At 42.9% G+C, this 64,843-nt stretch overlaps 1 protein-coding gene, 1 long non-coding RNA gene and 1 pseudogene across 3 annotated transcripts; 2 read left to right on the top strand and 1 right to left on the bottom strand.

The window, feature by feature from the left end:
• The first annotated feature begins 22,182 nt into the window (after window positions 1–22,182).
• LOC306649706 lies at window positions 22,183–23,040 on the top strand (annotated as a pseudogene). Its single transcript, XR_013766995.1, has 2 exons — window positions 22,183–22,772; window positions 22,865–23,040. The product of XR_013766995.1 is annotated as an uncharacterized misc_RNA (transcript).
• A 2,126-nt stretch (window positions 23,041–25,166) lies between these two features.
• LOC306652913 lies at window positions 25,167–33,372 on the bottom strand. The gene is made up of 3 exons (XR_013761580.1): window positions 32,991–33,372; window positions 30,703–30,918; window positions 25,167–25,318 (listed from the first exon to the last, which is right to left on the bottom strand). It is a non-coding gene; the product is annotated as an uncharacterized lncRNA (long non-coding RNA).
• OVOL2 (ovo like zinc finger 2) lies at window positions 30,914–60,692 on the top strand. Its single transcript, XM_079125558.1, has 5 exons — window positions 30,914–31,180; window positions 31,428–32,694; window positions 33,379–33,602; window positions 45,508–45,697; window positions 59,457–60,692. Exons 2-5 carry the CDS (start codon window positions 32,595–32,597, stop codon window positions 59,771–59,773), a joined length of 831 nt encoding a protein of 276 aa, XP_078981684.1. The 5' UTR covers window positions 30,914–31,180; window positions 31,428–32,594; the 3' UTR covers window positions 59,774–60,692.
• The last annotated feature ends 4,151 nt before the right edge of the window (window positions 60,693–64,843 follow it).

Here is a 64,843-nt window from a genome sequence, read left to right on the forward strand (position 1 = left end):
AAATGAAATCTCCCTTGACCTTCCTCCTTGCCCTTCAGGAACCTGCCATCCACGATGGTCCCTTCTATTTATGTCCCCCACAGGGCCCAGACATTTTTGAATGCTCATTCCAGTCACTGTCAATCAGTACGCTCTGAGTGCTCACATTGCTGGGGATGCTTCAAAAACACACATGCATAAATATTAACACATATAACATTTTATGCCAAACAATAGGAATGTTTAAATTCTGAGGTTGTTATCTCTAGGTAAGTTAATAGCTGGGCAGTTAATCTCATTAAGCTTTGCCCTCTAGATGTTTCTCCACATAGAAGAGCTCAGATAGGGCTGGGGTGTGGCTCAGTAGTACAGTGCTTGCCTAGTACACCTGAAGCCCTGGGTTCAATCCCCAACGCTGTAAAAAAAAAAAAAAAAAAAAAAAAAAAAGACTTAAATAATCTCATTCATTCTTGGGTATGAAAGGCATTCATTCATTCTTTGGTTTAATTAGTGTTTATAGAGGGGTCTGACCCAGGCTCTGAATATGAACAATACATTGGCCTCTTTTAAGAACCTGTGTGAATGTGTATCCTTGCATTTTCCACTCTGTTATAACTGTCAGTTTGTTTGTTTTGTCCACTAGATTGGAAGTTTCCTGAGATCAAGAACTGTGTTTTATCTTTGTGCTCCTAACTTAGGGACTGGAACATATCACACGTTTGTGAAAAACAGCATGGCAGAGAGGGATCAGGGAGAATGGAGAGAGAAAGAGGCAGAACTATGGTTTGGATATGGTTTGCATGTGACCCCCAAAGGTTCATAAGCTGTAAGATCTGTCCCCAGTGCAGTGATATGAGATGGAACAAGGAGGGGTGTAGTGAAGGTGACTGGTCTAAAGTAGTTCTCAAGGAACCCCAGTTAGTTCCCAAAAGAGCAGATTGTTATAAAAAGAGTGAGCATGGTTTTTGAATGTCTCTGGCTTTCTGTTTTGTCATATGATCTCTCCCTCCCATATGTGTTCCCACCATGATGCCACCTGTCATGTTAGAAGGTCCCTATCAGATCCAAGGGAATGCAGAATCTCCAGAACACTGAGCTAAATAAACCTCTTCTCCTTATAAAGGATCCAGCCTCCAATATTTTGTTATAGCAACAGAAAATGGACTGAGACAGGCAGGAGGGGAAGAAAGTGGGTAGATTAAAGATGGCCACTAAGTCTTTGCAGTTTTTCCCATGAAGAAATTGAAGGCTTTTCCAGGCATGGTGGTGCACACCTGTAATCCCAGTGGCATGGGAGGCTGAAGCAGGAGGATCTCGAGTTCAAAGCCAGCCTCAGCAAAAGCGAGGTGCTAAGCAACTCAGTGAGACCTTCTCTCTAAATAAAAAATACAAAATATGACTGGGGATGTGGCTCAGTGGCCAAGAGCCCTTGAGTTCAATCCAGTCGATACCCCCCACCAAAAACAAACAAACAAACAAACAAAAAAAAAAAAAACCACTCTCAGTAGCAGTCAAATCCTGGGAAAGAATACTGGCCATCAAAAGTAGAATGGTGTTATAGGTTGGATCTGAAATAACCTCAAAAGCCCACATGTTAAAGGCTTGGTCCATAGGGAAGTGCTATTGGGAGGTTGTGGCATCTTTAAGGACCTAGTAGTAGTTATTCGGGTAATTAGGGGTCGTGCCCCTAAGGAAATTGTGAGGCCCTGGTCCCTTCCCTTTCTCTCTTTTGCATCCTGGCTAAGAGGTGAGTGGTGTTCCCCTGCCACATGCCCCCATCATGATGTATTGCCTAGCCACAGGTCAAAAAGCAACAGGGTCAGCTAATTATGAATTGAAACCTCCAAAACTGTGAGCCTAAATAAACCTCTTTTTCTTTGTTTTTTTTTTTTTAATTGTAAACAAATGGGATACATGTTGTTTCTCTGTTTGTACATGGCGTAAAGGCATACCATTTGTGTAATCATAAATTTACATAGAACAATGTTGTTTGATTCATTCTGTTATTTTTTCTCTTCCCCCCACCCCTTCCCTCTTTTTCTTTATAAGTTGATTCTCTCAGGTATTTATTATAGTGATAAAAAGCTATCAAAAAGATTTTTTAAAGAAAGAAATTAACTCCTGTGATTAATCAATAAAACTCTATGGATCTGCTTTTAAAAGAAGCTATCACAAATTGATGAATAAATCATTAATAAAATATTAAGCAATGCAAAAAATACCCCCTCACAATGGAAATATATTACATGTTTGTTTTATGAAACAACAGATAAAACTCACAAAACAAAATGTCGATTAAAAGAATCAGAATCAGAAGAGACCATACTGTGTGATATAGTGTGTGAAAGCTCTGGTTGCCCCACAATTTTCTTTGGTATAGAAAATATGAAAATAGGGGAAACTAACCTGTGCTTTAGGTTTGAGGGTGATTGCCCTTGACAAGGGAACAGATGGAGGAGAAGAGGATAGATGGAGTAGATGAAGAATAAGGAGGCTTCTGGTGCAAAGACCATGTTCTATGAAGTGTCTCTGCTTTGGTAACATGGATGTGATCATTTGTGAAAAGTCAGTGTGATACACTTCCAATTTGCGTGCTTTTATGTATACATGTTGTATTTTAATACAAATTATCTTAAAAGCAAAATTTTGAAAAATGCAGCACTTGCATCAGTCACCTGGGTCCTAAAATGGGCACTACAGTAACCTGGAGCATACCTCTCGCTTACTGAATGGACATATAAGTTGGGAAAGAACTAAGCCTTCATTTTTTTATATATTATATAATATATACAGAATTATACAGAATATATAATTATACAGAATAATGGGCTTCATTGTGGCATATTCATATATGCATATAACATATTTTGATCATTTCCAACCCCTCATGCCCCCACTTTCCCTCTCTTCTCCCAACCCCCCATCTACTTCTTCTCTAATAGTTTCTCTTCTAATTTCATGTCATCTTTTTTTCCTTAGATTCCCCATACATGTTGTGACTTTTTTTTTTTTTTTTTTTTTGCAGTGCTGGGAATTGAACCCAGGGTCTTGTGCTTGCGAGGCAAGCACTCTACCAACTGAGCTATATCCCCAGCTGATTCCCCATACGAGAGAAAATATACAATACAATACCTGTCTCTCAGAGTCTAACTTATTTTACTTAGCAAGATGATCTCCAGTTCCATCCATTTCCCTGCAAATTATATAATTTCATCCTTTGGTACGAATGAATAATACTCCGTTGTGTATACATACCATATTTTCTTTATCCATTCATGGGTGATGGATGCCTAGGCTGGTTCTATAACTTTGGCCATGGACCTCTGCTTTTTCTCTTTCTTGGCTACCTGAATGTGGTGATAGCAAGGACCTGTCCATAACTATGCAAATAAGAATTACATCCAATGGGGATGGGAGAGCTATAAAATGTAAAGAAACAGAGCAAGGTTTGGTGACACATGCCTGTAATCTCAGTTACTCAGGAAGCTGAGGCAGGAGGTTTGCAAGTTCAAGGCCAACTTTAGCAACCAAGCAAGGCCCTGTCTCAAAATAAAAAATAAATAAATACATAATAAATAAAAGGGACTAGGGATGTAGATCAGTGGTAAAGGGTTAGTGAGTTCAATCCCCAGTACCTCCCCCCAAAAAAGGTAAAGAAATGGGGTCACCAAATGATCATGTGATTCAGAATTACCCTGTTATCCTGGACCAAATGAAACACTGAAATGAGAGGAACAAGCCTCTTTCTTATTTAAGCTGCTATATTTGGGGCTCTCTGTAATAATGGCAAAGCCTCTACTCTTTCCCAGAAATGTCATAAAGCAGCTTCTCTCAGACACTCCCAAGCATCAGGGATTTGGGACTCACGGTTGCAACTCTAGAATTGCCTTATGGACTGAAGTCAGGCAGAATCACCATGTAATCTGGAGCCTTAGCAGCCCAAACTATAAGAAGGAGCATTGAAAGAAATGGTATTACATTAAGTAATGGTATTGTGAGCTTGGTGTAGTGCTTCTCAAAGCATGGTCCCCAGAACAGTAGCAGCAAACTTATTCTTAGGTCCCATCTCTGACCAAACTAACCAGAGACCTAGGGATGGGGTCTCAGCAATTTGGTGTGTTAATAAGTCCTCTGGGGAATTCTAAAACACACTCAAGTTTGAGAACCACTGACTTAGGAGACAGCAAACTTTTTCTGTAAAGGACCAGATAGCAAATAGTTTAGATTTTGTGAGCTAGTTTCCATGGCAACTACTTATTTCTGCAGTTGTAGTACAAAAGTAGACAGAGACATGGGTAAATGAATGGGCATGATGGAACTTGGTCTAAAATGGGTTTGAGAGAATCAGGCAGGTGCTGACTATGAGGTAAATGTAAGGAAAAAGTATTTTATTTTTGGGAAAAAGGATGTCTCCTGAACCTCTCTCTCCCCTCTTATCAGTTTTGTTAAATTAAAATTGTAAGAGGCCATTGTTTTGGACTAAACTTTTGCACTGAGCCCCAATACACTAGGCTAAAAATCAAAATGGGATCAGACTAAAGTTCCACACCACCAAATTGAAACTAAACTGATAATCTAAATTTCCAAGAAATCAGGATTAGAGAGATAACAAATAGATTAATTCCTCAAACATGCCAGTTTCAATTGGCATGACAATGAAATTCCTTCTCTCTTAATCCACACACATACACACACACACACAGGGCAACCTGAAGCAACTTGATACAATGAATTAATTATTTCCCTAATCTGTCTTCCTGTGGCTGCCTTACAAGGAAAGTAACTTTGAAGCTTTTTGGTTTTATTTCTGTTTTCTTAAGCACTTTTCTGCTTATAAAACCAATCTCCTCTGCTTGACTCATTGGAATACTCACTGTATTTGATGGAATGAAGTGGTGCCCAGTTCTAGAATGGAAAATAAAACCAATTAAGATCTTTAAATTGAAGTGTTGTAATGTGTCTTCTGACAGACAGTCTTAAACTCTACTCTAGGACTCGAGTACAGTGGTGCATGCCTATAATTCCAGTGGCTCAGGAGGATGAGGCAGAAGGACTGCAAATTCAAAGCCAGCCCCAGCAAATCAGTGGGGCCCTAAGCAACCTAGTGGGAACCTATCTCAAAATAAAAACTAAAAAGGGCTGAGGATACGGCTCAGTGGTTAAACTCCCCTGGGTTCAATCTCTGGTTGGAAAAAAAATGTCAACTCTAAGTACAATGGGGATCCCAACTCTGAAAACAGCCCCTCCCTCCAGGTTCCATAGCTATGCCAACTACAAAATTGTCTCTCTGTAATACTCTATAATAGGCAATTCTTGTCTCTCCTCCTCCTCCTTCTTCTTTTTCCTTCTCCTCCTCCTCAAAAAAAAAAAAAAAGCCACTCTCATTTAGGTAGTGACATCTGATAATAGCTAATATTGCCACCTCAAGCAGAGGCATTTGCATTTTACCTTGCAGCACTACTGAACTGGACACCGGGAATATTATGTCACAACATTGGCCTGGGCTAATTGGAAGGTAGGTGTCTGTGAAGTGGGGAAGGTGTTCCGGTATCCCAAAGCCACCTCAGGAGCAGCCTGCTTTCATATAAATCCTGATTCATCTTTTTTGGGGCTCAGATTTTCCTAGAAGAAAAGCAGAGATCTACTGCCTTTCAATGCTACCTGAGTTTATATTATAGAGTGGTCATTGGGGACTTCTGGCAGTTCTCTTCTTGTTTCAGAGGACCAGCTAAACATACTGGCCATTCCTCCTGCCTCCGGGCCTGAACACCTGGGATGGGAGTGCTGGGCCCTGGGGCCAGAGAAGCACACATAGGGTTTTCCTCTTAGTCAAGCAGAGATCAATTCCCATCATGTCTCTGTATGTACCCGCATTGGCACAGAGCCTTGATCTTTCTCTGCCGGATATCTAGAGCAGAAGGCCCCTTTCTCTACACGCCCCCCCATTTTTTTGGGGGGGGGGTGGAAGGAGGTGTAATTGGTAACTGATGATTTAGCCCTGGGTCGCTTAACTGCTGAGCCACATCCCCAGACCTTTTTTATTTCTTATTTTGAGGCAGGGTCTAGCTCAGCTGCTTAGGTCCTAGCTAAATTGCTTAGGCTGGCCTGGAACTTGCAGTCCTGCCTCAGCCTCCCAAACGCTGGGATTACAGGCATGCACGGCTCTCTCACTTTTTAATCCCATTAGGAATCACAGTTAAACTCATATTGGGTTTAAACTAAATAGGGAATTTCCTGGGTCATTTAACTGAAAATTCTTGGGATATTTCTGGCTTGAAGCACAGTCTGATTCAGGGGCTCAGAGGCTACCAGGAGGACTGGTTTCTCACCCAGCATCTAGTAGTCCTCTCTGTGGGCTTTTTTCAGACAGGCTGACAAAGAGGCAGCAGCAAATCCAGCCTTCATTCTCGCAGACTCCCAGAGAGAGGGGTCACCTGCTTCTCTTTCAGAAAAAGTTTCATTACATCTCATTGACTCTGAGCGGGTCACATGCTGCCCTTGAGCCAATCCCTGTGCCTGGTGAAAGGTCAGTGCTGATTGGCTACGTCTGATTTCACAAGCCGTACCCTGGAGCTGGGATGAAACCGCCATAGAATTATGTGGAGGGAAAGTTGGGAGGTGGGTAGTATTTCAAGGAAATAAAAAGTCAGGAGCTATTATTGAAAGAGTAGGTCTCGATGTATCTTAGTGTGAGTTTCCCCAAGTTCACTTGTGTGTTACTTAATGATGGGAAGAATTTGCCTTTGTGTACACCTCATAGAGTGTAGCTACACAAATCCAGATGGCATAGCCTACTGCACACCCAGGCTTTATGGGATACACACAAACCTCTCCCTCTCCCTCTCCCTCTCCCTCTCCCTCCCCCTCCCCCTCCCCCTCCCTCGCCTATTGCTCCTAGGGCCAAGATGAACAAAACAACATGAGATTAAATCAGCACAGGAGAAAATGATGCAATCAAGAGAGAAGATAAACACAAGATGAGACTGCTGCCAATGTAAGGTGGGTTCAAGTGATCCTGCCTCAGCCTCCTGAATAGCTGGGACTACAGGCAGGCACCACCACACCCAGCTGAGTAAACTTTTTTTTTTTTAATAAATAGAAGTACAATCCAGTGACAAAAGTAGAGTATAACAAATACACAAGAGTATAGTAAATACATAACATAGTTGTTAATTGTCATTACCAAGTATTAGGTACCATAAATAGGTACATGCCTGCTTCATATGACTAACATTGCAGTGAAATTATTTACACCAGTGTCACTAGCTACAATGTTTGTTGTTGTTGTTGTTGTTTTTGCAGTGCTGGGGATTGAACCCACGGCCTTGTGCTGCACTCTACCAAATGAGCCATCTCCCCAGCCAATAGTTATAATGTTGTGATGGCTACTATCACCAGGTGCTGGGGAAGTTTCAGCTCCATTATAATCTTTTCATTATTTTATTTTATTTTGGGCACCAGGGATTGAACCCAGGGGTGCTTTATCCCTGAGCCAGATCCCTAGCCCTTTTTATTTTATTTTATTTTATTTTTTTATTTTGAGACAGGGTCCCCTAAGTTACCGAGGGCCTTGCTGAGTTGCTGAGGCTGGCCTCCAATTTGCAATCTTCCTGCCTTGTCTCCCAAATTGCTGGGTTACAGGCATGGGCCACTGCACCTGGCTCCATTATAATCTTATGGGAACACATTGCTTGTGCTGTCTGTTGCTACATTGTGTGTGATTATATTAAAATGCAAATAGTTTGAGACATAGGGAAACAAGAAAAGGATTGTCAATCAATAAAGAATGTTGGGGATAAGGATGTAGCTCAGTGGTACAGCACTTGCCCAGCAGGCACAAGGCCCTGGGTTGATTCCCAGCACCAGAAAAAAAGAAAAAGGTACTAGGCACAGAGGCACATGGTTGTAATCCCAAAGATTTCAGAGGCTGAGGCAGGAGGATCAAAGTTTGAGGCCAGTCTGGGCAACTTATCAAGACCCTGTCTCAAAATAAAACTAAAAAGGGTTGAGGATGCAGTTTGGTGATTAAGCACCCCTGGGTTCAATCCCAGTACTGAAAAAAAAAAAAAGAAAAGAAAAAAGGTGTGTTGTCAAGCAAGTTTTCTTTGTGGGTAACTGGAGCCAGAATCCACTAGAGAATTCTGGGAGACAGTGAGGAAGATGCCTCAGAGTTATCCCAATAGAGAGATGAAGGGATTGGGGTCATTGTCCACCAACTCTTCATGTATCATTGATTTAGAGCTAGCTACTTCCAGAGACATTAATTTTCTGGAATGTCCAACTTGTTCCATTTGCCAGCTTGGCAATTAACCTGGCTCTTATGCAGAAAAAAAAAGCCTCAGAGAACCTAGAAGTGTCTGCAGTGTGCAGTAAACAGCCCTCGATGTGTTGAGGTGAATGCCAAGGGGATATATATGTGTGGCACACCAACAGCACCTGTCACATGATGCACACCAGTGTCTGCGCCTTTCTCTCATTCCAGTGACCTGAAGTCTTTTCCCACAGCAGGGATTGGAGCCTTCTCCACCCATAGAGTCAAGATATCATTCCCCCTTCTGATAAACAAAAGAGAATATAAACAGAAATAAAAGAGCTTGAACCCATAGGCTCTCCACCACCGAGCCTCATTTCTAGCTCTTTTTACTTATTTCGAGACAAGATCTCACTAAATTGCTTAAGGCCTCCCTAAATTGCTGAGGCTGGCTTTGAACTCACGATCCTCCAGTTTTATTCTCTCAAGTTGCTGGTATTACAGGTATGTGCCACCATGCCCAGCCTACCTTTGTAACTTTAAGTAGAAGACATACTTCTTCTTCTTTTGATTTGTTAATTCTATGGTTTAGATACGAGGTGTCCCCCCAAAAGCTCATATGTTAGGTAATGCAGGGATGTTCAGAGGTGAAATGATTACATTATGAGATTGTAAACTCAACAGTGAATTAATTCATTTGACAGATTAATAATTTGAATGGGAAAAAAAATAATTTGAATGGACTACTGGGTGGTAACTGTAGGGGTGTGCCCTTGGACTGGCTCCTCTCATAACCAGCCCCCACTTTCTCCCTCTATCTCTCCTTCTCTCTCTCTCTCTCTCTCTCTCTCTCTCTCTCTCTCTCTCCTGGCTGCTAAGATCTGAGCAGCTTTCTTCTGCCATTCCCTTGCAACATCATGTTCTGCCTCAGAGAGATGGAGTTAGTCGACCATGGATGGAAACTCTGAAACTGTGAGGCAAAATAAACTTTTCTCCTTTAAGTTGTTCTTGTCAGGTATTTTGGTCACAAAGACAATGCACTGACTAACACAATTAACTATTTTTAAGTGTTTTTATTTTTAAAAGTATTCTATGGTCTGCTTTTGTGCTTGGTATCTGGCTGTTCTTTTTTAAAATATTTTTTAGTTGTTGATGGACCTTTATTCATTTATTTATATGCAGTGTTGAGAATTGAACCCAGTGCCTCATACATGCTACCACAGCCACAACCCTAGCCCGGTATCTGGCTATTCTGATTATTTTTCTTCAGAAAAAAATTGAGAAGCATTTCCTTCTATACAATAAAGAAATATATATTAGTCAGGTTCAGTGGCTCACACCTGTAATCCCAGTGGCTGGAGAGGCTGAGGCAGGAGGATCTTGAGTTCAAAGCCAGCAAGGCCCTAAGTATCTTAGTGAAATAAAAAATAAAAAGGAATGGGGATATGGTTTAGGAGTTGAGAGCACCCTGGGTTAAATTCCCAGTACCCCTGCCAAAAAAAGAAAATAAATAAATAAATGATAAAAGTGCTGGGGATATAACTCAGTGGTAGAATTCTATTGGAGTCAATCCCCAGTAGAATAAAATAAAATATGAAATAGAATATAAAATGTCAGAATGTCTCACAGTTTGTAAAGTTAAGCATAGTTGCAGGAAAGTTGATTCTGTATACAGACATATATCCAAAGTTTGAAAGTTACTTGATTAGAAGAAAGGACATATAAAAGGCAAGAACACCCAGTGACTCAGGAGGCTAAGCAAGGAGGATCATAAGTTCAAGGCCAGCCTCAGCAACTTAGTGAGACTCTCTTAAAACAAACAAACAAACAAACAAAAAAGGCCAGGATGTAGATAAAGAGGTAAAGTACCCTTGGATTCAATCTTGTGTACAAAAAAAAAAAAAAACAAAAAACAACCAGGCATGGTGGTGCATTCCAGCTACTGAGGAAGCTGAGACAGGATAACAAATTCAAGTTTAGCTTCAGCAACTTAGCTAGACCCTAAGCAATTTAGTAAGACCCTGTTTCAAAATAAAAAATAAAAAGGGACTGGGGCTATGGCTCAGTGGCTCAATCACCCTGGGTTCAATCCTCAGTGCCAAAAAAAAAAGGCAAAAGAAAGAGCAGAGCAGGGTGGGGTGGGCATAGGGGGAGCAGTATTGGGACTGTGCTGTAATCTTATTAAAGGCATAATTTAATCTCAAATGTAAATTTGAATCATTAATCTTTGAATTAATTACCAGTAGAATGACGCCCTGCAGTGAACCCCATCAGGATCAGAATGTGTACCTGCTGTCTTGGAATTCGTGGTTGATTCCAGCTATGTGGTTTCACATTCATGATATATCCCCCTGTCTGCTGTGGTTCAGCTGCTGGATGTAGTATCTCACAGACCACATATCCTAGAAAGGGAGCTAATCAACTGATTTTGTTCATTATTATTACTATTACTATATTGTTATTATTATTTTCAGTACTGGGGATTGCACCCAGGGGTGCTTTACCTCTGAGAGACTGAGCTACATCCACAACCCTTTTTAAATTTTTCAAAATTTTGAGGCACAGTCTTGCTAAATTGTTGAAGCTGTCCTCAAACGTATAATCCTCCTGCCTCAACCTCCCAAGTAGCTGGGATTCCAGGTATGTACCACACCACACTGGGCCCTGAGGTTTTGTTTTGTTCTTCTTTTTTGGTATTGGGAATTGAACTCAGGGTCATTTTACCACTGAGCTACATCTCAGCTCTTTTCATTTTTGATTTTGAGACAGGTTCTTACTAGTTACTAAACCTGACCTTGAATTTGCAATCCTTCTGAGTTACTGGGATAGGTGTGCACCACCATGCCTGGTGCAGACTCTAATTTTAAAATAGGAACATCATACTGGGATATTCAGGTGGGCCTAACGTTTTCACAAGGTTCCTCTATGTGGAAGAGAAAAGTGTTCAGAGTGATGCATATCAGGATTCAACCTGCGGGTGCTGGCTTTGAAGACAGAAGGAGTTGCTGATCCCAGGAAAGTTAGAAACCTCTAGAATCTGGAACAAGACAAGGATGTGGATTCTTCCTCAGAGCATTCACAAAGGAACACAGACCCCCCCCCCCCCCAACTGTGATTTTAGATGGGTGAGACTCATTTCAGACTTTTGACCTCCAGGACTGTGAGGTAATAAATCTGCATTGGTTTAAACTATTGCATTTCTAGGTATTTGTTACAACAGCAATAGAGAACTAATGCAAGCAGAGCACCTGCGGAACATTGTGCGTTTCTTCTGCATAAAAGAGTTGTCTTTTCTCACTTACTTCTTTTTGTTAAAGGAAATATGTATTATTGTTTTCTTTCTGCATTTCCAAGGATCAACCAGCGCAGCCCTTGAGATGAGACCATGCCAACACTGGAAAACACAGAGTAGATTGGCACTTTTTGGGGGTCTGCCAGGCAGGTTATCTAATATGCCTGCTGCACACACAGTACCTGGATAGAACACTCTGCTTCTCAGGATGAGCACCTACTGAAACCAGAATGAGAACTGGAACACCCTTGGAAGATTCTGAGAAAATACTTATGAAAAACTTACAAAAAGATTTATGAGGATTTATAAAGACCAAAAAGCAACAAGGGTAGAAAGTCATTAAGAGAAGTTGTTAAGATGAAAAGGTAAAGAATTAGACAAAAGTAAAATGGCTTAATGAGGAATTTTTTTTTTTTTAAAGCTTAAAAATGCAATATAGGGCTTGGGGTTGTAGCTCAGTGGCAAAGTGCTGCCCTGAAGGCCCCGGGTTTGATACCCCAGTACTGCAAAACAGATAGATAAATAAATAAATAAAAGAAAACCCTTATTGGCAACAATATAAGAAGTCATCTGTTGGAACACTGAACTCAAGAAGTACTCCAAGAATAAAGAAGGAAAGGACAAAAAATGGCAAGAGGAACATGGGAGAGAAGATAATAGCTATGAAGGAAGGAAAGAAAGATAAGACCTAAAACAGACAATTTCTTTTAAAAATTAGAAAAACTGGAGCAGAATAAGTCCAACATAATTTTAAAAAGTGTTCTGAGGTTAAATGATAAAGAGACAAATTGAAATAATTACCTCCCAGTTCCCCAGGAGGCTGAGGCAGGAACAACACTTGAGCCCAGGAATTTGAGGCCAGCCTGGATAATATAGCAAGACCCCATCTCAAGGATCTCACTTACTTCTGATATTTCGGAAAGTTTATATATTCATTCTGGTAACTTTATGTAATATACTTTCGCTAAGTTCTCTATTCCTTCAGACATTAGGTCAGATGTCATTTTCTTACTATGAACTATGATTACATTAGCATGTTTTTCTTCCTTCTTTTCCCCTACCATCCAATGTTAGCCAACAACTTACCTTTCCCAGGTGTAATTTTATATTATAAATAAGATAGACTAATGTTGGGTTCAACCTACATGACTTCCCAAATTGGATCAACTTCACATAAGTAGGCCTACTCTTAGAGTCACAGTCAGTGATTGCAGAACATTCTGGGCTTCCTTGGGCTTCCCCCAAGTAATAGCTTGCTGAATCAGCAGCCGCACCCCCCACCACCCGCTGAGAAATGGGGTCAATAGTAGCTCTAGGTTCATCATTTGCTTCATCTTCCTTCAGAACTCATCTCTGGCTCCTCCCATAGTGAATGGACTCAGCTGAGCACCAGCTTGCACACAACAGGATCTGATTTTCCAGAAGAGGCTCAGGCAACTGCAAGTGCAGTTAACACAAGTTCACTAGAAGTTCTTTGCAAGGACTTTTGACAGTAAGCTGCCTCGAAAGCATGAAATACCAGAGTCAAGAGCAATCATAAATACCCAGTCTTGATGGCACATTGTTTGTGCCCAGTGACTCCCAGTGACTCAGGAGGCCAATGGAGGAGGTTTGCAAGTTCAAGACCAGTCTCAGCAACTTAGCAAGACTTTTCTCAAAATAAAAGTAAAAAGAGCTGGGGATGTAGCTCAGTGGTAAAGCACCCCTGTGTTCAATCCCAGTACAGAAAACAAAACAAATATGTATACTTGTTTGTTATCAGACCAGAGGTAAGGAGGTAAGGATGAGATTATATTAAGCCATCTTGGCTCACAGTTAAGGTCTAGTGGGAAAAATACAATTATATGTAGGTGTTTTTAATTTTTTCACTTTTTCTCCATTAGCCAGGTGTGGTGGCTCACACCAGTAATCCCAGCAACTTGGTAGGCTAATATAGAAGGATAACAAGTTCTAAGTCAGCCTCAGCAACTTAGTGAGACCCTAACTCAAAATAAAGAATAAAAAAGGGATAGGGATGTTGCTCAGTGGTTAAGTGCCCCAGGTTCAATCCCCAATACCAAAAAAAAAAATTTTTTTTTCTCCCTAGTAATTAGCATCTTTTGCTTAGGTGAGCAGTGATAGTAATTGTCATATGGAGGATTCCCAACTGATGATGGTTCAGCTTACAGGTTTTTTTACTTCTTGGTGCAAAAAAATGTGTATTCAATAGAAACCATCCTTTGAATTTTAAATTTTGATCTTTCCCCAAATTTTGATCTTTTTAGTGTGGCACTCATGTGATGCTGGGCAGTGGCAGTGAGCCTCAGCTCCCAGGCAGCAGTGTGATCATGAGAAGAAAGGCCCAATGTTCTGCACTGTACTGTGACCAAGGTACGATGTTCAGGGTGCTAGTTGTATTAATTTTCAACTTACAAGGGGTTTGCTGAGATGTATTCCTAAATCCTTTCATATGTAATTATTAGACCCCACTCAAAAGGGTTTTTTTTCCCCCGCTAATCATTTTGTTTTGCTTTGTTTTATTTGCTCATTGTTAGAGAATAGGGAAAATATAAAATGTTTTTTGACAAATCAGTGCCTCCACTAAGAACAGCTTGAAAAGCCATATTTTAAACAAAAACTGTTCAAAAATATCAAAAAGCTGTAGAATCAATCAGGATCAGAGAGCCCAAGATTCAGGAGAGCAAGGGAATGCAGAAAGGTGAGTTGATTCTGAAACTGCCTTTCCCCTGAGGACATTTGCCGATTTGGGGCACAGGGTAAAGAACAGGCTGAGACTCTGAGCCTTGCATGGCCACAGGGGCTTTCTTAGGGACAGAACAAAACTGCAATCCACTGGGATGCCAAGATTTCAGTGAAAAGAGAAGTAGAGGGAACTGAGCCTGACACATGGCCGGCTTTCCACAGGACATTTGCCAAATTCTGATGTTTGTTTGAGGTAAGAGATTAGGAAGCTAAGCATAAAGTCTCGGAAAAGAAGGAGGTTTTTGCCAATCTTTCAATGCTGAAAAGACAAGGACTAGAGGGCAGGGCTTGATGAACACACAAAGCTCACAGCTGAAAATGCTGAAGCTTCAGTTGAAAGTGGAACCGGGTTAAACGGAGCCTACCAAAAGAGTAATCCAGCCTTGATTCAGGTTGGTATCAGGTCAAATTAAGGGAATCATCTCTCACTCTCTTTGCTTAGTAAAGAAAAAGATAAGTCTCTCTGAAGAAATATGCCTACCATCTGGAGCCTTTTATACACAATGCCTACCATTCAGTCAAAACTTACTAGGTACTCCAAAAGATGAAGCCATAGGACTGAAAAGCAGAAGAAAAAGGAGACGATAGAAACATACCAATAAATACCTAGATATTAGTGTTAGTACATACAAATTTGAAACAAGTTTGTTTTTGGTGCTGGGTATTGAACTTAGGGCCTCATTCATTCTAAGTAGTCACTCTACCACTGAGTAAAATAAGTGCGATGCATTCACTAATAAAAAGGAAAAGATGGAGAAAACAGATGATGGAAAATTTTTACAAAGAATTGGAATATATGAAAAAGAATCAAATGGGAACCCTAGAATTAACCTTTTTTAATAACTAAAACTAAAAGCCAATGGAGTTTTAACAGCAAATTAGACTCAGGAGAAAATTACTAAACAGAAAGACAGAAAACTGAAATATAGAGACAAAAAAAAAAAAAAAAGGAGTTGGGTGTGGTCCATATGCCTGTAATCTCAGCAACTTGGGAGGCTGAGGCAGGAGGATCACAAGTTCAAGGTCAGTCTCAGCAATTTAGCAAGATCCTAAGCAATTCAGTAAGACCCTGTCTCGAAATAAAAAATAAAAAGGGCTGAAGATATAGCTCAGTGGTTAAGCAACCCTGGTTCAATCCCTAGTACAAAAAAAGAAAGAAAGAAAGAAAGAAAGAAAGAAAGAAAGAAAGAAAGAAAGAAAGAAAGAGAGAGAGAGAGAGAGAAAGAAAAAGAAAGAAAGGTGAAACATAGTGAAAGCTTCTAACATTCTTGCAATTGGAGTACAAAAAAAAGAGAGAGTGCCAGACAGAAGAGAGAATTGTACAGAAGTATTATTTGAAGGAATATTGACTAAGAATTTTCCAAAATAAAAGAAAAATATCAACTCACAGATGCTACAAGAAGCTCCTCGTGTCAAAACAAGATAAATATAAGAAATCAATACTATAGCACTCTCTAGTTTAGCTATTGAAAATTAAAGAAAAAGATAAAGTCAGCCAGAGGTGGAAGGTAGAGGGGAAGAGACTTACCCTTCAAAGGAGTAACCATAAGACTGACAGTGTACTTCTCAACAGAAGTAATGGAATACAGAAGATGGGGAATCATATCATTAAAGAACTAAAAGGAAAATAGCCACAAACTAGAATTCCATCTTCAGTAGACATATTTGTGGAAAATGAGAGCAAAATAAAGATGTTTTCTCATACTCAAAACCAGAATTTGGGATTGGGGTTGTGGCTCAGTGGTAGAGTGCTTGCCCTAGCTTGTGTGAGGCACTGGGTTTGATTCTCAGCACCACAGAAAAAAATAAATGAATAAAATAAAGATATTGTGTCCATCTACCAAAAACAAAACAAAACAAAACCAGAATTTGATGGCTTATGCCTGTAATCCCAGTGACTTGGGTGACTGAGGCAGGAGAATGGCAAGTTCAAAGCCAGTCTCAGCAACTTAGTGAGACCCTGCCTCAAAATAAAAAAGAAAAGGGCTGGGGATGTGGCTCAGCAGTTAAGCACCCCTGGCACTTAGAAAGAAATTTATAGTTTACGTGCATATATCAGAAAAGAAGAAAAACTTCAAGAGACTCTGAAAAGGGTCTATTAGATGTATCTAGTTCACCTTTGTCTTCCTTCATTTGTGCTGCTACAACAAAATACCACATTGAGAAATTTACAAAGAACAGAAATTTATTTCCTATAGTTCTAAAAGCTGGGGAGTCCAAGATCACGGTGTTAGCAGCATTGGTGTTAGGTGAGACCCGCTCTCTCTCTCTCTTTTTTTTTTTTTTTTTTTTTGGTACTGGGGGTGAACCCAGGGATTCATTGAGCTCAATACCATTGTGCTGTTTTTTGTTTTTTTGTCTTGAGACAGGGTCTTGCTAAATTGCTATAGCTGACCTTGAAATTAAGATCCTCCTGCCTCAGCATCCTGAGTCAGTGGGATTACAGGTGTGTGCCTCTGTGCCCAGCCCCTCTCTCTGCTTTTATGATGACACTTGGTTGCTGCTTCCTCAGGTGGTGGATGGTAGGAGGGTAAGAGGGACAAACTCCTTCTGAAGCCTCTTAGGACATTAATGTAATGAGGAGTGAGATATCATGACTTAATCCTTCCTAAAAGGCATTGTTAATGCCATAACAATAGGGATTAAATTTCAACATGAATTTTGGAGGGTTGAAAGCCCTACACTATTAGGGAGGAGTAGCCCTATACTATAAGGAACCTTCACCCTGTTACAGAATTATCTTTCTAATACAGATTTGGCCATCTACTCTCTAGCTCAAATGTTTTGGGATGACTTTTGTTTGCGTGCAGATCAAGTCTTTTTCATAATCTTTTTCAGATCTTCAAAATCTTACCTCGCCTATCATCCCAGCCATATTTCCTGTCCCTTATTGTCCCTGAAGGTGTTAAAGATGACTGGTGGTCTTCCAAACACTTTCTCTACTCATTCCATGGTATGGAGTTGTCTGTTGAAGGTGGTATATTCCCTCCAGGAATCCCATTTCCCAGCCCTTCTTGCACCTATGTATGTCCAGGATCATATTCTTTGCAATAGAATGTGAATAGAAGTAGTATGTGTCATTTCTAGGTTGGAGATTCTAAAAGTTCAGTGGAAAATTCTCATTTGGGATTTTTTACTGGTTAGAAGAAAAAAATTCTGAGATCCTAAAGATGGCAGAGCCACAAAATTAATTTATCCTGGGTCCCTGAGTCCCCACATGAAGGAAAACTGCTTTGCTTGCCTCTGAGTTGGTTCATTATCAGTAGCTAGGGCTTTTCTTGTTTTGTTTTGTTTTATTCCCCATGCAGGGCAAATTTAATCAGCAGTGGATTCCTATTTACATGCTACTAGTTCATTAACCCCAACTGAAAGAGAATTCCTATTTATCATTAATTCTAGCAAAAGTCATGGGCTTGACACTCATTTTGCTCCCTTGGATCACATGCTAATCTCTGAGCCAATCACTGTGGTTATTTGGCTAGGCCTAGGTTATTGGTGTCCACCAATGCCAATGTTGGTTCATTGCATCCAGTTCTGCATTTGGAGTGTAGAGTCATCCCCAGTCCAAAGCAAATAACCTGGGCCTGGAGGAGAGGGGTTCTCCCCTGATATGCACGGAGTAGGCAAAAAGAAATACCTCCATTTAGTGGCTCAGGCCATGCACAGAGGTTAAATCCTTACTAAACTTCTCCAGAAAATAACTACAGCTCTTTTCTTCTCTGAGAGTAGTGTAGCAAATCATAGGTCACAGCCATCTAGTCTTTATCATTCCTCATACCCTTTCTATGATGATCAGTGATGTCAGAGTCAGGACGCCAGAGTCGTTCCCTCTACACCCACCCCATGCACCATTCCATGCTTGCAACCTGATGTTCCTTCAAAAGGGCAGAAAGAACTCTTTAGGGCAGTGAAATTTGAGCTAAGACCTCAGGGATAGCAAAGGAGAAGAGAGGAAATCATTAGTAACAGAAGCCATGAGCTGAGAAGCAACTTGAGGTGCTAGAGGAGTAGACTGAAGCTGATATGGCTAGATTGGGGTGTGGCAGGGAGATGAGATTGAGATAGGCATGGAGAATTAGGCAGGGGTCTGATCATTTAGGACCTTGTGCATTTGGGCATGGAGTCTGGATCTTTGAGTCATTGAAGTATGGGACTTTCAAATGCCATGATCTATTTTATTTTTTAATATTTATTAATGTATTGCCTTGTTGGGGATTGAACCCAGGGAGGCTGTACTACTGAGCTACATCCCCAGTCTTTTTTTATTTTTTATTTTGAGACAGGGTCTCCCTAAATAGCTGAGGGACTTGTTAATTTGCTGAGGCTGGTCTTGAACTTGCAATCCTCCTGCTTCAGCCTTCTGGGATTACAGGTGTGTGTGGTTTGGGTGTGTGTGTTGAGGGGGTCTCTACATGCTAGGCAAGCACTCTACCACTGAGCTACATTTCCCAGGTCCCAGCTTATTTTTTTTTTTTTTTTTTTTTTTTATTTTGAGACAGTATCTCTTAAATCACTGTGGTTGGCCTGGAATTTACAATCCTTCTGCTTCAGTCTCCTAAGAAGCTGGGATTATAGGGTATACTCCATGGCACCCAGCTAAAATTTTTAAAGATGAAAAATAATGGCATATTTGCTTTCTGATAGAAGTGATCTAGTAGAATGAGGGAGATGGATAATATAGAGGGGAAAGAGATAAGTGAATGCTTCAAGTCTCTGATAATTCAAAAAAGAGCCAGACTAGAAGCACCCTAGAGGTCTTGGCTTCCAGGAGGAGAATGAACATTTTCTCCAGAGGTGCAAGTGTACAGGGTTCAGGAGATTAGAGGTGGGAAATTGAGCAAAGTTATATCAGGAGCTTCCATATTTTCAATTAAGATTGAAGAGATCATCTGGAAGATTCTATATTCTTTATTCTCAAGTAAGAATGAAGGGAGGATGGAGACAGTGGTGGGAAAGATTTGAAGCAAGAGAAAAAGGATATGAACTTCTGAGGATATAGCTCAGTGGTAGAGTACTTGGTTAGCATGTGCAAGGTCCTGGGTTGAGTCAGCAGTATTAGAAAAAAAAAGTTATGAAGTGGTTGTCTTGGAGAGCAGGAAGTCAAGTTTCTTAGACTAGAATGATAAAATTTTCTTTCATAATAGAACAGCAAGCTAGGAGTTGTGGTGCATGCTTGTAATCCCAGCAACTCAGGAGATTGAGCTTGGGCAACTTGGAGTGACCTTGTCTCAATATAAAAAATAAAAGGGGGATGCAGCTTAGTGGTAGAGCACTCTTGTGTTTCATCCCAAGTACCAAAAAATAAAAAGCATCATGAAAATGTTTTAGAGTCTACAATGTCTAATGCAGTAGTTACTGTTTATGTTTAAATTAAATTAAATTAAATTAAATTAAATTAGAAATTTAAGTCCTCAGTCTCACTAGTCACACCTCAAGTATCAATAATGCATTCTTAGAGAACACAATTAGGCCAGGGAGTTATGTTGAGCATATGCTTAAAGTTGGCAGTAATAGTCAGCTGTAGTTCATAATTTTTCTCCAGCAATGTTTAATAGCTCAGTGACAGATCAAGAGGTAAGTGTTACAAGTTTTTGAAGATGAGATTTCTCCAGACAAATAGGGAAGAGGGAGAGATGAACAGAGCATCAAGAGAACTGGGGCAGCTTGGGAGGCTGAGACAGGAGGATTGGGAGTTCAAAGCCAGCCTCAGCAAAAGCAAGGTGCTTAGCAACTCAGTGAAACTCCCCAGTACCAAAAAAAAAAAAAAAAAAAGAAAGAAAGAAAGAAAGAAAGAAAGAAAGAAAGAGAGTGTGTGTGTATTGGGAAAGGAGAGACTATAATGCTGAACTGGAAAAACCTATGCTAGAAAGAACAGTGAAGTTGCAGGTGGTGTCAAAAGTGTCCTATGTAGGGGCTGGGGTTGTGGCTCAGTGGTAGAGTGCTTGCCGAGCACATATGAGACACTGGATTCAATCCTCAGCACCACATAAAAATAAAGTAATAAAATAAAGGCATCGTGTCCATCTACAACTAAAAATATTTTAAAAGGTATCCTATGTAAAAATGACTCCTCTAGAATAAAATGTGTAGCTTACTTTTTCCATAAACTCTGCCTCAGAGATTAAGTTGTTGATGAGGGAATTTTTTTTTTTCTTTCCTTTTTTAAAAAATGAGGTACTAGGGATCGAACCTACAGGCTCTACCATTAAGTTACATCCCCAAACATTCTTATTTTTTATTTTGACATAGGGTCTTTGCTAAGTAGCCCAGGATGGCCTTGAACTTGTGATCTTCCAGCCTCAGCCTCCCAAGTCACTGGTATTACAGGAATGTGCCACCATACCTGGCCAGAAATTTTCTCTGTACATAAGTACTCCAATTCATGAAAAAGAAATGATAGAATGAAAGCATCCACAATCTATAAATCTTTTTTTGGGGTGCAGGGGGAGTTTGAATCCAGGGGTGCTTAACCACTGAGCCACATCCCTAGCCCTTTTTTGTATTTTATTTAGTGACAGGGCCTCACTGAGTTGCTTAGGGCCTCACCAAGTTGCTGAGGCTGCCTTTGAACCTGAGGTCCTCCTGCCTCAGCCTCCCAAGCCACTGGGATAACAGGCATGTGCACAATCTTTAAATCTTAGTGAAACAATAAATATAGGTAAATGTTATCAGTGATTAAAGTCATAAAAAAGAGGGATAAGACATTTTGTGTATCCTAATGGCAATACTCAATACCACCTACTTTATTTTTGCTAAAAAGTCAGCCTGAGTTTGATCAAGCTTCTGGACCCAACAACCAAGTTTAGAAAATACAAGAGACAAAGGAACAGGTTAGCACCAGGGATATAAAAATCAGTCAAATCCAGACAATGGAAATTATTGTAGTTATGCACTTTAGGATTACATAGTGAAATATTAACAGATGAAATGATATATCTGGGATGTCTTTCAAGATAATCATAATGGTGTGAAGGTAGTAAATGAAAGTAGAGGGAGCCACTTGGTGATTCTTAGAGCTGGTGATGGGAACCTGGGGCTTTGTTATACTATTCTACTGTGTGTCTTTTTGAAATTTTTCATAATAGGAAGGTTAAATGAAATAATACTGGATGTTTTTTCTAGATAGGAGCCTGTCTCTGTCCTTCCTTCAGTAGACTCGAAGGAATTGCCTTTGCTGTTTCCATATATCCCTACCTTCCATTCATGTCTCTAGCCACTACAGTCTTGCATCTGCCCATATTCTTTCCCCAGACCTGTTCAGGCTAATGTCTCTGGGATCTGCACAGCCAGGAGATACTTTTCTGCTCTCAACTTCCTTGCTATGTCTTCGTTTTCAAAACTCTTTCTAAATCAGGACAACTGGAGTCAGACAAAGGACTCAGATCCAGGCTCACCATGTCCTGTCCTGATGTTCTTAGTGGAGAACCTCTCCAGACCTCCATCTCCCCCTCTCTAAAATGATGCTAGTAACTGCCTCTACCTGTTCTGGGTACCTGTTGCTGTGTAACAATTTACTCCATAACTTAGGGACTTAAAACACTATTATCTGTTTTGGTTCTGGGTATTAAAGGTGTCATCTGGGCAATTGTCAGTGGCTTTGTGGAGTTATAGTCAGAAGGTGCGAGAGGATTGGATGCCTTTACTCACATGCCTTGTCCTAGTCTAGGATGGCCCACCTAGACTAGGCTAGCCCAAGAAGCTAAAGCTGGTCCCCACCCCCCGATCCCCCATCCTTTCCCCATAGCCATTATGGGCTTCCTTGCAGAGTACTTGAACTTCTTACATGACAGTTGATTTCCCCTTGTATGAGCACTCAAAGAGACAGAAGGGGAAACCTCTGATCTCTTACAGCCAGACATGGCACAGAACCACTTCTACCACATTCCATTGGTCAAAACTGTCACAGAGGGTGTGAGGAGGAGTTGGACGCCGAATGGGTCGCAGCCGAAGCCGCTCTCCGCGGAGGGAAGGTAGGCGGTTCGGGTCCACATCCCGGGAGAGAGAATGAAGGCGCCGAGAAAGGTCCAGGTCACTGGAGAGAGATCGGAGAAAGAGCCGTTCAAGATCCCCACACCGAAGGCGCTCCAGATTTCCAAGACGACATAGATCCACATCTCTTTCCCCTTCTCGACTGAAAGAAAGAAGAGAGGAGGAAAAGAAAGAAACAAAAGAAACAAAGAGCAAAGAACGTCAGATTACTGAGCAAGACTTGGAGAGCAAAACAGAGGAAGAAATTGAAATGATGAAGCCAATGGGATTTGCCTCTTTTGACTTTACAAAAGGGCGGAAGGTACACGGCTCTGTCAATGCCTATGCCATAAATGTGTCTCAGAAGAGGAAGTACAGGCAGTACATGAATCGAAAAGGTGGATTCAACAGATCTTTGGATTTCATTGCATGAGAACTGAAATTTGAAGAATGAGTTTTTTCCCCCTCGTCTTGGTCAGAGAGTGGATTTTGTATTTAATATGCCGCAAAACCAGGATCACTGTTCTTCTTTCTTGTAAAGTAAGAAAATCTTATTTACGATGTGTGCAGTTTATTTACCTTTCCTCAAAAGAAGATAGGTTAAACATTACATTTTTTTTTTTTTTTTTTAGGAAATATCATTTGGGGCAGTCATCATCCCATTTTGTTTGTCCTTATTCCTATGGAAGCTGTATATGTTTTTTTCTTGGATGCTTGTTAGGACTTTATAACAAACATGAAAGTTATTTGGATGTTTCTCCAATAAAGCAATATTTCTACCCCCAGAAAAATAAATAAATAACTGTCACAGAACTTGCCAGATTACAAAGGAGGAGACTTAGTGAAGTATAAGAGAAGAAGGTATCAAAGTCGGTCAGCTGTGAAGTAAATCCTACCCTCTATTATAAAAGCTTTCCCTTGATATTGACCTAATCTGTAGTAATGCTTTAAAATACAATCCAAACAGAGACCCTGGACCATCTTTTTAGGCAAAGAGCCTACACACTAAGAGACACCACCTATGTAATAATTAAAGAACTTGCTGAAGGGCTGGAGTTGTGGCTCAGTGGTAGAGCACTTGCCCGGCATGCGGTGCAGCATCCTCAGCACCACATATATAAATACATTAAAAGATTCCTTGACAACTTCAAGAAATATTTTAAAAAATAAAAAAATAAAGAACTGGGCGAAGATTTCAAGCATCTTCATGAAGAAAAGAGGTTGTAGTTCCTCCAGCTTCTCCAGCTATGCGCCGTCTTACTACCATAGGATCCCAGAACAAGATCCTACTCTTGCTGGTTATAAAAGATCAGATCTGATCTGGAGCAGAATCAAAGCGAATGGCACCCAGCACTCCCATGGCCTGTAGCACCCCTCTTCAGTTGAAGGGAAAACTTTGCAAAAAGGATTGGATTGGTACTTAGGTACCATAACAAAGTAAAATGCTGCAGATGACAAAATTGAGAGTCACATAGAGAAAACCGAAGATCCATATGTGAACCCTACTGTGATGGAAAACAATCGAGAGAAGGGGAGAGAAAATAAGAAGCAGCAAAATGCCTCTGCAAACAAAACAGAATTGGGAAGTAATAATTCAAGTACTTGCAATATTGAGAATGAGCTTGAAGAATACAAGACTGCTGCATGTACAAAACTGAGAAAAGATAAGATTGCTTGCAATGGAGATGCTTCCAGCTCACAGACAATAGATATTTCTGAAGAAATGAAGCCAAAGAAGTGTATTCTGACAATGACTTGAGCTAGAGGTTCCCAAGTAGAATAACAGCATTTTAGCAGTGTTGAACAGGCTTTTGCAATCTTATCTTACTTTTTCTTTTCTTTTCCTTTTCTTTTCTTTCTTTCCAATGTTGGGGACCCAACCCAGGACTTTGTACATGCTAGGTAGGTGCTTTGCCACTGAGCTACACTCCCTGTCCATTTTATTTTATTTTATTTTGGTACTGGGGATTGAACCCAGGGGTACTTAACGACAGTACCACATCCCCAAGCCTTTTATTGTTTTTTATTTTGAGTCAGGTTCTTGCTAAATTGCTCAGGGCATCACTAAGTTGCTGAAGCTGACTTTGAACTTGCCATCCTCCTGCCTCAGCCTCCAGGCCCTTTTTATTTTGAGATAGGGTCCTACTAAGTTGCTGAGGCTGGCCTCACACTTGTGGTCCTTCTGCCTCTGCCTCCAAAGTTGCTGGGATTCTAGGCATGTACCACCATACCTGGTTACCTTTTGGGGAGGCAGAGAAGAGTGAATTTTTTGGCCTACCATGTAAGACAGAGCAAGAAGGGAGAAGAGATGACTTTGAAATTCAGTCTCTTCCATTTAAAAGGCCACCTTCTTTTAGCATAACATTGCCCACAAATCATTCTCTCTGATGTTACTGGCAGGATTTTATCATATGGTAGTTCTGAGACTATGCCATTCATATGCTTGGTTGCAGGGCATGTGATGAACCTGGGGGTTCAGCCACTGCTTTCTGAAGTCCACTCACTGTTGTAGTCCTGGTGACAAGGCCATACTCCCCTCAGCTACTCCAACCAGTGCCTGAAGTCTATTTTTTTTTTTTTCAAATATGAAAGCCAATTTTATTGTGGCTTTGGTTTTAGCTTTTTAAAAATTGTTTGTTCTATTTAGTTATACATGACAGGAGAATGCATTTTGATTTATGGTATCACTTTTCATTTCTCTGGTTGTATACTATGTGGAGTCACGCCATTCGTGTAATCATACAAGTACATAGAGTAATGGTGTTTGTCTCATTCCACCATCTTTCCTTCCCCCTGCCCCCTCCTCTCCCCGCATTTCCCTCTACACAGTCCAAAATTCCTCCATTCTTCCCTTACCCCGTTCCCCCCTGTTATGCTGAACTCTTTTTAAGTGTTTTGGTCAGCTTTCCATCACTGTGACAAAATACCTGAGAAATCAATTTTATTATAAGGAGGAAAGGTATATTTTGGCCCATGATTCCAGAAGTTTCAGCCCCTGGTTACTTGATCCTGTTGTTTTGGGCCTGTGGCAGCACAATACATCATGGTGGAAATGTGGGGTAGAGGAGCTTCTCACTTCATGGCAGCTGGGAAGTAAAAGAGAGAGAGGAAAGAGATAGGGTCCCAATATCACTTTAAAGGGTACATCTCTAGTGATCTAGCTTCTTCCCACTGGCCCCACCTCCTAAAGGTTCTACCACCTCCCTGTGGCACTATGGTCCCAGGACCAAGCCTTCAATACATGGATGATTTGAAGGCATTCAAGATCCAAACTATAGCAGTAGAGTACCAACGTGAACCCATCAGGGTATTCCTTTGATGGGTGGCTGGCTGAGAATTCCACAGAGCCCTTGCTAAACCTGCCTCATAGTTTCCTAGCAGCTGGGTGCAGTGGTGCACACCTGTAATCCCAGTCACTCAGGAGGTGGAGGCAGGAGGATTGCAAGTTCCAGGCCAGCCTCAGCAATATAATGAGACCCTCAGCAGCTTAGTGAGATCCTGTCTCAAAATATATAATAAAAAGGGGTTGGGGTTGTAGCTCAGTGGAAGAGCACCCCTGGGTTCAATCTCCAGTACCATAAAATAAGTAGTGCCTTAAACCGGGGACAGTGCAGCACACCTATAATCCCATCTGTGTGGGAGGCTGAGGCAGGAGGATTGGGAGTTCAAAGCCAGCCTCAGCAAAAGTGAGGTGCTAAGCAACCCAGTGAGATCCTGTCTCTAAATAAAATACAAAATAGGGTTGCGATGTGGCTCAGTGGTCTAATGCCCCTGAGTTCAATTCCTGGGACCCCCCCCCCCGCCCACACACACACACAAAAATACTGTCCAGAAGTCCAAGACACTTCAGCCCATCTCCCCTTTTTCCCTTCCACTCTCACCTAGCACCTCGGAGCAGCCATCAATCCTGGTCTGACAGGTCCCTAAACTTCTCTGAGCTCCTTCTCTATTTCATTTAGGCATTACCCCTTAATAAATTTCTTGTATGCTTAATCCCTTCTTGGCATCTACTCCTTAGATAACCTAGAATAACACATATAACCTGCTTAATACTTAATACATCAACTCATCATTAAATAGATGTAGTTAAGAAAGAAATGTTATATTTCTACTGGAAATAGGAAGCCAATATTGTTTGCATAAGAACAATATCATTTTTGGGGCATGGAGGTAAATGCCTGTAATTCCAGCTACTCAGGAGGCTAAGGCAGGAGGATCAAAAGTTCAAGACCCCAGTGTGGGCAATTTAGTGAGAGTGGGCAATTTACTTAGTCTCAAAATAAAATAAGAAGGGCAGACTGGGGATATGGTTCAGTGGTAAAGTGCCCCTGGTTTCAATCCCCAGTACCACAAAAAACTAATATAATGAAACAATGACAAAAAATGTCACTTGCTTACTAAACAGAGGGAAAGCTGAAAATATATGGATGTATACCAACAAAATAACGTTATTCAATTCAGCCAGATATCCAGAGCTTGCCTGTCAGAGAACCCAAATATGAGGTTGGTTTGCTCTTGAAATGGAATTTAGTTAGTGTTAGTTAAAGACTAGTTAGAGCTGGACACAGTGACACACACCTGTAATTCTAGCTACTCTGAAGGCTAAGGCAGGAGGATTACAAGTTTGAGGCCAGCCTAGATAACTTAGCAAGACCCTGTGTCAAAATAAAATAATAAAAATCTCTCGGGTTGTAGCTCAATGGCAAAGTGTCCCTGGGTTCAATCTCCAGTACCAATAAGTAAATAAATAAATAATAAAAGGGCTGGGAATGGAACTCAGTAGTAGAACACCTCTGTGTCCAATCTGTACCTGGGGAAAAAAGTCTACTAGGCAACAAGAGAAGACTGTTTCCTGAATCTAATCAGAAGAATCAAAAGCAAATAAACAAGAGAATAACATGCTCATTTGGCACTTCCATGTTAACACAAGCTGGGTGTGTTGGCACAGGCCTGCAGTCCAAGAGACTGGGGCAGGAGGATCACAAGTTCGAGGCCAGCCTCAGCAATTTAGCGAGACTCTAAGCTCGCTAATGAGACCCTGTTCAAAATAAAAAATAAAAAGGACCGGAGATATGGCTCAGTGATTAAGTGCCCTTGGGTTCAATCCCTGGCACAAAAAAAGAGAGTGGGAGTGGGGTGGGAGGGCACTCAAGGTGTTTTGAAGTCACATCTCTTGCAGTTGCAGTAATTAAAGAAAGATAAATTCATAAGTGGGGGAGAGAAATGTAGACACTTGTTCATGGAGGGAGAGAAAGGAGATTATTCAAACCAGGGAGAGAGAGGTTCCCTACATGCCCCTCTCTGGGGATAAGATCTAGAAGTGAGGGGAAAGAAGGCAGCTATTTTGTAAGTCTACCACATGGGATGAAACTATGGAATTGAATTAAAATAAAATCACATGACACTATTTACACACCTGAGTTTGTGATCTGGATTCATACAGACCCTAAACATCTTAAGCATATTAAAGCAGTAATTCTTGTAATTCTTATAAATGATAATCAAATAACTCCCTAGTCATCTATTTACATTTGCATTTTCAAGGTACCCCCAAATGATGGAAAATTATTTATATCTCTATAAATATATAAATAAATAAATAAATAAATAAATAAATAAATAGATCTCCTTAATGTACAGAGCCATATCCTCTGTCTCACGAGAGCAAGTTAGAGTTATTAGGCTCCAGTGGCCTTTGGAGAACCAGCTTGTAGTTCATTGTGAAAGGATACTGTCTTTTCCATAGCATCAGTGGGGACAAAGAGAGCAGGTATCACTTTAATAAGTATTTAGTTGAAACTTGGTAGCAAGCAAAAAAGCAGAATAGCAATTGGACAGAGAGAGAAAAAAAAAAAAAAAAGAGAGAGGAAAGAAGAGGAGGAGGAAGAAGAGGAGGAGGGAGAGAAGAGGGGAAAAGAAAAGAATTTGACTATTTAGGGATAGATTTTGCTTCTGGCAGAGCTGGCTATAGCACTGTCTTGCGGACTCAGTCTCACTGCATCTCTTGGCTTTGCTTTCCTTTTGTCATTATTCTCAGGTAGCTGATGGCAGCAGAGATGGCTGCCCCAGGCTTATATCCTCTCCCCAAGGTCAGGGCAAGGAGAGTCTCAACCAAAGTTGCTTCTGTTTGGGTATCAATTCTGCCCTTGAAGCAATCATTGTGGCCAAGTTGACAGAAGCTCTAATTAACTGAGTTAAATGCCCACCTCCTGCAGGAGGGGTGGAGTCAGCCTGTCTAGAACTGCACTGGTTGAGTGGAAAATGAGCAATTTCTCAAGAAAATGAGACTGAAGTTACTGGATGATGAGGGAATTGATGCCAGAGAACAGGTGAAAACACCAGGTGTCTTCCTCAGGGAAGACTCTGAGTTGGTAGTCTCCTCCTTTCCCACCCTTCTCCAGACACAAATGTGTTGTGATAGTGTTGAGACGCTGAGTGAGATCTTGGAAAATACTGAGTGTATATACAGACTGAGTAAACCTCAGGCCAGGGATCCCCAAGTGGCACATCCCTGACTGGGGGTGGACTGGGCTGGTGGACTCTTGGCTGGTTCCTGCTGAGCTAAACTCAGAACCCACATTCTTTGTATCCTGGTGCATCCTTACTGAGGGGCTTGGGAACATCCCCAACTCACCATTTTAATTATTACTGGTATCAAATTGATCAAGTCTATGCACCTTATCCTTCAGGAATATTTTGACTCTTCTTTCACAGATATTTTTGGACATGTTGGTCAGTTCTGCAATAAAGACTTTTTTTTTCAAGTATTTTGAAGGTTTATATTAAATCTATAGATGATTTTGGGATTTGGACTTTTTTTGACTCTAAATCATCCAATCCCTCATTATGGTAAATCCTTCTATTGATTAATATCTTCTTTCATGTCTTCTAATGAAAAGTTTCTTAAGCTTATTCATAAAATTGGACACTAGTTTTAAAAATGTATTTCAAGGATCTTTGTATTTTTTTTTCCTGTGAAAAGTTTTCCCCCCATTAGACTTTTTATTTTCCTGATCATTGCTGACATTTAGAAATGTGATTGAAACATACCTCACAGGTTTTCTATACAATGACTTTGCTAAATTCTTTATTAATTCTAATAATCACCTGCAAATTCTTTTGTGGTTTCTATGTAGACCATCATACTAACTACAAATAATATTTTTTTTTCTTTTTCCTTTGGAATCCTTGTACCTTTATTTCTTCTTTTTTGTCTTATGGTACCTGCAAGGAAGTTGATCTGATGTTGAAAGGAGTGGTGAGAATTGGCAGTCTTGTCTTTTTCTTGAGCACTTGAGATATATATATATCTCAGGCTGTAGATTTCTGACTTACCCATTTTCCAAGTACTATACTATACTTTAATAAAAACTAAAAAGAAAAAAAAACATTTTAGGAATATTCCCCAATTTCCTAACCTCTTCTTATTACTGTGCATGCTAAGGATGCCACTGAGCAGGTTTATACCTGTCTATTTTCAACTTGACTCTACATACTGGATAAAATAAGTCTGTAAGAACACAGATGATTCTCTGCCATGGACTTGAACTATCAAGAGGAGGAAGGAACACACGAATGGTCTCAGTAGCCCCAGAACCAAATGAGAGGTGACGTGGAAGCACAGAGAATCAGTTTTCCACAAAGCAGAAAGAAAAACTATCATCTATGTCTACAGAGAATACATTGCTGTTTCACAGTGAATTGGAAGTATTCAAGGGAATTGGATACACATTGCAAGGATACTGTACAGGACTCACCCCCAGTATGGTAGGGTGTGGACCCTGCCATGTCTCTTTTCTCCTCCAAACTCAAGCCAAAGGTGTTTTTTTTTTTTTTTTTTTTTTTAAGAATCAGGTTCATTCAATCCTATTTTTGAGGTTACTCTATCCATTTTCCTATAGTATTTAGAAAACTGAACTTACAATAAAGTTAACAAAGACAAAAAAGCTGGTTCTTTGTATATGTTAATAGCATTGGTACACCCCTACCAATTATGATCATGAAAAAAAAAAAAAAGAGAAAGAAAACACTATTAGAATTTCTTTCTCCCATAGAAACACTTAGCACCTATAATAGGTGTACATTCAACAACCACAGAATAAATGTTGTTATATCCCTTATTCTTCTTTTACAAATCCCTAAACTTGGTAGTGTTTTTTGAGGTTTCTAGGCATATATCCCATTATTCTATAATCTTTTTTTAAAGGTTATTTTTTGTTTTTTATTGGCGCATAATTATTATACAGAGTAGTGGTTTTGTTCTGACATGTATTTTTTCTATAGTCTTTACAAGAAACAGAAATAGCTAAAGTGATCTTTTCATTGATTTGAAAGATTTTGTTTTTAAAGCTTTACTAATGGGGTTGATTGCCCCTTTTCTAATACAGGAATTTTGAATGAAGTTTAAAAAAATTTTGACAATGAGGGATAATTCTGATTGCATAGTTACCCCCCCGACCCTTTTTCTTACTCTTTCATTCAACCCAGCGCCTTCTTTCTAGCAAATCTCCAGTTCGTTAGCAGATAAAAATACATCTGCAGAGTCTCCCAGAAGCTGCGCCATCAGCTTGTAGCCAAGAAAGAAACCTCCTTTCTTGTGCCGCTGTAGAAATGTCTTCCTCCTCCTCCTCCGGCTCACAAGGATCAAAGTCCCTTTCATTCTGAGATGGTTTTTCTCGGAGAAAATCTGTGAGTTCAGAGTTGAGTTCAGACAGGGCGAATACTTGAAGGCAGGTCCAGAGCCCTGGTGCGCCTGTCCCCTCCACAACCCCGGCAAAGCTGCGCCCCCTCTCCGTGCGCCTTGAAAATACGCCAGCCAAACCGAGAAATCCGTTACCAGGCTGCGGTGTCCCCAAAGGCCATTCCAAGGCGGAAGAAGACCGGGAAAACCGCTGTGTTGATTCCCCCGCCCCATGGGCTGGGCGCTCAGCGGGTCGGGTTACAGACAGGTGAGGCCCGCGTCTGGGTGAGCTGCGGACGCTTGGACACCTCTGCCCAGATGCTCCCCAACACAACCACCAGCAGCTGGTACCCCATAGAGAGGGGCGCCTACAGCGATCCTGCAGAGCAGGTTGCTTTGGGCGTACCGGAACAGGGCCGTGGGAGGGGCAGCGCGGCCCCCAAGATGAGCACGCCGCCCTTAGAAACTTAGCATCTTTTACTAACACCCCTTCTTTCTTTTCCTCCCTCTTCCAGGAATAAAGTAGACAGAAAGATCAAAATAAAAATTAAAAAAACTTTCCAGCCACCTCCCCGGTAGAGGAGGAGAAATAGGGTGTAACTGCCTTCAGTTATTGACGTCCAGAAACGCATTTTCAAGTCGCAGAATTTGGGGATCAGGTGGTAAGGGGAGGCAATAATGGAGTAGCCAAGGATTGGAGACTAGCTTTGAAGTTGCGTTTGCATAACCTGCACTTGGCTTTTGTTTCTGTCTTGTATTTATTAGGGGTGAAGGGGCTCTTGGAATGGAAGGTCTTGAGGTGGACGCTACTTTGAAGACGCAAACCTTGTTTGTCTTAGATTGTGTGATACAAATTAGTAAAATAATATGTTCTAAAGCTGCTTCAAATTTTTATTATTACTGTAGCTACTGTTGTAGACAATGAGGAGCTTAAACCCTCACGTCCCCCCTTTACCAGGTTAGAGTCCCGAGAAGTCTCTCGACTGGCTCCCACTTCCGACCACCAAAATTTCAGCAAGTCTCAGGAGCGATGCACAAGGTCTAGAGAATCGAGCTATTTTCTGGCTTGCTTGTCTGAGACAAATCCACTCGGGAGGCTGGGGGCCAACTCCCGGGAGGCTCTGAGTCGGGGGAGGGGTGTCCTCCCAGGAAGCAGACCTGCGGTTTACCTCTACGAGTTCCTTCTGAGATGCACGTGATGGGAGAAGGGGGTAGGGGGTTGAATAAAAAATGTTCTTCTTTTTTAAAAAAGAGGAGGGGGGAAGAATTAGACGTTAAATTCTTTTGCAAACATTCATGCCTAAGGAAGGGCTGGAACAAGCAGCCCCGGCCGCCGGAACCGGTCGGACAGGTAGCGAGCTTGTTGACACCGTTATGTTGCAGGGCGCATGCTCACTCCCAAGTTTCCTGGTGCCTTTTCTATTCTACCTTATGAAACTTTTTCCCCGGCGTGGTCTCACCCGCGATTTAAGGCATAGGTGTCGCCAAGCCCAGAGGCTGGGAGTCTCCGGGAGTGCGGGGGAGAGGCCCGGGCAACGCCGCGGCGGGGGGTGGAGGAAGAGGGCAGGCGAGGCGGGAAGGTGGGCTCTGGCCGCCGGGAGCTGGGGACCCAGCCGCCACCTCAGCCCCTAGCGGGAAGCAGTCGGGAGGAGGGGGCCGCAGCCTGGAAAAGGGACCCCACCATGCCCAAAGTCTTCCTGGTGAAGAGGAGGAGCCCGGGAGTCACGGTCCGCAGCTGGGATGAGCTCCCGGATGAAAAAAGGGCAGACACTTACATCCCAGGTGAGCGCCGCGCGGGGGCCTGGCCTGGGCGCGGGGCTCTCCGGGTGGGGGAAGGGTTGGACGGGTTCTCTCTACTAATGAGTCGGGGCTGGACTCCCCACCTCATCTCCCAGTTTCGGGCGTGGGACGCTGGGGTCTTCCAGGCGGAAGAAAGAGGGGAGTGAGGCTGGGAAGCCTGGGACACCCTGCGCTCCCTTCCCCCTAGTGGGAGCCTCTAATTGCCCGGCGGCAGGACCGTTGGCTGCAGCGCGGGCGGAGGTGGCCCAGGAAGGAGGTTGAAAGCCAAAAAGGGATACCTTCAATCTCAAGTCCTCGTGTGGGGTGGGGGATGCATGAAGGTCCGCCAACCCCTTTAAAGCTAGGTTGGAAGCGGTCAGAGAAACCAGAAGAAACTTGGCACGCGGGGTCCTCCGCGGGCGCATGGCCCTCAGTTCCTCGTAGGCACCGGGTTTGGGGCTAAGGATATAACCCCCAGCATCCCAAGCTAGCTCGAGGGTCCGAGCCGGGGGTTTACTCGCTTACCCCGGCGACATTGCCCACTTGGCCTGGTGCCCAGATCCAGGGCGGGGCGGTGGTAGGGCGGTGGCGGCGGCGCCGCCCGCAGGTCAAACTGCTGCGGGCGCCGGTGCCTGACGCCGCGTGTGTGTGTGTCTGTCGGGGCGCGGCCCCTCCCTCCCTCTGCAGTGGGCCTGGGCTGTTTGCTGCACGACCCCCCCGAGGACTGCCGCAGCGACGGCGGCAGCAGCAGCGGTGGCCGCAGCAGCAGCAGCGCTGGGGAGCCTGGAGGCGCCGAGAGCAGCTTGTCCCCGCGCGCCCTGGAGCGCGAAACCCCCGAGCCCCGCGACGCCGAGGACCCAGATGGACACCTGGCAGCAAAGCAGCGCCCGGTTGCCAGGTCAAAAATCAAGGTACGGTGTCGACTCTGCCCCCGCCGCCACCTGCACCACGCCCTGGCGTCGGGCTCCCGGGGCCGGCGCCCCTCCCTGCCGCGCCCGCCTGCGCACCCCAGCACCCGCGCCCCAAGCTGGCCCGCCACGCCGCTCCTGCACCTGCCTCTGGGCGGCGGCCAGGGCTTCTCCGCGCGTCCTCTCGCCGGTGCCGCTTCGCCCAGTCGACCCGCTTCCAAAGCGGACTCAATCCTCCAGGGTGGCCCCGGCCTGACGCCGATAGTGGCCTCTGGAACTGTCAAGAAGGATCAAGGACCGCTCCCTCCCTTTAGCAGCCCATTCTGCGCACAAAGCCTGACTCACAACCAGGTTTGGGGATTCCGGGGTCCACAAAAAAGCACGCCGTCTTTCAGAAATTCCACCCTCTGGGGTGCAACATCCTGCGCCACGTGATTTAGAGTTTCACATCCTTTCTTTGTGTTTTGTGTTTTGAGACTGTAGAGGCAACTTAGCACACGGTGGGCCTCTCGCAACCAGTTATTCCTAGTACTAATTATGGAGTGTTTGTTAGACGGGAGGCCTGTACTGGGCACTTTGATTTGTTGTTTCTCAAATCTTCGTGAATTAAGTTGATGGATTAAAGGGTTCACTTGAGAATTTCATTAGCGCCTTTAACCCAGTGGATTGGAGTGTCAGTTTCCCTCTTATTGCCGTGCTTCGGCGCTCCGTCAAGAATTTTAGAATTGTAGGCAACATATTATTTGGGTGCCCATGTGCGCTTTCTTGGGTAGAAGTTCCATGATCGCTTGCTCCAAGGATCCGCTACCCCGCAGGATTAAGGAATCCCGTTCTAAGGATTCACGGACAGCTAGAACTAGGGGTGGTGTTTTATGAATCATCTGACTCGGGTTCCTAGCCTGGTGGGTTGCAGTGCCACTGCAAAGTAGGCTATAACTCTAGAGCACTCCAGGGCGGTCCTGCCACCCAGGCTGGAGAGGGGGTTGGGGGAGACTGGGGTGGGGAAAGAGAATACAGGCATTAGCTGGGGGTTGTGAGAGCAGCCGTTACTTTCCTGGGAGAGGCGGTTCCTCTCCCTATGCACATTCCTGGCTCCCGGGGCTTGACTCAGGGGTGGGCGGGGTTGAATTTGGTTATGAATTGTGGTTTGAGGCTTGAGCTAGAATCCGGAGAAAAGACCTCTTTAAAGGATATTGTCAACTGCGCCCGCTACTTAGCTGTAAAGAGTGTTGCTGAGGTTCAAAGTCAGCTGGCCTGAGGCGGTTCTGGGCCAGGTGGGGTTAAGTGGGAGGGAACGGTTTGCCTGAGGCTGGTAGCTCTGCCCTTCGGGAAATTCTACAAAGTGTCCCACTTGCATATTTATCACCAAGCTGGAAGGACAATCACAACCGTTGTTTTTGGAGGAACTGTAGCCAATTTGCCCCTCTGTTCCCCCATCGCACATTGCCCAGAATCCCCTGGAGAGAAAGTGGCAGGTGAGAGCGATCTAGTCCTTTATTCAACCTTTGAGGGCTCTCTTTCCTGCCCCAAGCAAATGCGGCCATTAGAACCCTGGATTAAGGGAATAAATTAATCAATCATTTCCCAGATCAGTCAACTGTGTGCTTGGGATGGGGGAGGGTGTTGGTACTGTAGTTTGCTCCTGTACCATTAAAAAGAATCCTTCTCTTTATGCTTTTCCAGAGAGTTTTTACATACTGATAGCATTCAGGTTCCTTCTTTCTGCCTCTTATTCAAAGGGAGAAATCTTAGTATTCTTTGATCCTTTCGAATTATTGGTCATGGTATTGGCGGTTTTCAAATGACTGATCAAATTGTTCACAATTTAGCACATTGTGCAATTCTAAAGTTCTTTGCAAGACATGCTGAACTCAAGGAGTTTCTCTAAGAATTAGTTTCTTAAATGGAAGAGAAGAAAAGTCGCTCAAGGATGAGGACCATTCATGACGCATTGCTATTTGAGGCAGAGGTATTGGGGATGCAACCAGGGTCTCATGCTGGTCATGAGCTCTACCACTGAGCTTGGGTCTCCAGCCTGATGGCATGCTTTAATGCTCACTGGGTCGTGGGCTGTAATGATCAGAGGAAGGGCAAATCTTGAGCCATTGTCCTGCACAGAGAGGCAACAAACCAACCTACTTTATGTATAAAGTACCTGCAGTATGTAAGGCAATGAGAGCTAAAAATGCTCCCATCTGGATGTTCCTTTTAGAATCCACTTGCAGTCATGTTTAAGCATTTAAACTCTGGCTTTATCAGTTCTTAGCTGTGTGACCTTAAGCACGCTGGTCATCCAACTGGGCCTCAGTTTCCTTATCTGTAAAATGGGGGCTAACAATGATAAGAATTGTGAGAATAAATAAATTAAAGGTACAACATGGTATGTGCCCAGTAAATATAGATATTATTTAGGTTGGTGGGGAAGCAAACATACTATTAACTATTAAGGGAGAATGAGTGTCCAACCAGATGCACAGGCAAAGATGTGATCACTTCTGAATAGGGAAGTTTTCTTGATGTGGATTTGAAGGCTGTGGAAGTTGCTGGCAGAGCAGGCCTTAGGGTGATGTGGACTGACCCCTACAGCTAGAATAAGGAAAAGAATAAGGAGCTCTAATGACTAAAGGATAGGAAACACACCTGCTGGGGTCAGGGAGAGTTGGAGGTGTGAAGTTGGAAATGGAGTTAAGGACAGAGTGAGATAATCCAGGGGCCCAAGCCAAGAAGCATGGATGTTCCTGGAAAAGAAGCTCTGGAAGGGTTTTGAGAAGGAAAACCAAATCTTACCACCTGTTGTCATAGACACAAAGCCTCTTTCCCTGATGTATAAAATGGGAAAATAATATAACTGGCCTGGGAAGCATGGTGTTGGTTGAATAATTAGATAATGGATGCAAAATGTTTAGCACTTTTGTGCATGCATAAACTGCCTAACGGGGAGTTGGCTGAAAGTGACATAGAGCAAGTTCTGTTAATGTCTAACGTGTTGCCTGAAGTAGGGACCTGGGATTTGCCAACCCATTTATGTGGTGAGTAAATCAGGAAAGGAGTCCTGAAAGCAGGTTAAGAAATGTGGTCCATCTCAGCAGCCTTTTTGACTATGGACCTCAGGGCAAGTTGTGAAATTCTTTTTAATACTGAGGATTCTGTAATTTTACAAAACAGATTGGGATGGGGAGATATGTATATCCAGGAGAGTGTTCGTGCCAGGTCTCTGATTCCTTTTGTGATAGACCCATTTGTAGATCTCCAGCTGCGAGGTAGAGAAACCCAGAAAATACTGATTACCTCTGTCCAGAGTCTTATCAGAAACAAAGTTTGGAATTAATTCAGTTGACTGATATTATTTATTCCCCAGAGTGGCTAGAAAACCCAAGTACATATATAGACTAGTAGATGAAGTTGTTCTCCTATCCATCCTGCACTTTTCTCTCCTCCTTTGGCCTCTTGAGACCATAGGTAAAAGAAATTGAGTTTAGTGGACACAGTGGTGCATGCCTGTAAACCCAGTGACATAAGAGACTGAGGCAGGAGGATGGGAAGTTCAAGGCCAGCCTCAGTAACTTAGTGAGGCTTTAAGCAACTTTGCAAGATCCTGTCTCAAAATAAATATTTAGAAGGGCTAGAGATGTAGCTCAGTGGTATGGCGCCTTAGGTTCAATTCCAGTACCAAAAACAAAACAATTGAGTTCAGATGCCTTTAAAAGTATTCTTAGCCTTTTACCTATCTCTCTAGTATGACTCCTCCAGTCATGACATATGAATGAACATGGAGTACTCTTTTTCTCCCCATCACTTTTAATTTTGGAGAATTTCAAAGGTAGAATGGTATGTATCTGTCAACTATCCCCAACAACCATTGCCCATGACCAGTCCTGCCCATCCACACCTTCCTTCATCCTTCCACACATATGACTTTGAAGTAAATCTCAGACGTCACTGTACAGTCATGCACTGGTTAACAACAGACCACATACATATACAGCCGAGTTCTCCTGAGATTGTAATGCCTGGTGACTTCTTAGCCACCTTAGTCTGTGTAGGTGTGCACACTATGATGCCCATGCAATGATGAAATTGCCTAACAAGGCATTTCTGAGAATGTGTCCCTGTCATTAAGCAATGCATGACTGTATTTCAAGTATAAATAGTTCAGAATGTACCTCTAATAGGTAAATACGTGATCACACCCACAGAACTATTGTTAAATGTCTCGTAAATTCTCACTCCCCCCCCCCCCCCGCCCCGCCGCCTCCCCAGTTTGCTTAATCAGGTCCACAGTGATGTCTACACATTGTAATTGATTGACACGTTTTTCAGTCTCTTTTAATTGATGCATTTTTCCCTCCTTTTCTTTCTTATGTCCTTACAAGTTAATTGTTGAAGAAATGGGTTATTGTTTTGTAGAGTTCCCAACAGTCTGGATTTTGCTGAATGCATCACCATGGGGTTTTAACATTCCTCAGTCCTCTATGTTTTCTCTAAATGGGTATTTGGCGCCGCAGCTGTACTGTCCAGTGTGATAGCCCTTGTCACATGTGGCTTTTTAGTTAAGTAAGATTAAAAATTAAGCTCTTTGGCCACACTAGCTGCTTTTCTAGTGGTTCCCATATTGAATAGTACAGAATAGAATCTTTTGATCACCATTAGAAAGTTGCATTAGGTAGTACTGTTCTACATGCTTGATCAGATTTATTTTATTTTGGCTAGAATATGTCGCTGTGGGGTTGTATATTTCCTTCAAGCAGCACTGAATATTTGTTAGCAGCTGTTATGTTGTTATGCTCAGTGCCTAAATATTTTGGATTATCAGAAAAGACAGTGATATTCCTATTCTGTTCTTCATTTCTTCATTTATGAGCTTACATATTTCTTTCTTCTCCTCCTTTTTTTTTTTTTTTTTTTTTTTTTTGATTTTTGGGATTGAACCCAGAGTCTTGTGATGCTAAACATATGCTCTACCACTGAGCACATCTTCAGCCTCCTGACCAATTTATTTATTTATTTATTTTTATACCTTTGTTTTACTTATTTATTTTTATGTGGTGCTGAGGATCACACCCAGTGCCTCACATATGCTAGGCAAGCACTCTCTCACTAAGCTACAATCCTAGACCATATATTTACAGAGAGACTTCCCCCACCTACTATTGGGTTTCTTATTGGGACAGTTCATCCAGGAAAGGGAGAAGAATGTGTGATTCCTTTCTGTTATTTATGAATGAAGATAATCCATTGGTTAACCAAAATTCTCCAGTGATGGCCAACTACTTATTTCTAAGCATTGTTGTGAAGCATGGTTTTAAGTTGTTTTTAAAACCATTTGATATTAGAAGGGAACATAAGTTCTGTCTCTAAACTCTTTGCCTGTTGTTACCTGTCACCCAAAGACAGAATTGAATACCCTTCCTCTCTCTCTCCAGTGAAACTTGCTGATTGTCTTTCTGGTTGTATATTTGACTAACCAGACTTTTTTTTTTTTTTTTTTACAGTACTGGGAATTCAACCCAGGGCCTTGCGTGCTCTATCTCTTGAAAGTGCTCTACCTCTGCATTCCCAGTTCTTTTTCAAAAATGTTGAGGTAGAGTCTAAGTTGCTGAGGCTGACTGAACTTGTGATCTTCCTGCCTCAGCCTCCCAAGTAGCTGGAATTATAGATGTACAGATCTCTGACTGGACTCCTTAAAGTGTTCTCATCAAAGCCAGGGAACACCACTGTGCTCATTTTCTCAGCACCTGGCAGTAGTGCCTGACTCATAGGAGGATACAAATCAAATCAATGCAGAACAGGAATGTAGGCAGGGAAGACCATAGTCCCCTAGACATGGGTGACAGCATTGAAGGAAAACACAGGAAAGAAGAGGAAAAGGGGGATCCGGAAAAATGCTGAGAATGAATTATCAAGGTTAATTTATTTACTCATTTACTTAGTTTTTAAATAAATAAGTAATTTAGGTTATTTATTTATTTACTTTGCTGTACTGAGAATGAAATCCCAGTTCTTGCACATTCAAGGCACACTTACCACTGAGCTACACTCCCAGCCCCTCAAACCGGTTTTAAATCTGCATAAAAGTGGAGTGGATTTTTATTGTTGGAAGGGATGGTGTGAGTTTAATTACAGATAACAGAATCCACAACAGCTAATTAAAATAAAGGATGAGTAGTTATATGGTACTAAATGAACCAAACTGGGGTCTCCGGAATGATTCTGAGAGCCCCTCTGTAGAAACTGAGTCACCCATGGAGCTAGGCATGATTCTTCTGCTAATGAAGAGTATAAGCCAACTGTCTCCTGCCTACAATTGGGCAGAAGCCCAGTTAACTCAGGGTTGAAATCAAATCTCCTAATAAGTGTGTGTAATTGGTAGAACTCAAGTCTCCTCTTAAACTCTAGCTACCAGGGAGTCTGGGAAATGTAGTTTGCAGCTCTCTCCCCTCTATAGTACAAGAAGGCCCAACAAAAGAAGTTGGAATAGATAGTGAGATTGTCCAACCATAGGGTCCACTTCTGGAAACTTGGAAACTTAATGTGGCCCAGACTCCTTACTTTTGCAGTAAGACAGGACAAGCCCAGAAAGTTTTCATTGAGTTATTTGTGATTTTTAGTACCAAAGCCCTATCACAGACTGTAAGTTTCTATTTTGGGGTAGAATTTTCTGAGGTGATAGGAAAATTCTATTCCATGTTTTCATTGAATTTCTCAGTCATTAGTGGCAGAGCCCAACCCAAGAATCTTTATGTTAGCATGTTGGTGTATTGTGGGACCTCTACTCCATCTGATATGATAGCCACTGTCAACATGTAGCTTTGACACTTCAGCCTTTATTGAGTCTGATGTTAAGGAATCTGAAGCTGTTCCTCACCATGATACAAGATGATCTATGAGGTTCATTTCTTCTCCCCCTCCCCCACATCAAGCCCAGATCATGGACCTGTCCTGCCCTGACCTGTACTGAGGAGAGTATAATGCAAGTTTGTAGACAATAGATCACTTTCAAAATCTCAGTTTTGGGCACCTTACAGACCAGTTGATCATAGACAGGTTATATGTTTCAGTTTCATCTTCTGGCTTATAAGGAGGTATTCCCTTTACCATCTCTACATTTGAGGTCTGTTCTGCCTCGTTAGGGGAGTTGTGAAATCTCAGTGTACATGGGACCTGGAGATAAATGTGAATTCAAAAGGAGTTGGGAAAATATCTCAGCTTAGCATGATGTGAGCATTCTAGCACAGACAACATGTCAGTGGAAATCTTGTCCAAATGGCCGCTAGAAGGTAGTCTTGGATGCAGAGGAAATAGGACCACTGATTTTTTTTTTTTTTTTTTTTTTTTTTTTTTAACGGTGCTAAGAATGGAATCCAGCCTTATGCATGTTAGGCAAGTTCTGTTCCACTAAGCCACATCCCCAATCCTAGAACCATTAATTTAATAAACTGGTCTAGTGGGAAAATGATAATGGAAAATAAGAGTTGTCCCCCCCTTTTGTTGGTTTTCCTTTAGAAGTTTGACAGGTAAGTGATCTTAGCCAGCTTTGAAGTTGGTCACAGAGCCAGCTGAGGTCCCAGCTTCCCTGGGTGCCCGTGATGTTTTCAGTAACCTTGATACAATGATCAGTTTGTTTTTGCTGCAGGCCTGTTCTTTTTAGAAGGACTTGAGGGGAATTCTGCTTGCTTTTTAAAACAAAAGCTGAGATCTTGCAGAGAAAAGACTGTGAACAGAAGGACAAGACAAGCGGAAAGCTTGGAAAATTGCTTGTTTGCTCTTCATCTTTCTTGCCCTGAATTAATTTTCAGACAGATGTCATTTCCCACCCTATATAATATCCCACTTCATTAATAAGCCTTTGCAAAGTGATAATTTTGGATTAAGGGTGAAACTATTAGGCTTTTTCAGAAAGTAGCATGATGTAAATACAACCCCTGGCAGGTCCAGAACAGTATCCTATAATTAAATGCATTAATAAATTCTGTATCAAAACACATGAATGTTGACACTACCTGGAATAAAGTCTGCATATTTTCACATTAACTTGGGTCAGATTTCACTCCCCACGGAGATAGAAGAGAATGTTGATTTTCAGAGCTTTGGGGATTATAGCGTTGTGGCTGAAGGACTGGGGGTTTGTAGCTCACACTGAAGATTAGTTCTCTTTTTCTAAAATTGCAGAGAGAAAAATTCAAAAGCACATTGAGACACTAAAGATTTTGACCAATTACCTTTTATTTAGGATCGCAGATTCTTGGAGCTGATTTAACTGCAATAGGACTTAACAAATGCCAGATCTTTTTAAAGTAGCTTATCTTCTTTAATTCCTTAATTTATTTCCAAGAGGCAAACACCATTATTCGTATTTTACAAGTGATGAAATTAAGGTTTAGAGGTTACATAACTTGCCTACATCCCTCTGACTGTAAGCTGTGGAGCAGGAATTGAACTTAGGAAGTTGGAAAACAGACCTTACTCTTATCTTTTAATACTGCTAAAGAGATCATGTAGGGCCATTTAATATGCTTACATATGGGCAAGGATATTAAATGACATCTCACATCACACAAATAACCAGGGTTTACATTCAGTCCTTCAGCATTTATTGTATTTATTCCACAATCATAACCAATTTGACTAAAATGTGACTTGAGTCTTAAGTTTAGATCTCAGATGTAATTGTTCTATTATTTGTAGAATGGAGTAATAAGGGAAGACTGGTTAGCTCTTCTTTGAACTTTCAGGAGGTAGTGTTAGGTACAAACCTGTGTAAACATAATAAAGGTGCCCAATGAGCAGACATGTGACCGGGGAGGGAGAACAGGTCCTCTGACCCATAGATGTCCTTCCAGGAATCAGAAGCATCTTCTGTGTCATGCATCCCATCCTGGGAGAGAACACTTAGACAAGTGGCAGATCTGAACTGGGGTGCAGCTCAGTGGTAGAGCATGAGCTTAGCATGTACAAGGCAGTGGCTACCATCCCCAGCACCAAAATGAATAAAAGTAAGTAATTATTTACTTATAATAGTAAGTAAAAATGAATAAGTAAGTAAATATTTATGAAATGTGGCAGATCTGGTATTCTGGAGAGAATGTGATACATTTGTTACTGCTTCAGTTTGCCCATTCTTGATGCACAAGTAACCCCAAATTTAGTAACTAAAAATAATCTATACTGTATCTTCTACTTTAGAAGACTCAGCTGGGCAGCTTTTACCTGGAGTTTCTCTTGTGGTTGCAGCTAGATGGCAACTAGGGCTGGAATTTCCCAGGGCCTTCACTGGTCTAGATATCCAGGAAGGCTCACTCAGAGGATTGGCAGTTGATATGAACTGCCCCAGCCTCCAATCTTTTCCTAATTGCTTTGATTGAGTGGTTTTACCTTCATTTTTTTAACAACTACCTTCTGATGAACTCACAGGTAGTTTCCAGGCTCTTACTGTCACAGACCAAATTTCGAAGCACAGGTATAAAATATACTTTTTGGAATAAATTTCATATTTAGGAATTTATTCTGCAAATATCTCTTCCTTTGTGAGAAATAAAATGTTCTGGCAGCTTGGCTGATAATCTGGCAGAGGCTTGCTTCATCAGCCATAATCTTGAACCACTTAAACTTGCATTTTCTTTCAGCAAGGATCTCTGTAGGCTTTCAATAAAATTTGTTAACATCTGGTGAGTGCGTTGGTCCTAAAGGTGGCATGCAGTGCTTTGTGAATGACAGGGTGTACCTCCCAGTGAATTCCCTGAGTCTCTTTGTGGTGGCTGTTTTCCATGCCATGAAGTAGGGATTTATAAAAAGACAGAGAAATGGGAAAATAGCCTTTGCTGACGGATACTTGGAGAATTTCAGCTTTTACTGTAAGAAAACCACAGGAAAACTGGGCATGGTGGTGCACATCTGTAATCTTAGTTACTCAGGAGGCTGAGGCCAGAGCATCACGAGTTCAAGTCCAGCCTGGGCAACATAACAAGACCCTGTCTCAAAATAAAATAAAAAGAACTGGGGATGTAGCTTAGTGGTAGAGCACCCCTTGGTTCAGTCCCTGTACTAGAGGGATAAAAAAAAGGAGAAAAATAAAACAAAAGTATTGGCCTGGGTATGTAGCTTTGTGGTAGAGTACTTGCCTAACATGCAAGAGGACTTGAGTTTGATTCCTAGCAACACAAGGGGAAAAAAATAAAAGGAATTTACCAAAAAGGTCAAGGTAAGTAAAAAATGAACAAGAGTTCAGGTTTTAATTGTGGTCGGCAAGACATTCAAAAGACAGTTCAGTTCTAGGAACTGTGCATAGTGGCATATGGGTATTATCACAGTGACTCAGGAGGCTGAGGCAGGAGGATCACAAGTTCAAGGTTAGGCTTGGCCACTCAGGGAGGACTTCAGCAACTTAGCAAGACCTTCACTCAAAGATATAAAGGACTGGAGATGTAGCAGTACCAGCTACAGGAGCATCTCCTGGGCACTGGTTAGAAATGCAGTACCTCAGATGCCACCAGATTTCCTGAACCAGAGTCTGCATTTTAACAAGCCCCCTGGGATTCCCTCAAGTGTGGGTACCCTCAAGTCTGAGAAGTACTGGTTTAATGGGGACAGGGAATAAGAGTTTGGGCATGTGCTACCATATTTGGAGGAGGTGGTATCAGCCAGGGAGCAGTTGAGCTGGGTCTTAGAGGAGGCAACACCTTCTCTAAGAATGATGGAAGGAGGATATTTGAAGCTACAATAGTGTGGAGCCAGGAAAGGACCAGCTCTTCCTACTAATGATGATTAAGTAAAGATAGACTTTTCTTTGCAGAGGGGTGTATGTGTGCTAGAGATCAATCCCAGATTCTCACATGTGCTAGACAAGCCCCCTGCCACTGAGCTACATCCCCAACCCTTAGGGGAACAATTTTGGTAGAACAATGAATCCATCTTCTAAAGGTCTGATCTGGTAACTTTTGAATCTATCAGATCTGTATTTTTTTTTTTTTTTTATTATATAGATATTCAGTTTTCTTCCTAGAGGCAGCAAATACAGTTGAGAAAGCTCAGCAGTTCCAACAGAGGTTGGAATTTGATGTGTTTTTTTTTTGTATAATGAAGCTGTGAGGTCCTAACTAAATCACTTCCCCAAGTGATAATTTTGTTCGTTCTTGATTTTGTAGATCAGGAACTGGACACAGCTTGGCTAAGCTGTGCACTCTTGATAGCATTAGCTAGGGTCACTCACTGAGCTGGTGGCTACCCTGGGTTGGACGAGAACATCCAAGGAGGATTATCCATATCTGGTGCTGTAGCATGGCCTCTGGCTCTCCACGTGGCTAACTTGGGCTTCCTTAGAGGTTGGTGGCTTTGAATTTCTCAGGAGGACTCTGGCTTCACAGAAAAAAGCAGTGGAAGCTGCAAAGTCCCCTAAGAACTGGAGTTGACACCTTATTACTGCATTCTCTTTGTCCCAGTGATCATAAGCTCTGCCCAGATTCATCTCTTGATGGATGGAGCAACACAAAGATGCAAGGAGGAAGGGTTGGGGCTTTCTTTATGGGGTATCTACAATAGGACCCAGACTCCTTCCTTCTGCTTCTCCATCCTTAGCCCTTACTTTCACCTCATGGTCCAAAAGGGCTGTTGGGTCTCTAACCAGCTGGAGCCACTCCTTCCCTCCTAAGGAAATTTCTGTTTCATCAGCCAGGCTGGTCACATGGCCACGTCTTGTAAGACAGCATGCACAGCTAGAAATCAGAGGTCTCTTCTGAGAGAGAAGGGGGGAATGAGTATCAGAAGGATCTGCCAGTTACAGTTTCTCCTCCAAAACCAAGCCCACTTGGAATTCGTAGGGGAAAGAAGCCACTACCAGGCCAAACCTAGAGACAGGGAGGCAGGTCACACAAGTAATTCCCCCTGGACCCTCACAACCTCTCTCTGCTCCCAGTTCACCACAGGCACGTGCAATGATTCAGTGATTCACAGCTGTGACCTATGTGGCAAAGGCTTTCGCCTGCAGCGCATGCTCAACCGTCACCTCAAGTGCCACAACCAGGTAAAAAGACACCTGTGCACCTTCTGTGGCAAGGGCTTCAACGACACCTTCGACCTGAAGAGGCACGTCCGCACACACACAGGTGAGACTGGGACCGTGTGCTTTGCTCTTTGGTATGCTTTTTTTGGCCAAGAGTTCCTGTACCTTTCCCCTTGAAGAACTAACTCAGGAGTGTGGAGCAGGGTCCTATTTCTGGAAAGGTCACAAAACTGAGTATTTGGCGCCAGCCCATCTGGGTTCATTTCCTGACTCTCCTACCTGCCAGCATGCCAAGCAAACTGCCTCTTGTTGCCTGTTTTTGCCTCTGTAAAATGGGATAATGATATATGTGCTAGTGAGGCTCAAAGCAAAGTATTCTGAGGACTATGATGCATAAAACAAATGTGGGGTGATATTGTAGTTCAGCCCCCCTGGTCCTGACTGCTGGCATGTGATTCTGTGGTCCTATTAGAAGTATTTTCTTCCTCTTTCTTGGGAAGTAAGCCTGCCTTGGTATATAGTATCATATATAGTGTCATGTTCCTCCTAAAAGATCAAAAGAAGAAAATGCTTAGCTCACTTAGAGTGGACCTGAGCCTCCTATGTGAGCTTGGCAGATAAGCATCTTCCATTTCCCATTTCCTGGCCTCCCCCCGCCCAGCTCTTTAGAGCTGGGGATGGAACCCAGTGCCTCATACATGTTAGGCAGGTGCTCTACTACTTAACTATACCCCAGTCCATTTCCTGACTTAGAAATGTGGAGTCAAGTCCTCACCAACTCCGTATTACGGAGAATGGGGAGGGGGTGCCCTTTGGCCTCACTTCCAGCCTGTCTGATCAGTCACAAGTCTCATTAGTTTTATCTTAGGGAGATCTGGCCTCTAGGCTTCTCCACTGAAGGCCCATAGTCCACCCTTTGTCCCAGTGATCCCTTGAGGAGAATTTTAAAGATGCCATTTCCCTGCTAAAAATATTTCTAACTCTGGGCAGAATGAAATTCAGACTCCTCATTTCTCTCTCTCTTCTTTTTTTTTTTTTTTTTTTTTTTGATACTGGGAATTGATATTGGGGATATTTGAGCCACATCCCCAGCCCTTTTTTGTATTTTATTTAGAGACAGGGTCTCACTGAATTGCTAAGTGCCTTGCTAAATTGCTGAGGCTGGCTTTGAACTTGTGATCCTCCTGCCTCAGCCTCTCGGGTCATTGGGATTACAGGTGTGTACCACCACGCCAAGCTCTCATCTCCCATCTTGGTGAGCTTCATGTAAAGTCCTTCACAATCTGCACCACTGTTGTCAAATCCCCATTTTGTTCCAGCCTAACCCTCCCCACAGCTATCCCATCCTGTCCTTGCAGAACCTCCCTCAGGCCATCCCCTCCCATCCCAACCCATTTCCATTCATCCTATTCCATCTCATTTAAACCCATCTCATCTTAACCCATTCAGTCCCATCTAGGTTGCCACCCACTCTTCTAACAACCTCATAGAATTTACCATGTGTAGAGAGCCTAATCCCTCAAGTTCTTTCAGAGTTTAAGGTTTTCCCTGGCATTTTGGTGAAGATAGGAGAATCCCCGCTCTTCCCTCCAAATGGGGCCCCCAGTTCCTCACTTATCCATAATGCCATTCTTAAGTCCTTTGTATTCCATTTTCTTTCCTAGTTCTTATTGTTTTTTATTGTTCTTAGGGTACTGGATGTGAGCTACCTTCCTGGCCAGGGAAGAGTGTTCCCCAACTTAAGAGAGTGAACTGACACACTAAAAGATATCTTTTTTTTTTTTTTTCTTTTAAAATATTTTTCTTTTGGTGCTGGGAATTGAACCCAGGGGCACTTTACCATTGAACTACACCCCAGCCCTTCTTAATTTATTTTGTTATTTTGAGAGAGGGTCTTGCTTAGTTGTGGAGTCTGGCCTCAAACTTGCAATTCTCCCGCCTCAGCCTTCTGAATGCTGAGATTATAGGCATGTGTCAGGATGCCTGGCTCTAATGTATTTCTAAAGTGAACTTTTAATTGAAATGTAATATATATCTAGAAAAGTGCACAAATCACAAGTGCCTAGATCAATAGGTTTAGGAGTTTTTACAAAGTGAATATGCCCGTGCATCTGGCATCTAAGATCAGAATATCTCCTGCTTCCTTTCAGTCACTACCTCCTTCCCTCCAAGGGCAGCCACTATCATGACTTTTAACAGCAAAAATGATTTGCCTGTTTTGGAACTTGATAAAATGGACTCATGTAGTATATACTCTCTGGCGTTGTTTGGCTATAGATTTTTTTTCTCTTTTTTTAATCTTCTTTTTATCCTAGTGAATCAGTAGTCTAACTTGTACAAGGTCAGGCTGACCATTAGGGTCAGTGGGAACAAAATGCTTAGGGAATGATGGGTCTTATAGGTGATAACAGGGCCTGACAGGGTAGTGTAGGGTCCTGGAGAGGGTCACAGAGTAATTGCAAAGCTGGGCCTGCAGGCAGCTAGCCCCAGGGGCAGAAGGAAATCAGGGACTACTTGTTGTTTGCCATTGACTGCCTGGAAAGTTTCCTAGCTTCTTCATCCCTATCTGAGGATACCTCTGAGGACATGGCCTGTTTATTCTGCTTCTCACCTGGTAGATTCTGCAGTTACTCCCTAACCCAGCCTCTAGGACAAAGCGAAGGGGACTCAGGGAACATGGAGAGCTATTGGTACCTTCAGTTGTAATGAAGGTTAAAAAAATTAAAATAAAAAAAGCTGGGGATGTAGCTCAGTGGTAGAGCACTCACCTAACTTGTGTGTGACCCTGGGTTCAATCTCTAGTTTTGATTAAGACAAAAACAAAAAGCTGGGCACTGTGGCGCATGCCTGTAATACCAGCTGCTTGGGAGGCTGAGGCAGGAGGATCATGAGTTCAAAGCCAGCCTCAGCAGCAAGGCCCTAAGGAATTCTTTGAGACACTGTCTTTAAATAAAATATAAAAAAGGGCTGGGGATGTGCCTCGGTGGTTAAGCGCACCCCTGAATTCAATCTCTGGTACAATAAAATAAAATAAAACAAAAACAACCTCTTGTCTGTGTTAGCTGACCATGGGACTGTCTACATCACTTACCTTCTCACCTTCACTTTTTTTTTTCTTTTCTTCTTTCTTTCTTTTTTTATTTTTGTTTTCCTTTTTTTCCACTTTGGTACCAGGGATTGAACATATACCTGTAATCACCAGCAACTCATGAAACTGAGGCAGGAGGATTGCAAGTTTACGGCAACTTAGTGAGACCTTTTCTCAAAATAAAAAAGCTAGGGATGTAGGTCAGTAGTAAAGCTACTGGGTTCAATTCCCAGGACCAAAAAAAAAAAAGTAAGTGCTTAGAAGATTTTAATTATTACAAGTAGTAAAAGTTGCAGTAATTGACTGAGGTTTCCTGAAAACCCAAGATGTGGCAGGCCTTCTGTGCACATTCAGCTCTATAATCAGGGAGGTCTTTGCCAACAGAGGGAAAATACCCCAGACATCCTCCTGTCTCACAAAGTGAAGTATCAGAGGTGCCAGTAAGAAGAAAAAGTGGCCACATGTCACTGGAACATCCCAGCGGGTTCAGTTTTTCTGATGGCATATCAGGAATGCTTCTCAGATGAGGTGACCTTTAGGCTGGACTTGAAGGATGACTGAGATTTCCATGACTGGACAAGAAGGAATGGGAAGGCATTGCAAGTAGTCTTGGTTTTGATTACCCCAGAAGAGGACCCCAACACAAGGATTTGGGTGTGCACACTTTACTTATGAGGTGATCCCAGGATGCATGGAAAGGGAATGGGGAGGGGAGATAGAACAAGCTAATATGAGTGCATTAGTAATGAGCAGGTTATCACTGTGAGCAACTGGGGCACAGTTCCACCAGGGACCCTCTGAGGAACCACATAGAATGCACCCCAAGTGCTGGACTGGAGTCACAGGGGGATTGCAAATTTGAGGCCGGCCTGGGCAACTTAGTGAGAACCTCTGCAATTTAGTGAGATCCTGTCTCAAAATAAAGGAGTGGGATAAGAATGCACCCAGATTGATCCAGGAGTAGGAAAGCTGAGATACTGTTCTATCTACCTCCATTCCACCTTGACTGGGGGTTCCATCCTGGGACCTTCAGTGCCCTGCCCCCAGCCCTTTGCAAGCCCGTCATGTTTCCATCTGAGATGCCCTGGTGGTCTGCTGAGTTGATATGTATAAGGCATTGACAGGGTCTGCACCAGGAGGCAGAAGAGTTAGCAGTGAGGGATAGTGGCTCGTCAGAGACTGGGAGACTCCTTCAGATGGCCAGCATGCCAGGCCCTCAACACTGATCCCATCATCTCTATCAACCCCAAGGAGCCATTACTATTTTTATTACCCCCATTTTACTGATGAGGAAACCAGGCTTGGAGAGCTTAAATGATCCATATGTGGAAGAGTTGGGAACCAAGACAGTCTGGTCCTAAAGTTCGAGGTCTTTTATCTTCTCCAGAATCCCTGTCTCCCTCTTTGTGTCCCAGGGCCTTCTGGCATTCTTCTTGAGGCAGGTGTCTCACCAGCCTGCCCCACTGCAGTTTCTAGAAGCCCGTTTAGTTCTGGAGAAAGGTAAGAAAAAGGGAAATTCAGACCGGGCGTGAATTGTGCGCTCCAGCACAGGAGTTAGTAGGTTGCAGAGAAGCCTGAGTGTATGTGTTAGTGTGCCAAGACATCCTCTGTCCACAAAGTGAGCAGAAAAGGGGGAGGCTTCTACCCCCAGGCTCCCAGCTTCTGTTCCTCAAAGGTGAAACTTCTAGTGACTCTTAAGTAGCTGAAAATCACATAAGTTAGTGAATAAATATACTTTCCAGCTGATGCTTTTGTAAAAGTCTTCACCCAGTTTGTCACATTGGGGAAAAGGCCTAGACGATATCTAAGAGTGGAGAATGTGGAGCTGTGCCATCCAGGACAGCAACCACTGTCTGCATAGACTATTGAGCCCCTGCAAAGGGGCTGAACTGAATTGAGATGTCGTTTAAGCACAAAAAAACTGGGTTTTTAAGACTTTCTGCAAAGGGGGGCGGGGGGAAATAAAGATCTCAATTTTTAATGTGGATTTCACATTGAAATGATAATATTTTGGATATATTGAGTTAAAATATATAATTAAACTGGGTGAGGTGCCAATGCCTGTTATCCTACTGATTTGAGAGGCTGAGGTAGGAGGATTGCAAGTTTGAGGCCAGCCTCAGCAATTTAGCAAGACTGTCTCAAAAGTAAAAACAAAACAAAAACACACTACCAACTAAAAATATATCATTAAAACTAATTTCAGGGGCTGAGGTTGTGGCTCAGTGGTAGAGCGCTTGCCTCTCAAGGCACTGGGTTTGATTCTGTGCACTGCATATAAATAAATAAATAAAATAGAGGTCCATCAACAACAAAAAAAATATTAAGAAAATAATTTCAGCTGTTTCTTTGTATTGGTTTTGATGAAGCTGCTGGAAAAATTTAAATTATATAGTGGCCTTCTTAAGTTCTATTGGAAAACAACTAAGATAATTGAAGTCTATAGGCAACCATTTAAAAAAATGTTAATTTTCACTCTCAAAGTAGTCAACCAATAGCATATGGAAATGACTTGGACCTGTTCTCCTGTCCCCCTACTCTTTTGGGGTACTAGAAATTGAACCCAGGGATGCTTTACCACTGAGATACATCCCCAGCCCTTTTAATTTTGTATTTTGAGACAGGGTCTTGCTAAGTTACTTAGGGTTAGGGTTTTGCTGAATTGCCCAGACTGACCTCCAACTTGTGATCCTTAGAACAGGGCATCTAAGGAAAGACTCAAAACACAAAGGGAACTTCTTGGAAAAGATCCAGGGAAACCAGAGCCTGAAAATGTCTTACGTTAATATCCAAACAGATGAAAGAAAAGATTAGGTCTCCTTTTTGGAATATGACTTCATCAAGAAAAGAGTAAGTGGGGGGTGGGGGGCAGGGGATGAGTGTGATGGGGGAGGGGTGTGAGTTAAATGGCATCTGATTGAAGATGGGAAAAGAGAAACCAACTGCTGTAGAAAAAGCTCCTGTAACATTTTATAAAAATGTATCAGCAAATGAATGACTGCTTTTAATCTAAATTGTCTTAGGTCTCGTTCCCCGGAAGCAGCTTATCAAATGAATTATGGAGGGAAAGCTCTTGGAAGGAACCTGTCAGGGACTGAGGGAAGTGAGCTGGGTTAGAGGAAGAGGCCGGGCAGAGGTGTGGTCTCAGAGTCTAGTCTTAATCCCATCCTGGGGGGCTCTGACACCCTAGAGTTGTTCTGTCTACAGGGGGACCTCTCTGTGCCCTTTTCAGACGTGCAGGTGGTCACCTCTCCCCTGGGCTTCAGGGAAATCAGTTCCCTTGGAGAATTGATTAGCCAGGAGCAATTAGCTGCCAGCACACACCACAGCTGGTGATATGCTCTGGCCCAGAAAGGGGGTCTGGATAGGGGACCAGCATCACCCACAACACGTTATCATAGGGGAAATTGCTCTATTCCAGAGGAGTGGACAGGATCACTGAGGCCAGACCCTATGGCTATTGACCCACCTCAGGTCAACAGAGAAAAGGCACATAAACATCAAAGAAATGATTGTATATGTGGTTCATAGCCTGTGAAGATCATCATGGGCCTGTTTTTATAGAATATTCTTTCGGATTTATTTAAGCATTTTAGGTTGAACCAGTTGGGATATTTCCTAAGAAGGGCTATCTGTTGAAGTAACTGATCTGCTCTTGGTAGAGGGGAGATCTGTATTTTAGAGTATAAAGTAATAACTGAACACTAGCATGTGCTGGACTTTGTGCTTAGTGTTCACATTCTTGCTACTCAAAGTGCAGCCCCTGGGGGCATGCTGGAAGCGCAGACTCACCCTGAGTGCTTTGATGTGTCAGCCTCACCATTTTAAGATGGCGTTTATTGAAATATTTTACGCCAGGCAAAGTGGCTCATGCCTATAAGTGACTCAGGAGGCTGAGGCAGGAGGATGGAAAGTCCAAGGCCAGTCTTGGCAACTTAGCGAGACCCTGTCTTAAAAGAAGAAGGACTGAGGATGCAGAGGACTTGTGAGGCCTTGGGTTCAGTCCCTTGTACTGCAAAATAAATAAATAAATGAAGCTATAGAGAAGAAAGTCAAGGGCTGGGGATATAGCTCAGTTGGTAGAGTGCTTGCCTTGCAAGCACAAGGCCCTGGGTTCAATCCCCAGCACTGCCAAAAAAAAAAAAAAAAAAAGAAAACATCCAATAAAAGAAAGTCATCATCAACAATAGAAAAGGAGACATCAGTGGGGTTCCTGGCTCAGCCTTGGTGAGGAGGTGTGGCCCAGGGAGGTAATAAATTCATGTTGGTTAATATACTCACAACGCCAGCTAGAATAAGGGAGGCCATTTAAAGCACATGCCATTCTTGTGGAAGCTTCTGAGTTTCATAGAGAGAAGCTGAGGAATTCAGATTTGAGGTCAGGGAGTGGGGAAGGGGGCACTGGCCAAAGCTACTGGGAGGGCTCCACCCACAGGACAGGACAGGACGCCCTCTTGTCTTATCTTCCATCAGGGGCTACATTGAAAGAGATGAGAAGGCAAACAAATCCCATCTTGATTAAAGAAGAGAAAACAATGGTGTCTTTGTTGGGAGCCTAATGGGAAGGATTGACTGGATTGGGAAAAATGCAGATTGGAAGAAGTTTGGAGCAGGGCAACCAGAAGAAAAAGAATCTAGTATACACACTATAGCGGCCAGAGGGCTGTCTTGTGGAATGGCCTCATTCAGTTAGCAAACAGTCTCTCCTCCCTGTTTTTCTTTTGTTTACTTGAATTTATTTTTTAGCGCAAAAAAAAAAAAAAAGTTCACATGGGGAAAATTGAAGAAAAAGTAAGCCTCCTTCCACTAATCCAGTTGCATTCATGAAAACACAAGTTTTATTTTCATTTAATTATTTTCCAGAAGTTTTTAATGCACATTGCTTTTTTCATATTTTATATTATTTATATATGAAAAGATAGTCATAGATATGAATTTCCCTTATATCTGCATAGTAAGCACATCTTACTCTCATTTATTTTTTCTTTTTTGATACCGGGGATTGAACCCAGGTGTACTCTTAACCACAGAGCTACATCCCCACCCCCGCCCCACCCCTTTTTTTTTTTCTTGAGACAGGGCCTCGCTAAGTTGCTGAGGCTGGCCTTGAACTCGTGATCTTCCTGCCTCAGCCTCTCAAGTTGCTGGGATTATAGCACGAGCCACTGCATCCTTTGGAGGATTTCTTCATATGAAATCATGGCAAAATTTCCAACGTGGAGGCACAATCCTTTTCTAGTTCCCCAATGGGTGACACTTGTTTCCATGTTCAGGTTTATTTTTAATTTCAGGCAATAATGCCATAAATATACATTCTTTGTCTACTTGTGAGAGTCTTTCTACAGTGTAATGTCCCTTAAGTGGAACTTGTGGACCAAAGGGTAAGAACATTATGATTTTTTAAAGGTCTTTACCAAATTTCCTTCCCAGGAACTTGCCTTCAGTGTCTGCTCCCACAAGGAAGCTTGTAAAAACTTCTTGTTGAGGTTCATGTTTGGACCAAGTTCAGAAAGGGAGCACTTGAGCTGTAGCAAGGAACCCAAGCAGAAAGTTCCAGTAGCAGAAAATTTCCTTGGGGATGTGTCATATGAAGCTTAATTTGATGTTAGAAATAAAAAACTCGGAAAGAAAGTCACCCTGCCTGCCTTTCTTTCTTTGTTTCTCTTATTTTCTTTTCTTTCTTTTTTGGTAGTGCTGGGTACTGAACCCAAGGGCAACTCTAACATTGAGCTCCAGCCCTTTTTTATTTTTATTTTTTTTTATTTTATTTTTTGCTGAGGATTGAACACAGGACCTTGTGCTTACAAGGCAAGCGCGCTACCAACTGAGCTATATCCCCAGCCCCCTCTTTTATTTTGAGACAGGTTCCTGCTAAGTTGCTGAGGCTGGCCTCAAACTTGTGATCCTCCTGCCTTAGCTCCCCCAGTCACTGGTATTACAGGCATGTGCCACCACACCTGACCTGAGAAACCCTGTTTTGATAATGCAACAAATATTTTTGTGGGGAGGTAGGTAATGCAGGCCTTTGGTGCAGCATGCAAAAGGGCAGAAAATAAGGGAAGTCTTCCCACCAGCCACCTAGTGACCACATGTTTAAAATTATTTTAGAAATTTAAAATTTTTAAAATTATTTTGAAGATATCATAAATGTTTTAAAAACGAAAATTTTTGTTGTGAAACAAACAATACTTACAAAAGCACACGTGGATAGAAAAGTATTCAGTTTAAATAGAAATATTTATATAGGCACCAGACAGCTTGTGAATGGGGTGTGTTTATATTACATCAAGTGGAATCGTGAGCCACTGATCTTGTATCTTGATGAGTCCTTAGTATTGCCAAGTACTTTGCATGTGATGTCTCAGTGAACCTGCAGAGCAGCCATCCAAGGGGTGTGAGTGTTATCCCCATTTTACAGGCCAGGCAGCTGAGCCTTGGAGGGGTTAAGCAGTCTGACCATGGACCCAGTTAATGAGTGGCAGATGTGTGAAGCCTGGCTTTTCATTGGCCTTGGACTTTGGTACTCACGTAGGTGTCAGTAGGTTAATGATATCTAGCATGGATGGTGCTTTTTGGTTCCCAGTTCGCACTTCAGAATTGGAGAAGATTGACCTTTGCTCCAGAGTCCTGAGACGCGTGAAGATTCAGTGTCGGGAGCGGGACTTGGTTTTGGTCCCCCTTGCCCAGGGCTCCTGTCTGTCCATCTTCATCACCCTGAGTGCATGGAGTGGGCAGAGCTTGTTCCCAGGCCCCCTCTGGGGAACCAAAACCAGAGCTTGTTTCCAGGTCCAGAAAGGGACACCAAAGAACTTTGGCATGACAATGTCTGTCTGCACCCGTGATTTTACTCGGGTGGGAATCAGGGGTGGGGGGAGTCAGGTTTACATGTTAGAAACACCCTAACTAGAGCTTTCAGGGCTCATGTCTCCTTTCCATGTTTGTGTCTGTGAGTCACCCAACTTCCAAACCAGGCTCAAATCCCACCTGGGAAAAAAACAAAAACCCATGCAATAGTCATCCCCATTTTTCATGATCCATGTGGTGCAGGGTTCTGAATTCTATCCTTTGCTATTTGGCCTTTCTGGGTACTCTGCAAATAGAAGACACAGAGGATGCTGAGGATGTGTTGAATGAAGAGGGAAAGGAGGCATGCCCCTGGGCACCCTGGGCGTAGTGGAGCTCTGCTGGCTTCTCCCAGGAGCAGGTCACCCTTTATGTAGGAACTTTCACAAGTAGCATAGGAAACATCCATTTTTGGAAATCTAGGAGTTTCTTGATCCAGGTTGAAGCCTGATGTCAGTGTGTTTTCCTGTATTTTTAGTCTGGACGTTTTAAAACAGCACAGATTACAGAAAGGGGCAACTGGTCTCTGGGTAAATTTGTTTTGATGATCTATAGGTTTGAAATCAGGTGTAATAAAGGCCTGCTGTTTGACCTACCAGGGGTGGAGGGAAGTTTGCATCACAGTGTAAACATGAAAACTAAAGTGGGCATGTTCCTTAGGGGAGACATCGATAGCCCTTTATAGAAAACTTGTCCCAAAGGTGTGACCTCTCTTTCCCACGGTCAGTAGGGTTCATTCATTTATTCATTTAAAAACTGTTCACTGAGCCGGGAATGGTGGCACACACCTGTAATCCCAGTCGCTCAGGAGGTTGAGGCAGGAGGATCTTAAGTTCAAAGCCAGCCCCAGCAATTTAGCGAGGTACTAAGCAACTCAGTGAGACCCTGTCTCTAAATAAAATACCAAAAAGGGCTGGGATGTGTCTTACTGGTTAAGTGCCCCTGAGTTCAATCCCCAGTACCAAAAAAATAAATAAATAAAAACTATTTACTTAGTACCTATTATGTACCTAAGCACTGGGGATTACAAAGGGAGCTTCTTTTGGCAGTTTTCTAGAATGTGTGGCGTATAATAAAGTCCTGCATTTTGCTTGATTAGCTGGGATAACATCTTACCAGGACATTGCTCCAACACATTTTTCTTGTGTGGGTGTTGTAGGAAATTGTGTTTCTGGATGTAGACTGAAGAAATATGGAAACGATTTGATTTTTTTGAGATAGTGGGATGGAGTAGGGAAGGGATCCTTTTTTTTCAGTTTTGAATTTCTTTGTCATCTGTATAGTTAATCAAAATAATAATAATGAACAGAACTGGCTCAGTGGCTTTTTTTTTTTTTTTTTTTTTAATACCAGGAATTGAACCTGGGGCTGGAAGTGGCTCTCTTGACTCCCCCTCCATAAACTGTCACTAAGGAACTAGGGACATTTGACCTTAAAGAGAAGAGTCTTGGAACCTGGCTGCCTTCAGATGTCTGAAGTACTGTCCTTAGACTTAACTTTGATTGTTTTGGTCCTGTGGTTTTCAAAGAGTGATCCTGGAAGCAGCCTTAGCATCACATGGAAACTTGTTAAATAGAAATTGTTAGCCCTACCCCAGAATCAGAAATTCCTAGACTGGGACACAGGAATCTTTTTTTTTTTTTTTTTTTTTTTCCTGTACTGAGGATTGAATTAGGGTACTTTACCACTGAGCTACACCCCAATCCTTGTTTATTGATTTTTATTTTGAGACAGGGTCTCATTAAGTTGCTAAGGCTGGCCTCCAACTTCTGATCCTCTTGCTTCAGCCTCCCAAGTTGCTGGATTACAGGCATGTGCCATAGGATTCTGTACTTAGTCTAATGCTCTATCATGTCTAAGAACATCTGCTTTTAGATTCCCATTCAGTAGGTCTGGGTTGGGGCCCATATTACTCTGTTCTTTGCTATAACAAAATATCTTAGGCTGGGTACATTTCTAAGTAAAGAGGTTTATTTGGCTTAGGATTTTGGTGGCTAAAAGGTCCAAATAGCAAGATGCCAGCATCCTTTTTACTTTATCACAACCTGGTAGAAAAGGAGAAAGGGAACTAGCCACATGGAGAAGGGCCAAGTGCAGGAGGTGGCCTCACTTTATAGCAATCTACTCTTGCGAGAACTAAACCATTCCTGTGAGAGCTATAGGAATGAGCTCTTCAAGAGGGTGGAGGCCCCAGGATATGATTACCTTTCACCAGGCCCCACCACTTAAAGTTTCTACCATCTCCGGCACCACGATATTTAGGGACTAATCTTCCAGTTTGTGCATCTTTGGGGCCCACACTCAGAGCATATCCAGGCCACAGCAGGATTTGAGATTCTGTATTCCCACCTGCTCCCAGCTGATGTGGCCACTGTGAGTCCATGGACCACCCATGAGTTACTAGGTTGTACCAAGCACTATAATATGATGGGAGGGTTTGGGTTGGTTGCTCGGTTTTCATAGTTCTTAAAGTAAGGGATTTGGCTTCAGCTGTTCAGTGAGACACCATGGTACTGTTCAAAGGATTGAAACTGATGTAAGCATCCATGTGGAAAAATCAACAGGAATATTGTGAAATGAAGAAGAATTTTGCTTTTCCTCTGTGGTACTGGAATTGGAACCCAGGGGCACCCTACCATTGAGCTGCATCCTTAGCCCTTTTTATTTTTTTATTTTGAGAAAAGGTCTCACTAAGTTGCCCAGGCTTGAATTTGAGGTCCTCCTGACTCAGCCTCCTAAATTGTTGGTATTATGGGCGTGTGCCACCATGGTAGGCAACTACTTTTATTTAAATGTAGAAATTAAAATGCAGCTTCCAAGCCTCATACCTAGTGCCTGGGGTCTCCAAGGCAGGCCCAGGAATCTGTACAGGCCGTGGGGGATTCATCCAGGTGGCAGCTCCTTCCTGGTCCATGTAGCCCTAGTACCATGTTCACCTTTCCAGGCTGTCGTGCTTCTGTGACACATCCCTCCTTTATAGCCATAAATTGAGCCTTACTCTGATTTTGGTTTTTTGTTTTTGTTTCTGTTTTTTTCATGGAAGTTCTGGGGACCAAACCCAGGGCCTTGTGCATAACAGGCAGGTGCTTCATGACTGTGCTACACCCCTGGCCTGCTATGGTTATTACTTAGTTTCATTTATGTCCCTGCAGGGTTTGCAACAGCATACACTGCCTACTACACTGCCCCCCAGAATTGGACTCTGGTTGCCCACTACAGGGACTGGCATGGTAACTCACCCTGCCCCAGCTCCTTCCCTTCCCTGTCTCACTTCTTCAGCCCCTAAATAGTGCTTCCCTGATGGCCTCTCAAACTCCTTGGACTGAAATCCTTGATTCAGTGTCTGTTTCCAAGAAAACCCAAATTATATAGAAGAAAAACAAAGCTGGGCATGGTGGCAAAAGCAGTAATCCCAGCAGTTTGGGAGGCTGAGACAGGAGAATTGCAAGTTTAAGGACAGCCTGGGTAACTTAGCAAGGCCCTTAGAACTTAGAAGTGAGATCCTGTCTCCAAATAAAAAATAAGAAGGGCTGGGGATGTGACTCAGTGTTAAAGCATCCTGGGGTTAAATCTCCAGTGCTGCCCCCTTCTCCAAAAAAAAAAAAGAAAAAGAAAAAAGAAAGAAAGAAAGAAAGAAAGAAGAGAAAACAAAGTTGACTTTCCTCCTGTAAAATAAAAATACTAAGGCATCCATGTGGGAAAAATGAAAATGCCTCCAGGAGGCAGGTGTCAATTTTGCTGTTGGCATTTGTGTGTCAGGTTTGCTTGTGCAGTTGCCCTGATCTTTTGCAGACAGTTTCGTGTCTTGCTTTAGTAATTTTTCTCCTGTTGCCACATATCTTGGTCGTGGTGATTTTTAGTGGCTTCAGAGCTGAGAAGCTCTGGTTTGGTCACGACCAGCTGATGATGTGTCTGCCCCTCGTCCTTGCAGGCATCCGCCCCTACAAATGTGACATCTGCAACAAAGCCTTCACCCAGCGCTGCTCCCTGGAGTCTCACCTGAAGAAAATCCATGGGGTGCAGCAGCAATACGCCTACAAGCAACGTCGGGACAAACTCTATGTCTGTGAGGATTGCGGCTACACAGGCCCCACGCAGGAGGACCTGTACCTCCATGTGAACAGTGCCCACCCGGGCAGCACGTTTCTCAAAAAGACATCCAAAAAGCTGGCAGCCCTTTTGCAGAGCAAGCTGATGTCCACACACCAGGAAAATACCCTCCTGAGTGAGGAAGAAGAGAAGAAATGAAGAGCATGAGGAAAGGAAAGAGAGATGCCAATGCAGCCATGTTTACTGGGACTTTTGGTTTGGAGTCTGTCATGCCCTCCCCTCATCCAACTGGCTTTTTTTCTTTCTCTCCCTCTCTCTCTCTCCTTTTTTTTTTTTTTTTTTTTTTTTTTTTTGTAGTACTGGGGATTTAACCCAGGTGCTCTCTGTCACTGAGCTACACCCCCATCCTTTTTTATTGTGTTTTGAGATTGGGTCTCACTAAGTTGCCTAGGCTGGCCTTGAACTTGGGATCCTCCTGCCTCAGCCTCCTGAGTTGCTGGGATTAGAGGTGTGTGTAACCAAAGGCATGTGCTCCTTTTAATTGCAAGTATTGAGTTCACCTCTCTGTCTTTTCCAGACATCAACAGTAGGATCTGTTCCAAGGTTGTCTGTGATCATGTGGCATCAGGCCCTGTACCATGTGTCCAATTGAACACAGTTCCATTTGTCAGGTCTGTTTTCCACACTCCTGATGGCCGAAATCACCATGAGAACTTTTTTTTTTTAAATTTCATACCTGGAGGGAGGGATATTCTTTGAGAGACCATCATTTTATGGTGCCTTGAAATGCTATTTAAGCAAGGAAAATGAATTTTATTATTCTGAAAGAGTTTACAGAAATTATTTTAATAAATGAAACATGTGAAAGTTCTCTTTCCAAACAAAATAGAGTGTTGAGCTATAACTCTCTGTTCAGGGTTTATTGTGTGACATTGGACTCTAGGTTATTTTGCGGGGGGAGTTGATGGTTTCAAAGTGGTGGGGTGGGTTTGAGGAAACAAGGCAAATTATTTATTTATTTATTATTTATTTATTTTACTGGGAATTAAACCCAGGGGTGCTTTACCACCAAGCTAGTACATCTCCAGTCTTTTTTTTTTTTTTTTTCCCCTACCAGGTATTGAACCTAGGGGTGCTTAACCACTGAGCCATGTCCCCAGCCCTTTTTAATTTTATTTTGAGACAGGTTTCTCTAAGTTGTTTAGGGCCTTGCTAACTTGCCAAGACTGCTTTTGAACTTGCAATCCTCTTGTTTCAGCCTCCTAAGCACTGGAATTACAGGCGTGTGCCACCGCACCCAGCTCCCAGTCTTTTCTTGATTTTATTTATTTTGAGACAAGGTCTCACTAAGTTGCTTAGGTCTCACTAAATTGCTGAGGCTGGCCTTGAACTTGAATCCTCCTGCCTTAACCTCTCCAGTCGCTGGGATTACAGGAATGCACCACTGCACCTGGTGAGGAAGCCAGTTTTGATGTTTGGATAGAGTAAATGGTTGGTAGAAAGCACTGAGCAGCAAGCAGCTTGGCAGATATACCTGGAGTGGTAGTACCTGGGAACTCTACTCTGGTCTCTTTTGATGACTTGTGGGCACCTGTATAGATCTTTGACTTTCTGGGGCTGAGACTTGCTGAGTGAAGGCTCTACTCCCTCCCCTGAGTCTGGCACTGGGTGAAGTATGTGGCAACCTGGACCATGAGCAACCCACTCGCACGGAGTGCACCTGCCAAGCGCAGCCTCCTTTGGTACCAGTCTGCTCATTTTGGATGCTCATTTCCAGAAGTAGGGAAGGTTAGCAGTTAAGTTCACCTTGAGATGAGATAAGGCAAAAACGAGGCAGCTGACCAGAGGGATGACAAAGTGGTTCCCAAGCTCCTTTATGACTGAAAGAGCAGCAGGAAGGGTCCAGATCCCTCTTCCAGGAAGCCCCATTGTTGGGAGAGGCTTTTACTCAGACCCGTGAGCTGCTGCCTGAATCGAGTAGGAAGTGCTCATCAGGGGCATTATGTTGTCTCTCTGCCTACCTCGTTCCCCTGGGTGCTGCCTGGGCCCTTCCTTTGTCTATGGAAATGTTGGGATGATGAGGCCATTTTCTTACTTCTTCCCTCCCCATCCTCCCCGCTTTCTACTCCCTTCCTTTCTTTTCTCTTCCTTTCTCCGTCTACCTTCTCTCCTATACTCTAAGTCAGGCGTGATGCCAAGACCTGGCCGTTTTAAGCGTGAGTTTCCATTTCTCTTCCAAACCACTGCATTTCTTTCAGAAGAAAGGAAGCAAACCCTTTTGTGAAACACCTGTGTGTGCCAGGGGGTGAGCAGGGCATCCCCGGGGGTCAGCAGTCTTGTCCCCATGAGCAGATGAGGCCACTAGAGAGGCCTTCGGGACTAATGGAAACCCCTTTATTTTCCCCTGTCCTCACCCTTCCTCCAGGAAGGAGAAAAAAAGGCTTCAGATTCAAATGGGAGTGCACAGAGGCAGTTTCTAACTCTGGGGAACCTTGTCCCTTCAGTTCCCCTGACTGATGAGGCTTAACCCGCCTGCAGGGCCCAGGTGGGTCTTTTCTGCTTCACCAGAAGTCCCAGGTGTGTGGTCTGAGGCTATGACCTCATTCAGCCATCAGCAGTGTTGACTTGGGGACTGCAAATGATACATGGCGCAGCACCCCAGGATCACGAAGGGCTCAATCCTGACTCCAGAGGGCAAGCCATAGACCTCGTGTCTTCTTCTAGCTTTTGCCACAGAGGGAGCTAGAAGGCAGTTGCCTTGCTTCTGCCTTAGTTATCTGGGAAATGTAGATGACAAAATGAGCCTTCCTAGCAAGGAATATCTATGGCAGGCTGGGACAGGCTACAGGACCCTCGTAGCCTATTTCACACAGGAAATAGTGATCCAGCTAATCTTTTCCTTAGAGTCAGATTTTTAAAATAACTTCAACAAAGAAGGGATTGTATTTGCTGAAAACTATAGAGTTATTCTAGTTTCAAGGGTGGCCATATCTTGTACTTAAATGATGGTATCATCTCTCGCCTTTCTCTCCCATCTTTGAGCTCTGTTTTGCCCATTGTGGTTTCTTAAGGCACTCGAGTGGAGCCCAGACGGCCGTCTACAGTTCTGGATTTCTATCCCACAGTTCGATGTGGAGGTGGGTTTCTTTTTTAGCCTAAGATTTGGGGTTGACTTGACTCTGGCGCCCACCCTGAACCATCACTCCTTTGGGACATTTGGCATCTTCTTGGCCAGGGCCTCAGACACATGCTCCTGCCTCCCCTGAGTCAGGTGCAGCAAGCAGGTCAGCTACACTTTGGCCTGGAAGTGGTTGGAAGGTGGTTTCCTGACTGAAAATGAGGATGCTATGCTCTGAAGAGGAAATGGACATTGGGAGTGCAGGTGTACTAGTTAAAATAAAGCAGCACAGCTGCTCACAAAGATGCCCAGCAAATTCTGTGGCATAAAGGAGAGAGAAGGTTGTTTCTCATGTGGCAGTTCTCTGTAAGGTGCTTCTCCCCGGGGTTATCACTCAGGACCCCAGATTTCTCTCCTATTGTTCTGCCACATCCTAGGATGTTATCAACATATGCATGGTTGAAGTTGTGTTTCCATGGGTCTCAATGGATAGTCATCTTGGTTTCTGTTCTTCCAGTCAGGCAAGGATTCAAGTTCCAGTAGATTGCTTAGGAGGTGACCCAGGAAGCATGTCTAGGGGCCTGAGACAGGAAGGAGAGATAATAAAGGCAACAGAATCAGAATTCCTACAGTGGGCAGCTGGAGCTCATCCCCTCTGGGAGTCAGAATAGCACAGAGTTTCCTGTGGTTGGGAGGAGCAAAGTCCATTAACTTCCCATCTGTCCTTGGTTGAGGGCCCCTGTCATTTGGGCATCCATTTCTGGGTTCTTCCAGCTTACCTGGGGCATTGGCCATGCATGTTTTCTATGCCAGGAAAATCCCTAGGCAGAGTTAAACAAAAGCAACCTTCAGCACATTGACCTGGAAGCTGATCAAACTGGGCAAGGTAAGAAGGATCCATGAGGAGGATTGCACCACATTAAGTAGATGGAAAAAACACAGTGGACTCAGTCTTACTTTTTGTGTGACAAAATGAGGGAGTGGATGATTTTAGTGGACGACTCACTGTCTGCCATGGCAGGCAAAACCAGTGGATGTTCACTCTCAACATTTTGACCCCCTCCTCATTCCAACCCTGCTGTCCTGTCCTGCTTAGCCAGTTGCCAGGAAATTCAGCTAATGTGTCCAGGTTCATGATTTAGGGTTTAATGGCTGGTGGTCCTGGAACCTGGGGTCTGTAGGTGGTGGGGATGGAGACCCATGAGTTGTTGACTTGTACTAAGTCTGCCGAGCATTACCTGCCTAGGTGGCATTAGGTCAGTATAGAACACAAATGTTGATGTTCTTGCTAGGCAGAAAAGTGCCTACAGGGCATTTGTTTTGGAGAAAGGCACCAATTATCTTTCAGTGTGGTTTATTTCATGGGTGGGCATCTTAGATTAGGTCCCATAAGCAGAATCAAAGACAGGAATTCTGAAATGAGTGATTTACTGAGGGCAGCTTTCAGAAGAAACCAATAAAGAAGTGAGGGAAGTAAGAATCTAAGAGGAAGAAGCAAGGCAGAGAACCGGGTGCGGTGGCACATGCCTGTAATCCCAGTGGCTTCGGAGGCTGAGGTAGGAGGATGGTGAGTTCAAAGCCAGCCTCCGCAAAAGCAAGGTGCTAAGCAACTCAATGAGACCCTGTCTCTAAATAAAATACAAAATAGAACTGGGGATGTGACTCAGTGGTCAGGTGCCCCTGAGTTCAATCCCAGGTGCCAACCAAACAAACTGGCAAAGATTTGAGGTCCACTAAAATCTAGTTGCAGTCTGATCCCATGTGTGCTGAGGAGTGTGAATGACAGCATAGAAGTTCCACATTGAATCACACGTGACTTATACTCTAATGTGTATATACATGTAAGGGGTGGTACGTAACCTCTGAGCATTTTCAGTGAGCAGCAACTAAGCTCTTTAGTAACCAATGTTCAAAGCACCTAGGGGCTGGTTCACCTAGAGGTCTCCAAGGTGAGGAAAAGAAATGACGGGATGAATTCTTAAAAGCAAAAAAGGATCTGATGACTTCCTGGAATACTGGCATTTTGATGAAGAACCTGCTTTTGGAGTTAAAGGAGTGAATCAGTTATTGCAAAATTAGGTGGTATTTCTGGAAAACAACTTTAAAAAAATATTTATATAATAATGTATGCAAGAAAAATGTCATCTCCC

This window comes from Sciurus vulgaris (assembly GCF_902686455.1).
Source record: "Sciurus vulgaris genome assembly, chromosome: 2".
Lineage (NCBI taxonomy): Eukaryota > Metazoa > Chordata > Mammalia > Rodentia > Sciuridae > Sciurus > Sciurus vulgaris.

What these genes read in the sequence shown, in the direction of transcription:
- OVOL2 (XM_079125558.1), top strand. Translation starts at nt 32,595, where the DNA reads ATGCCCAAAGTCTTCCTGGTGAAGAGGAGGAGCCCGGGAGTCACGGTC. An exon ending in GGCAGACACTTACATCCCAG is followed by an intron (nt 32,695 to 33,378) that starts GTGAGCGCCGCG and finishes CTCCCTCTGCAG; the next exon opens with TGGGCCTGGGCTGTTTGCTG. An exon ending in GCACGTCCGCACACACACAG is followed by an intron (nt 45,698 to 59,456) that starts GTGAGACTGGGA and finishes TCGTCCTTGCAG; the next exon opens with GCATCCGCCCCTACAAATGT.